This window comes from Mercenaria mercenaria, chromosome 7, assembly GCF_021730395.1.
Source record: "Mercenaria mercenaria strain notata chromosome 7, MADL_Memer_1, whole genome shotgun sequence".
In the NCBI taxonomy this organism is placed as follows: Eukaryota; Metazoa; Mollusca; class Bivalvia; order Venerida; family Veneridae; genus Mercenaria; species Mercenaria mercenaria.
In genome coordinates this window covers 76,722,725-76,783,672 of record NC_069367.1, presented here as the reverse complement: position 1 = coordinate 76,783,672, position 60,948 = coordinate 76,722,725, and the positions used below count along the sequence as shown (strand labels likewise).

The following is a 60,948-nucleotide window of genomic DNA, read 5'->3' as shown; positions in this document are numbered from 1 at the left end:
TCGCTTTTAAAATTACACTGACTAAATTCAGAAACAAGTTTAATGAGCAAAAACTGTTAATATTTATCTCTAATCAATATCGTCTGCAAGTAGCTTATAAAATTTAGATTAGAATTAACCGTTGCCGGGCCTCAGCATAATCGAGCGCGCGAGACAGATATTTGCTGTTTAGAGTACGCAACTTTAGGTAAGGACAACTTTTTTTCTACTCACCTCAACTTGTTGTTTTTTGCCGACTTTGTTGCTAGCGCAACCGCTTGTGATGACACAGATGCGTTCTCAAGCATCTGGCTCCAAAAAAAAAAGGTTTAAAGTGGGTGGCCGAATATTTACGACCTGGCCGAATTTTCGACCCGAACCAGTATAATAATCCAATGAAGTATGCGATTACACTTTAGTTGAGGTCTGAGTCCTTCTTACTTTATAAAGAATGAAGAGCAACCTGAATTATACATGTCAGGAACCACTTTTATAAATTTAAACATATTTTAATTGATTTCGAATGTCTCATTATCCGTCTTGATGAGACACTGTGTTATTTGTTTTTCTTAGTTGCTTTCTATGCTTCAGTACAGTATTTTAAAGAGTTGTTGTTTTAAAACACACCCTTTACTGTTATAAAGTCTGAATATGAAAGACATTTCGTGGAATATTGCTATGTTTGCAAATGATATGCTTACACTATTTTCTCGTCTCGGCGGTGTTTGGGCCATCCTTGTCGACTGTAGGGAAACTCACTTACCGTAACCTACACACATCTGTACAGATAGATGATGTCTCAATTTCTAATAGTATATATCACATAACATTATGAGGGCTTCTCTCGACTGACATGTTTTCATTTTAGAAATGTATATTTCGCTTTGTGTCACCAAATAAAAACTATATACACGTGACTTGGAGCATCTGGCTTTCATATGTTATTTTATCTAAGACCAATTATTATTGCCAAAGCACCTGAAACATTTTTGTCATGTTACCTAAATTGTTTGGTTTCACATTTATAAGAAAAATCTTTTTAAATATGAACATTTGCGTGCATGTGAGTATATATATAACAGTAATGGCTTGTAATTATGTCCGCCCCATAGTCGGAGGAGACATTGTTTTTGTCCTGTTCGTTCGTCACACTTCATTCCCGATAAATTCCTGGAGAACCATTTGACATTCGTAGTTTTTGGTCGAGGTCACAGATACCCGAAAAATGAAAACAATCTCCGACCACTAGCTTGAGAACCACTTGATGTTGAAACTTCATAGGATAATTGGACAAGCAGAGTAAATGACCAATATTGTTTATGGAATCATTCCATCAAAGGTCAGGGTCATAGTGGCCTGAAACTGTCCCGCTTCATTTCCGATCAATGACTGGAGAACCATTTAACCTAGATATTTCAAACTGCTTAGGTTGATAGGATTTACCTTTCGTTTTTTTTTGGTTATTCCATCAAAAGTCAAGGTCACAGGGGCCTGAACAATGAAAACCTTCCGATCAATGAATACTGAAACATCATCGAATTATTGGACATGCGAAGCACATAACCTCTATTGGTTTTGAGGGTCACTTTAATAAAGGTAAGGGTCACAGGGGCCTAAACAGTTTCCGATCAATTACTTGACAACGGCTTGACCCAAAATATTTTAATTTCAACGGATGATCTGAATGCAGAGTAGATGACCCCTATTGATTTTGGGGTCATTCCATCAAATATCAAGGCCACAGGGTCCGGGAAAACATGGAAAACCATTACCCAGAAATAACTTGACAACAACTTGTAGCAGAATGTTGAAACTTCATAGAATGACTGTACATGCAGAATTAATGGTCCCTTTTTATTTTAGAGTCACTCGATCAAAGGTCAAGGTCACAGGACCAGAACTTGGAAAACCGTTTCCCATTAATTACTTGAAAATCAGACCTTATAGGGTGATAGGACTTACAGAGTGACATCTTTTGTATTCGTATACAGGACCATCAAATCAAAGGTCATTGTCACAGGGGCCTGAACATGAAATCCGTTTCCGAGCAATAGCTGCAGAATCACTTGACCCAGAATGTTGAAACTTCATAGGATAATTTGCCGTAAGGCGCAAATGACCTCTATTGATTTTGGGGTCACTCGGTCAAATGTCATAGAGTCCAGAACATGGAAAACCGTTTCCAGTCCAAAACTTGAGTGAGTTGGGTTTAACGGCGAATCGACACATAATGGTCGTATATCGCTGAGACCAAAACGTGAGAACCACTAGACCCAGAACATTGAATCTTCATGGGATGATTGTACATGCAAAGTAGATTGTCCTTATTGCATATCAGTCACTATACCAACCATCAGTGTCTCTTTGAATCTTGCTCCTGCCCCCTATTGACTTCTTGCCTATTACTACTATGCTTTGGGGAGACGTGTGCTTTTCTACAAAAGTATCTTCCAGTTAATACACGTTTTGATTTAAAAATTGTAGGAACATGTATTTTGCAACTGCTATGTACTCACATGTTCACACATTTTCATATTTGAAATCATTTTTCCTATAAATGTGAATCCAAACAAGTTTATCAAAACTGTGCTCCCAGATAAAGAAAATATCATCCAAAAATCTAAACCATATGTACGGTGCCCCTAAAGTGACATGTTACACACATTTTTTCCAATTAGGTAATGTGAGACTTTTTTTTATTTCGTTTAAACCAAATAAGTTATTTCGTTTAAACGAAATAAGTTATTTCGTTTAAACCAAATAAATCATTTCGTTTAAACGAAATAAAAAAAGTCTCACATTACCTAATTGGAAAAAAAAGTGTGTAACATGTCACTTTAGGGGCACCGTACATATGAGAGGTTTATATTGACAAGTTTGTAAAAAATCTGATTCAAGTTTGCCCATAAAAACTGAAGCATAACTTGACAACAACTCCAAACAAGTGTAATATAGGTAACATGACAAAAATGTTTAAGATGCTTTGACAATGATAATTTATATTAAACAAAGTATTACTGCTGAAATAGAAGATCTGTAACTAAGTGTTATAGTTAAGTAATTAATAAGAACCAACAAGAAGGAAATATTACTGTAGTTTACCAACTCCTGATAGATGTATGCTGTAAGATAAAATATTTTGACGAAACATATCATTATTGACAAAAACGGATAAGAATCCGTGACAAAATGAAAATCCTAAATTGTATCACTTCGAAAGAAGATGATGCTTACTCTTAACCATTGTTGTTAGGTGCATAGTAATTATTCCCGTCATGTTATTTAGTACTTAAACCCCCGCATTGTCATGTATTTCCGTGACAATCAACATTACTAAATAATGTATAACCAGAATTATTTGGAAACAATTTAATAATCAATAGAAGTTAAACCAATTTGAAATTAAAGGATTGTAAACGTTCTGTTTCAATTTAAGTCAATCAACATAATCATGTGTATGTTAAAAACGGCATACCCTATAACTTGGTGCACCCAAAAACCGTCCGAAATTGATTTACTGAGAATGTATAATTTTACATTGAATGACACCAATCCCAGATCGCCTGGACTTATCGTTCAACCACAATTCTCGTTTTTCTATCATTTTGGTTTAGCGCCTATATCGCGCTTATACGGACGTAGCAGGCGAAAGGGGCTAGGTAGCAAGCTAACAGGGGTACCGTTTGATAGATACTGGAATGCTTTATTGTTCGTACAAAAAATTTTCAACGAATATTGGTGTTACTACTGTAAAATTTAAATCAGATGTATTTCTACTTGTTGTTATACAATAAAAGGGTGGATAGCTATTTATTATAAAATGTCATTAAATTGCTGTTTACGAGCCTAAAATGACATTTTTCGATTTTATTTATTTGTTATTTTAGGTTCATTTAGCTAGTAATATATGTTCTCTGTATCTACTCCCCTCGAGATAGGGTATGCCCCTTTAAATAGAAGAAGAGTTTACAAAGTATTAATTTTTTTATGAAAGTATTGTACATCATCTTACCGTAAAATCAGACTTGGGTTCCACATATCATCAGTTATAGAAGAATATTTTATCCAGACATTAAATGATTTGATAGAAAAATATCAAACGTTTGATTTATAAATGCGACAAACTATCTTTACCAGTCACCTACTTGACGGACTACTTTTTATATACGTGTGTGGATCTATGACGTTCATTTGAAAATGATTGAATATGTAACCGCTATAACCAACATGATAAAAATTTAAGTAACTACTTATATACCTACCTTAATATTGAAAGATTCTTGACGTCATTTTACAGTATTGATGGCGTTTCTTAATTTGTAGCTAGAAATTTAACATTTTTATCTATTTTAGGCAATAGTTTACAGTAACTATTGGATCTGAACCTACTTTTACTGACATTACATTGTCGTGCAGGAAGTAGGGTCGATGTAGACGGTTCATTATCTATAGCGTCTCTGATTGTTTTGTACTAGAATGTCCGAAAAGCACTCATGATTATAATTGCACAGAAGTCACACTTAAAGTAATGTTTTATTTTGAAATAAACAACGTGAAACTGAATCTAGCAAGGCGCGGAAGAATTCACAAGTTAATTGAATGCTATTGAATTATTCTTGCGCCGATAGCAATTTTATACGAAATAAGATCCGAGGTTCATGAGTTGTAGGACAAATTAAATATTAGGTTAGTGTCTTTTTGTAATTAGATTCATTGAGTTTGTCTCTAGAAAAATATCAGCAAGGCGTTTTCTCCAACTCTCCTTAAACTTGAATTCAAGTGCAAAAACACACTAACCTTATATTCTATACATAGTTATAGTTACGGGCAAAATTGAAATCAAAAGCATAGTTTCCTGTATCAAAGTTTATCTTCACAGTTGCCGTGAAACGGCGGAAGTTCCCATCTTCAAAATCTGCCATATAGAATGATTTTATAGCTTTTTGCGAAACTGAAAATGTAGCATATGCGTTCTTTGATGAAAATTTTATTATTACAGTTGACTGCAGAAAGATGATATTTTTTAAATTAATAAAAGCTACAATTTTTAAATGGGTTAATTACTACGTACCAGTGGAGTAATTTTAAGACTTAAGAAAGCTACAGTTTCAGTTATTGTGTAATTCAGAGGTTTGTATTTTAATGCGTATATCGTTAACACAGTAGTTGTAATACAAACATAGTAGAATTGAGTGCCTCAGATATATTATTTGGCAGTGATAAATATGACAGAATAATGAATATGCTCCTTATTTCAGCCAAGCAGTTTTTATACTACAATAGAGTTAAGGGTCAAATACCATTATTAGAAGTGTTCAAAAGACAAATAGTTTTGTTTTACCAGACCGAAAAATATACGGCCTCTCAAGTACTTAACTTGACAAAATTTCAAACAGACTGGGAAAAATATAAAAATTTAGTAAAATAAACGTACTGTATTATAAGTAAAATTTATCTTACAGCAACTGTTAAACATTGATTTTGTTTAACCACCAATTACCATGCTGAAGTTAGATTAGGTTGGTCCATCCTTGATTTTTAGAGCAGTTCATGGCAAAATCTACGGACCATCACGATAAAAATGCAATTTTAGCAGCCCGAGGTGCAGATCCTGATCAGGCTGCACTGAGGCGCAGAACGGCCTGGCTCTGCACCGATGGCAATCCTTTATAATTCAGTTTAAAGAAGTTAAATGTTGATTTACATTGATAATAAAAGAAAAATGATATCTTTGAGCAACTGTTATAGGCAAATAGTTTTGGATTTTTCTCTTGCTGACACTTAGTTGAGTTTTTGTGTTTTGTTTTGTCTTTTGTGTGTATAAGTAACCCTCTGGACAGTCCACAGGCAGAGTGTCGTTTCTTGGAAAATCATCAATATAATACAATATACTATATATATATGTATAAGTATAAACAGGGTTCCGACTTCCACTTTGTCTCTTATTTTTAAACTGTTTCCTTAAATCCTCGATTCTACATGCAATGACTATATAGTTGCTTGGGATGCCCACTTTTAAACCTTTTTTCTTTTTTGGAACCCTGTAGACACTGAATAAGGAAGTAAGACAGTTTGGTTCACACTTAGGCCTTTTTGTACTTTTTTCTTTCTTTTTTCTTGGCAGAGGCCCTTTTTTCCTTTTCTTTCTCTGTTTGGGACCTCTTGTTCTCTAATGAGAGGCTTATAGACTAAGAGAAATAATAAGACTGGCTTAAAATTACATAATGACATACATTTTGGTCTGTTTTATGAAAGATAAATAAGCTGCTTGATAATACCTCTCTCTCTATTAAAAAATCCCCTGTTTCTAGGATTGAAAATTTTTAGAACTATTTTGTAAGATTAATCCTTTTGAACAAGGCATTAAATATATTGATTAACATGTGAACTAGGTATTGTAGTTAAACTGATTTATAAATCATTGTGAACTAGGTATTGAATAGTTTGATAACATTGTTACTACACTAAGTATATACTATGCTCTGAAATTTGTTTAACTTATATCTATGTTTATATTATGGCTGTAAGATGTGATGCGGGATGGGTCCCCGACCCCATCACATCATGGACGGGGATAATAAATGGGCCCCTTGTGGGCTGAAATTAAAAAAAAAAAAAAAAAAAAAAGAGTGACAGATATTTTGGTCTTGCATGTAAAACAAACAAGTTTTCTTTTTATTTCATGTTTTGACTTAATTCACCCGTTGTATATTTTCTAAGCAGTGAAAATATATTTAAAATTTTTCACTGTTGAAATATCAGATATATCATCTGTCATTTTGTGTTTTAAAGCGTGTTCCTGTTGTTAAAGTTCCGTGTGTAAGGGATTCACCTGGCACGATGTAACTTTAATTACAGTGTAGGGATAACGCATGTTTTTTCGTGTTATAACATCTGCAGAATCCCGAAGGATTGGTTGGTACCCGAGCCCGGTTGGTAAATCGTTTTGGAGTAGAAATATATATACTTTTTTTGCGAGAGACAGCTCAGTCGTGAAAGAGATAGTAATGTCGCCAGTGAAATAGCTCTGTTGTAAAAGTTTAAACGACTGCTTGTCTACAGTCGTCCTGAATGTAACAGGGCAGTAGTTATGTCCAGTTACGAGATACACTTTAGTCTTACATAAATTCAACTAGAAAAATTGTATTACGTCAAAACATTAGACGATTTTACAGGGTGTTGGTTAGTCCCTGTACACTTCGATCTGAAAAACATTCTTTTTCCTGTCCCTCAAAACCACACGTTATGTTATAACCCGTTAAGTTTGTTAAAATCCATCGACCTATGACTCAAAGTTTCGTGGCTCTGAAGTTTACTTACATTATGAATTATACATGTTAAATCAAATCTGGACCACCATTACTTTCCGAGGAGAACATTGCAGGTAAACATCTGTCCTTTCTTCTACGAACAGAGACATTGCGATTTTACCATTGTACGTGAACCATTTATCGGAGACTTATTACCTGTCTACTGTCAATAATTGTGACCAGAATTGTTTGATTACATCACATTTCCAAAAAAGATGAATTAAAGTTTCTTGCTCATTTTTACAGAAGCTACATGTCTCATCCTGAGAAATGTTCATTTTTTCAATAGATGGTTTGTAGCTAATATCCTATGATTAATTCTATACTGCAGCCAGTGGAGTTTAGAGTCTTTGGTAATCCTGAAAACTCTGTCATATTTTATTTCATCAAGCACAATACCTATATTGTTATAAAAATCATCTTTCCATTTTTGCAGTGATTTTGGAAACTCCTCTTTTGATCTAAAATATTTGTAAATATTTTTACATCCTTTACTGTCTTTTGTAATAATTGACAGACAGGTAGGCATGACTGGATTGCAAGTTTTTCGTATATTATGAACACCCTTACTTTCCAAAAAATGTCTAATTGATGCGATAAGGCCATTATACTCAAGAAAGTTTGTTCTAACATTAAAAGTATTGCAAAATTCTCTATATGTGTAAAACTCATCTTGTGCATTAAGTAGATCACCTATTAAAATAACACCAGCTGTCTGCCATCTTTTATAAAAAGCACTAGAGCCTCCAACCCTTATATCTGCATTGTTCCATAAATTTATTAAGGCGTATGCTTTTCCAGTGGTAGGGATTACCTTACACGAGAGAATGTGATAACTATGTATCACATCTTTCCAAAAATATTATTAAATCTCAATATGCTACAGATATACCAAATAGGTATAATAATGAAATAAATGAAGTTCCCCTTCAAGACATTAAGTTTAGTATAAATGACCAATTATTTTTTGAATGTTTACTTCTTGCTATAAGAGGTAGAACGATTTTGTATTCATCCCACAAAAAGAAGGAAGAATTGGACAAAGAGAACAGATTACTTAAAGAGATTGAATTATTGGAAAAACAGCAAATGATAGATTTTAATAATATTGATATAAAAAAACAAGAACTTGTCGAATTAAGAAAGAAAAAAATGGCAGGTGTCTTTGTTCGCTCAAAAGCAAAATGGATTCAGGAAGGAGAAAAACCCACTAGTTACTTTTGTAATCTTGAAAACAGAAACTATATCTCTAAATTTATGTGCTCACTCACTACAGAAGCTGGTAAATGCCTGATTTCTCAACAAGAAATTCTAAATGAAACTAAATTCCATTATGAAAAGTTATATCTGTCACTCTTGGCTATACTACTGGTGGAAATATTGCATATATTTTATCTAACCAAAAGAAAGACAATATATCAGCTAACAGCTCCGAGAGTATCATTAAAATGTATACTTTTTGTTTGGCAAAAAATGTCAAAAAAGTATTATTTTTCCGATAAAAATTTGATTGAGTCACAGGTTTTTTGAAATCAGTCTAGTCGAAAATCAAACACAAGAGCCTATTGTTTTCATTGAATTTATTGTCTTTGAAAAATCATAGTTCAACCAAGTAGTGTATAACTATGGTGACTGATTTCTGCCATTTCGCGTTTTCGGCCCGCGACCCCGCCGAGCGAAAACACGAGAATTTACAAGTTAAAATGGCGGGGGCGCGGGGCGAAAACTCGCTATTTAGCGTGGGCGCAGAGCGAAAACACGATAATTAGCGGGGCGAGAGTTAGTAACTGGTATGTCGGGGGCGCGTGGCACCGCGCCCCCGACATTCCAGTTCCTAAATCTCGCCCCTCGACCCCACTTATTATCGTGCTTTCGCTTCGCGCCCCTGCTAAATAGCGAGTTTTCGCTCTGCGACCCCGCCGAGCGAAAACACGAAAATTAACAAGATAAAATGGCGGGGGCGCCAGGCGAAAACTCGCTATTTAGCGGGGACGCGAAGCGAAAACACGATAATCAGAGGAGGCGCGGGGTGAGATTTAGTAACTGGAATGTCAGGGCTTGGTGCAAAAACTCGACGTTTAAGCAGCGTTAATTATCGTGTTTTCGTCTCGCGCCCCCTACATACCAGTTACTAAATCTCTCCCCGCGACCCCGCTAAACAGCGAGTTTTCGTTCCGCGCCCACGCTAAATAGCGAGTTTTCGCCCCGCGCCCCCGCCATTTTAACTTGTTAATTCTCGTGTTTTCGCTCGGCGGGGTCGCGGGGCGAAAACGCGAAATGGCAGAAATCAGCCACCATATATAACAGAACAAATGTTGAACTAGATATTCTACCTTAATTAGAGGAACTGTCGATTTTTGTTTGAGAACTATGTCTAGCATCAAATGTCAAAGTTCGGTAATATTCAAAACTATTCTCTGCAGTTCAAATGATAACGGGATTTAAAACTACTACTAGCACCGCATGCTAGGTTAAAATGGCAGCGTAAGAATGTTACGTCTCGGAAAGAGACATTGAAGTGCACTGTAGTTTTCTTATATAAAAGTTAATATCCTTTTTTCTTTTTGCTTTTTTAAAGTAGTGATACAGTTCTTTCTCGGAATATATCTCTGAAAATCTGATATGCTAGAAAATGTCGAAATTCTTTATAAGGTAAGTGTAAATAACAGCCGAATTTAGTTGTGTTCAGCTTATAATACATCAAAGTACTAAGAAAAGACCTTTAGAACTGAGAAACGTTACAAAGTGCTATTTTCGGAAGTAAACGCCAAGACTTCTGAATTGGTTGCCTCAAGAAATACCAAACGTTGAAATTAACTGAACAACATCTAAACAAAATATCATATAATCACCGGCGACAAATCACACTCTGTAATATATGAGTTGCCAAGCTTTCAAGAAAATTGAAATTAAATGTGAAACCTAGTAAGATGTCTGTATTTGTTTTGAATAAAACTTTGTCTGCATGGTTGAATTTGATTGTGTACAAACGGTCTTTCTAAAAGAGAGTATTCACAAAAAGTAAGGCGAGTAAAACTGACTGAACTGCGTACTTAAGCAGGCCTTGATTTTTTTAAGAGAAGCGTTTTATATATGTGTACGGTAATGAGACCATCTAAGTTAATTAAAACAAATTCAAAATTACAATGAAATGTTCTGCACCAACAAATGTTCGTGATGACAATATATCAATTGAAAATTACCTGTTTTAAGAAATATTTACATGTAAGGATTCATTTATACAGAATATAACTTTAGGTTTTCAGTAAAATATTGAAATAACTCAGCGAAATATAATAGTTCTTTTTGCTGTATCAAAGCAGTGAATATATCACTTTTATTTTACACTTGTACGGAACTACACTTTAACGGCAAACAATATAAGTATATATAACTGCAATCGGAAATTCTGGTCAAAATATATTTCTATAGAGATATAAATACCTTCACGAACATATAGACACACACATGTAGATGGAACCCAGAACATAATACGGTACGATAGATATTGTGACGTCATATTATTGTGATGTTATGATTCAATACATAAGACGTTTTGAATTCTAATAACTAAAGTAACAGTGGATGTCATGTCTTGATAAAAAAGACGTGAGCATTTGACCCGATATTGTTTGAGAGTACACATTTGGATAAAAAAGGGAAATAAATTTGACATCACAAATGCTAAAGTTAATAATAATCATGTCCTGTGAGGTAATATCACCATACCTGAGATATGTGTGGAGGATACAGAAACTAGCTTTTGTGTGTGTTTGTTTGGTTGTTTTGGGTTTAACGCCGTTTTTCAACAGTATATGCAAACAATTGTTACACAGACATGGGACCGGAAGGATGACGACAAACGCCACCATATACAAACCCACACCTGGCGACAAAAAGCAAATTGATGTCGACACAAGCGGACCATTTACACATTACCCAGTTACATAGGCAATACTTTTCAGTTTGTGCGACATGTCGCTTGCCAATTTAATTATATCGATTTTGGTGTCTTGTTCACGATATATATATGCAATTTATGGAACCAATTGTTTTATTAGCGTAACACGCCTTCTTACTGCTCATGCCTAGTGCATTTATGGATGCATAGCGTGTATCTTACTAATATTTTGTACAGATTTATCCTGAGTGTAAAATGCAAGCAAGTGCAATCAAATGCAAAGTTTGAACTTTGTCCTCAATCTTATAGTATAAAGTAAATTAAAAGCAAAACGGTGAGGTAAAGATTAAATTCAAAGACTCTTTTATCTTAGGCCTAAAAAATTCTTTGTTTCCGGTAACATGCTAAAACAAATCAGGGTAGGTAGGTCTTCTAAGCTTCTTTTGATTACAAAATTTTACAAAGTAAATTAGTAAATTACGTGTGTTATGAGACTTTTTTCATCCAAGATCAATTGTACAAACATTTAAATGTAGTAAAACTTATTGCGATCCGAAATATGGTCAAAGAGGAACAAAGCTGATATCTATAGTATAAATTATTCAAAGACAGATGCTTGAAAATTCCAACTTTATCAGTATATTCCTTTGTAGTTTCATCACAGGATATGTCTTTGACGCTCTTACATGAGCACGAGATCAGACATAGAAAAGTCATTTATATGTTAACTGAAATGTCTGCGATAACACTATTGCCGATTTAGTGAAATCTGAAGCTTACTTCTATTATGATCATAAGAACTCTGTAACGAAGTTTCGGTCTAAGATTTATTCACATTTTTAAAGTACTGAAACTTTCCAGGATAGACTTAACCCTTTTAGCACGTACATACTGGAGCTTGGAATTTCGAGCCTAGCCAAGGACAATAAATTTAACAAATCACTTTTATACGTGTGGATTTAATGCTTGCTAGTATATTTAGACTTACTTTAAACGCAAATGATAAAGACTTTTTAACACATTTTATTATCGGAAAATAATTTTAGCATTCCCGAGGTTTAATATTGTCTGTCTTAAACAACAATTATTCATGTCGTGATATTTATGAATTAGACCTTATGCATTATTGTATATTACCGTGACAATCACCATTACGGTACAGAATAAAGCTTGTAAATTGAACACCAGTGAGGAAAGATAATTATTTTAGGAAGTTATTACATTTCAAGGACTTGAGAAATTATTTTGTTTTTGATAAAAGACAAAAGTACTTATATGTAAGATTACTAGTCTGCCTATATATCCGAAAAAGAGCCCTAGAAATTGCATTTGATGGCATTTTTTGTTAATGCCCGACAGCCATGCTAATTGTTAGCTTTACAAATATTGGAAAAGTTTCATGGGGGCTGTTGCCTTCTAAAGGTCGGAGTAAGGTAACGGCCCAAGGTCAAAGGTCAATAAGTGCATTTTTATTATAAACCCCAGATTTTCGCCATTTTTTGCTACCTTTTGATATAAATTGTATTTTTTGGTGATAATTATGAATTTTAGAAGTAAAATAAATTACGCCGTGTAGATTTAATATTTTGAGACTGACAAAATTCAAAAAGACTAAATTTATTTCTATAGAATGAGCTAAACTTTTCGTACGCTCTGATATTTTGTTCATTTCTTAAACTTCCGTTTTCAGGCTAATAATTTTAAAAAAGGCTGGTTTGTTGTCTGAATGAACAGTGAAAAAGATCTATGGTGCGTATTTTATAAAGACTAGTACACGGCCTGTAAACACTGGCTCGTCCTCTTTGAGGAGATGAATTGAAAAAAGAGCCAATGATACTTCCGAGGCGGCGCTAATGACCGGAACTTTATGCAGAATGTAAACAAAGAAGAAGGGCGAGTTGATTATTTCCTTTCTCAGATAAATGTAAGGCTCTATTTCAAAAAACAGCCAATGTAGTTCCACTCAGAAATGATTTAACTTTTTATATATGCAGGCCATTTTGTAAGGTAAATGCATTCCTTGACGTGAGAACTTTTGAAAGTTAGAAAATAGAGCAAGTCCGAACCAAAAGAAGACATTTTCCCATATATTTCGCCCTAATTTACACAAATTTAAGATTTTATAGTCACTGCATCAATCTTGCTGAAAAGCGTATATTGGTACTGCATGATTTATGTGGTTTACTAGCGTGTTTATCCCGTACATGTCCACTTATCACCATGTGGAGGAGCCATCGACGCAGAGGAGGCGCTAAGAACCGGAGTGGGAGCCAAAGCACTATGAAATTGAGATTTTTTTTAATGTATCATTAATTCTCACAAACCAGAGTTTTATCATGATTCCCTTTAATTGTGACAAACATCTGATGGATGATATTGTAACAACATCCTATTCATTTTCTTAGAATGTATTGTGAGATATTTGCACTTCTTTTTTTCTTTTTCACTTGTCTAATGATAGGCTATCATGGCGTTATAAGTTGTATAATTATGATATATTCTACGAAAGGCACATTTCCTAATGCACAGCGGTTTTCGTGTCCAACGCATTTTGAAATTTTTAATAGTTAGTGTTAACTTTTTAGTAGTCTTGAAATGCAATTGCAATACTAGTATGTGCTTCACTGTGTACTTACAAATGCTAAATAAATATTTTTGTTTACTTGTAAATTGCTTAATATAACAATGAAACTGAAAACGTTAGACATTTATTCCCCGGTCGAACCGCATGTTTTATATAGGTTTTGTCTTATCCTTGTCCCTTTGTCAGTCGTTCTGCAGTCAAAGTCATATTGAGTTATAATTTAGTACTGGGAGTTTGTTAGCCTGGGAAGCCGTTGATAATATTTGTGCTTTGTCAGAAGAAATCATACCTAATATTTATGCATTAAAGATATCACTTAATTTGCGCTAATTAGTGTTAATTGGCATTCATCGAGTTTCTGATATTGTCAATTTGCAGGTAGAAAAAAATGTTAGAAATTGTCAGACTGGCTTCCCAGGCTAGGAGTTTGTAAATATGGTGGCATCTGTTGAGGCAATATTTACTGTCAGACTTTATTTTTAATTAATGCTACGCAGTAAGAATGGGTATTGACCGTTACTGAGCTTACAGTTACAGAATTATAAATACAGTTTTCTAATTTTACTTAAATAACGTTTGTACGGAAACATGTATGTTGATACTTAATTTTCAGCTAGCGCGATTCATTGATTTGCCGATCCTATTTTGAGAAATACCGAAAAATATCATTTCTTATATTTACATTATATAGTATCACTACCTTACTCGATTTTATTTATGCATTCAAATAAACTCTTAAAAACATTTGTTTCTCAATGAATTAGAAAAGACATAAATATACTGAAAAGATAAAAATAAACATATTAGCAAAAATATCGAGTGAGTTTTATAAATAAAGTGTACATTCTAACATGACTAGCAATGCTTAAATCGTCAAAACGATATTGTGTTTACGTCACATTAGGCAAGTCATTCTATCAAAAATATAGGCCCTACCTTAAACAAATTCCAACAGAAACTTTCTTCATTTCCTTACAATCTTTAGACATTGTAGTATTGTAGAAAAAAGTCCTCAAAAAAAATCCTGTCGGAAACTCAGAAAATGCATCATGTTTAATGGCATCCTTTATTCCTTGAACGATTCTCATAAATTCTTAGTTGTACTGTCAAAATAATAAGCATACAAGAAAAACAAACATTTTTGTGTGATTTATTATTTTTATATAATACTTATGCTATTCTGATATTTCTATAACATATTTTTCAACAAGAAATACATTTATCTCCGGTAAATTTTATACCAGTGGGGTCAAAATACCCCACCCACTTGCATTTACATTGCAACTCAAAGAGCACTAAATAATTTGCCCAGTAAAACTAGCACATCAGTAACAGTTTCAGGTTGCTGTATTAAAGACTAAACAAAAAGTATGCATGTGTACTTAAATAGATAACAAATCACTATAAGATGAACCACATCATAGCCAAAGGGGCCATATGATATGATATTTCCTTAACAATGGAAAGTGTTAAAAATAGTTATTTTCGCATCATCTTTATCATGTTACAATAGCAACCGGTGTTCAAATAACATTATTATAATCATAAAGGAAACCCCTTAGTATATTCACTGTTCTTTACTATGCGCTTTTAAATGTATTATGCACAGTGTATCATTGTGACGAAAACACAAGAGCAGCCCAACAATCTAACCTGCTTAGCCTGTATTATAGAATAATTAGATAAAATATGTATAAAATTTCTTATCTGAACATTCCATTGAATTTGTCAAAAAAAAATATATTAATACGTACATATGTATTAACTTTTATGAATTATATATAAATTACAATGCATTTAAATAATGATGCTGCCTGTCATATCAGGCTCACGTAGGAGTATGTCGGAATATTATCCACGTTCAATTCAATCTCAAAGTTAAAATATTCCTATATCTACATTTAGTTCTCGTTTTCTTTTGATTACAACAGTTGGCAAATAACGTTCACTTAAGTAAATACAACTGTATCAGCTAATAATTTTCAAACAGTTAAGCGTACTTAAACAACACCAACATGCTCGAATTCTTCATTGTCAACCTTCATACTGTTTGAACAACAGATGCCTCTACATCCTCCACATCCTACAGAACAGGAAAGTCCATGTTTCCTGCAAGAACATCTTTTTGTATCACAATTGATTTTACAATTACATTTAATGATGTTAAGCAACCTTTCTGGTGCAGCGGACAAATGTGTTTTAAATGGAACAAGTTTATCACCGGTTGAACACCAGCCCCATTCCAGAGGGTTTATTGTATTGCCAATCCACGTTTGAACTTGATGGTACACTCTATAGCTATGGTACTTCGCGGCTGCTTCTGTCGGGGGTAATGTCTGTACCTGAACTACACATGTGCTTGTAGCTGCTTTAGTTATAAATTTTCTGTACCTTAAACTGTTCAGTGGTGTTTCAATTAATCCATTGTACAAACACTTAAATGAATTTTCTCCGGCTTTCGCTACCTGTTCATGGGATGAACCATTATTTACAAAAACATGTGCCTGTTGTCTAAAATAAGCATCTGTTGCTACTTCTTAAACACCGCACCTTTACCAATGCCATAATATCGTGATGTTGTATCACACCCGCTGAAAGCATGAACAAATGGTAATAATCTGCACGTTTCTTAACCTAATGCACATTTTGTCTCTTTTATATCCCATATTCTCTTCTTTTTCATACAATTCTTCGAGTCGGATGTGAAGTACAAGTTGTTGTCTGATTCGTTTGCATGATAAAGAAGTAAAACGAGTAGATCGGTGTCCTCACCAACAACAACAGTTGGAAAATCCTTCGCTAATTTTACTCCTGTTTCAGCTATCAGAACATCAGCATCACCACCAGCGTTTAAAACACAAATTTCCCGGTCTTGCATATGCTTTGTTAGAAGATTGATAAATCTTTGTTTGTTTTCTTTGTTTGACAAAACTGACTCCTTTTTTGTTTTAAATGGTGTTTTCCCATCAAATTTTACTTCTGTTCCAACGACCCCCTTGTTCTTCGCTCATGAGTTACGTCTTTTGTTGACGGACCGTTGCAGTAGCCATCAAACACTACATGTGCTTTACCATAGCTCCTCTCGACGTAATCTGTATATCTTGAACAAATTGAATCAAACGATGATCCACATGACCAAGGAATTCTTTGAATTAACGAGCCACCATCTAAGACATAATGAACAGTTTCATCTGATATAATGTCTGTACCACATTTGCTATGGTCCCATATAGCCTTGGCCAATAATGGTTTTTGTGGTTCGCGCAAAAGTCCAGCAGAATCAAACAGAGAGGAAGGGTTGCCACAAAGTTCATACTGGAAAATATCTTCCTTCTCATCTAATGTTATGTCAGCAACAGCAATAAGACGTTCGAATAGAAGTTGTGAATCAACATGTATTTCTGCTCCGTCAACTTTCACACTGTTCTTTTTTCCTAACGTTACAGCTTCATTCTTCCTTTTAAATGTATACTCGATAACTTTTTGATCTGTCATCCCCTTTATAATACCCTCACCAACTTCTTTTGCTGTATCCGCATTTACATTTTTATCTGCAATAACTCCTGTTTCAATGTTTCTTAACTCTACTTCTTCTGCGAATGGATTTCTTTCTTTTAAAAAGTCTATAAATGTATTTCTGTCCAGTTCGTCTCTTTTAATTCTTGATTCTGTACTTTCCTTATGCTGCTCACTTGTTATTAATCTATGCTCTGTAAATTCCTGCATTGCATTATTAATCTCAGCCATTGCAGGGACAGAAAGTAACCAATGTGCTCTTTGTGCTTCTGTCATCCCTCTTCCTCTAGTTAGACCACCGACCGACTTAACACTTCGCATTAAGACCTGCTCTATCGCCAAATCCGTTGAAAGACCTCCCCAGTAGCGATCGCCCCTGCGTACAACATGAAACCCATTGCAAAATGCGTTATGAAGTTGTGGGTTGCTATCAGGAAGACTTATCATCTGTTGCAGATACAGATAAGCTGATTTCAGGTACAGGTTGTGACCGGCTGCTGCAAAGAATGGCAGCATTTTCTGCATGGATTTCAGATGTAGACACCAGTTTCCAGTTCGCTCTGCTTTGATAAATGATTTTAGTATATCTATCATTTCCATATGTTGCAGCCAAAGCCTAGCAGTTTTATATTTCAAAAGGTCCAACTTCATTTGTTCATAGCTTTCCATCAATTCAAGTATTGTTTTGTTATTTTGCAGAGATTCCGGGGCTCGTCTCTTATTCAATATATCATGATGGATGTCTTCTACTTTAGGAATGTCACTGTGTTCTGTGCTTTTTTCTTTGTTAATGTCACTTTGTCCCCTTTCTTCTACCTTGCGAATGTCATTTTGTTCTGTGTGTTCCACTTCGTGGATGTCACATTGTTCTGTGTCTTCTTCTTTGAGACTGTCACTTCCAGTTTCTGGTTCAATGTTATCATTTGTGTCGTCTTTAGTTTGGATAGAATTGTTGTTACTATCCGAAGATTGATCTTTCTGTGCCAGCAGTTTTTCAAGCAGCAGAACATTTAATGCGTCATCTACAAGAAAATGTCCTCTGATTGCCCTGTTTATAGCTTTACCATCAAGCATATGTCCAACTGTATTTTCAGCATAAGCAGTCGCAAGAAGTTCTTTCAGGCCAGTATTTTCCATTATTCTGCCAATGCACCCTAAAAAGCTCATCTCGGTATGAAATCCACCCAACCGTACCACGACTGATTTAATCTTGCTTTCACTTGGTTCATTTTCTATAATATTGAGTGCCTTCCAGTACAGAGGCTGATCGAAGGTAAGAACCGGGGTTGTATTCGATTGGTTAGATTGTGATACTACAAAGTGCAGCGTTGAAAAGATACAAGACAGGTCACTTGCACTCATATCAATCATAGGCATGAACACCAAGGATGACTCTCCGGGATACTTTCCATGATGTACCATATGCATAAATCCGAACCAACCTGGTGACTGTACTCCCAACGGTCGTGCAATTTTAATCAGGAAGTCAAGTTCTCTCAGTGGTTCTTCAATGTCTGCTAAATCAATTAAATGTTTAAATATCATCTCTTCCATTTTGTTACTCTTTTGTTTGTAGAAATGAATGTCAATTTTTGCAATATCAGTTACCTCTTCATTTGCTACATGTACACGTGGGATAATTTGATTCGTTTTAAGTCTAGGAGTAACAGCTGCAATTATGCCCATCCCATGAAATGTGTTCAGTCCATCCAATGTACAAATGTTATGATCGACATTGTCGGCTATGTATTGCACAAATTCATTATTAGTTGTGTGAATAGTTGTTCCCTGTGTAACTGCAGCACAAGATTCATATTTCAGAACTTCTTGATAAGAGGAACAGAAACCAAGACTATGTAAAGATTCAAGTAGCATTTTAGAGCCAACTAGATGATGGACTTGCACACCTAAACCTATCTGTAGTGGTGCGATAACACTCCTTGGGCAAGCAGCTTGCACAATTGCTTGACCTATAGATGCAATCTTCTTTTCTCCTTGTTTGTTATCAATTATCTTATTTAGGAATATTTGGAGACTTTCAGGGACATACTTAAGGTTAGATTCAAGTGACATAATTTCGGATGCTGTTGGATAAATTTCTTTTGAATACTCGCCAGACTTTATATCACTGAAAATAAGTTTTGCTGCTGTTAGTATGATAGCTTTCTGTTCTGATTCACTATTTTGTTTGCCATTTCTATTATAAAAAGAATGTAAAATGGAATGAGCTGTACTTTTAAATGTTACAACGTCATGTTTCATTCAGTTCTGATATAATGATAGCATCCCCAAAATGTTCAATCATTCTTTTTTTCATATAAGCTGTACCATATGCTTCATCATCCCCACACATCTCTGACATAATTTTCACAAGATCTGACAGTGTTACTTGATCATGTTCATAATTTTCAAAATACTTCATGGTATCAAAGAATGCGTCTTCTATTTCTTTTTTAGTTGGTCTACCTTTTTTTCTTTTTTGAGAATTAACAGGAGATTTATATGGCGTAGGAATTTGATAACCTGTCCTAAAATTAACGCTACAAACTTGATGATATCGAGCTTCAGCAGCTGGAAGGTCGTGTACTAATTCAAGCCTACAAAGTACATCATTTCCCCATTCATCATTTCTCTGTTTACACACATTTTTTATTGTTTGCTGAAATTCAAGAGTTCTTACTGGGAAAACGTCATAACCTCTTTTATTTTCATTTTGTTTTGCGTCAGTACCACAAAAGATACATTTACTTTCAAAATCAAATGCTGTTTCACCAGATTTCCGTGTCTTTACACTAGAGTTTAAATCAGACTTTTCTTTTGATGTTCTAAGCTGGTTTGGGTGACAGTAGACCCTCCTACACTCAAGATGTACTATCTGGCCCGGAGAAACACATAGCAGATCACCTGAAATTGCAAAGAAAACTTATCATTTAGTAAATACCTGATTTGACAAGTACTTCAATAATCTACAGTCTAATATTACCAGTGTTCACTAGGATCAAAGTATGGATTATGTTTTAGTTATGCATGAATTATAAATTGACATAATCAAATTATGCATTATTCGATGCATGCTTTTAATTACATATATAAGGTAAAAAAAAATTTAATAATAACAAATAATTGTTCATGTATAAAACAGGACATAACTGGCTTCATTGTTCTTCCATGTCCTCTGAGAACTGAAATCTTTCAACGCAGAATAATTAGAAAAATATAAAACTGTGTACCTTTCTTCTTGCTAACTGTCACTAAACTCATGCACCCCTTTGTACCAAGCTTAGCAGTAGGACCTTCATCTTTTACTTTACAAATAACACAGGCTTGCTGCTCAGTGCTGGAAAACAATATGGAGAGTTCTTTAATATATCACAGCGTACTTCGTTAATACTTTATAATGACAAAAAAAAAATCGAGACATCTAGTGTACATATCTTCCGTACAGACTTCCGTTGCAATAGTTACCTGGTTTGAAATAAAAACGAAATCATTATTCTTTTTTTCGAAACTAAACTAAGTTTCATGAATGCCGTTCAGATATAACTTATAAAATTTCAAAATCATTATGGTCGTACTTCATGCTCATCGCCAGAAAAAGCAGTAAGCAGCAGTAATCAAAGATAATGTACATCTGTTTCATCAGCTTCTCTTTAACAGTGTTTCAAATATAATTAATCGTGATACGCATTCCATATTTCCTGAAATGAACAAAAAATAAATAAAATAAATTTACTTTTTTTCGTTTTAAATAGAAACAAATGGGTTTACTATGTTACAATTCACTACAATTAAAACTTTACAATGAATCATAATATCTTTTCTTAATCAATTTAACGAAAAACAAATATTATTTCGAATAATAATAATATATATTCGTTACTTTCAGTCAAAAATAAACGCAATAGCCTATTTGCAGAGTTTTTCCATTTTTAAATTTATGACCCAAAAACGCTTCCGTAGATTTATTTTTTGGTTATATTCCTTATTAGGCAACGTTTTTTTCTATTATTTTTTTTCATAAATACCTGTTTTTTTTTCATTACGATTATAGATATAAATACGTATGTTTACTGTACTAAAGCATATGTTGCCAATACTGGACACAATAAAGTGTATTAGCCTCTAGTAAACAAATCGCGAAAACATATCCCTTCGGCATCTCTGTCCGACGTACTTGTCTTTCTGACGGTTGGCATTTAGGGCTTTCTGTAATCTCGCGAGACGATATTTCACGCTTGATTTGACCGCACTGTAAACAAGGGGAGGAGTTTCGTTCATTTTGACAGCCGGATAAAAAAATGGAAATAAGACAGGTAATTCTACTCTAAAAAATATATAACTTACCTTCTTACATGTTCTTTTGTTAATTCCAAAAATTCCAATTAAAAAATCATAAAATTCATCATTATAAAGTATTTTTTCAATAACCAAAACATTCCTCGTCTGCATTGTGACATCATATGCATTGATGACGTCATCAACTTTTGTGTTTCATGTACAGGGTGTTTCCAAAAATTCGATCCATTTTTACCTACCTTCTTATGAGTGGTAGTATTTTTTCTTGTAGTTTCAAAGTACTGTTAAGAGGAAGTACAGAACTACTTACACCCTCAGGATGTTACAGATGCATATAACATGGTAAAAGAACACCATCTACCTGTGGAACGTGTTGCCAAACAGTTTGGCATACCAATTACAACATTAAAAGATAGAATAAGAGGAAAAACATCAGTAGATGTCCTTAAGTCTGGTACTCCTCCTCTATTCTCACAAGAACAGGAAGCATTTCTGAGTCAGCACCTTATTACAATGGCTGAGATTGGTTTTGGATATACCCGGCAGGAAACAATTAACTTAGCCTCAGATTATGCTGTGCATCTTGGCCTAAGAGAACAAGACAAACCTCTTTCTAAACAGTGGTTTTATAACTTTCTGAACCGATGGCCTAGCATTAAAGTTGTGAAACCTAGATCTTTGGAGATGGCAAGAGCAAGAAGTGCAACCCGCCCGGCTATTGACCAGTACTTCAATGAACTAAACAAAATTCTCACCAAATACAACTTAAAAGATAAACCACATTGCATTTATAATATTGATGAGAAAGGTCTTTCACTTGAACATAAGCCACCAAAAATTGTCACAGGTACTCATTATAAACCACAGGCTGTTACATGTGGAAAGTCGAAAACAGTCACTGTGATTGGTGGAGGAAATGCTGTTGGAAACCAAGTAAATTTTCACATAACGTATTTTTATGTTGCACTATTAATTAAGATATTTTCACTTAAGAATTTGCAAATTTTTAATGCATACTGTTATTTATAGTTAACATACATGAAATACACAATCATATATACATAGATTTTTTAAATTTTGTATTATGTATAATTTTTCCAAACAATTTGTTAGATGCAAAAAATGTAGTTGTTGCAATACTAAATTCTTAATATAACTGACTAATAATAGTTAGGTAATCTATAACTGACTGGTTATAATTAGGTAATCTGTCTATAAATATCATATAAAATGATAAAACAATGTTCATGTTGTTTTATTGATCACCTCCCTTTCATTTTTTATACAGGTGCCGCCCTTTTTCGTATTTCCTGGTGTTAGGATGCTTCCAGGTCTACTTGAAGGCTGTACTTCTGGCACGTCTGGAACAGTATCAGAATCTGGCTGGTCTAACACTGAAGTGTTCACAAAGTATATGACAGAGCATCTAGAGCCACATCTACCCTCTCGGGCTGACGGCAGTAAGGTGCTCGTATTGTATGATGGTCACAGAAGTCATGTTTCCTTGGGGCTGATTGAGTGGGCACAGAAGAATGGTATTGTTTTGTTTGTTCTTCCCCCTCACTGTAGCCATTTACTACAGCCTCTGGACGTAAGTTGTTACGGGCCTTTTGAAATTGCCTGGAATCATGCCTGTCATCAACACCTTCGACAGTCTGGAGGTTGTTTGATTACCAGATTTGATGTGTGCAAGATTGGCTGTAAGGCATACACTTCTTCTCTTTCTGCAAGTAACATCCAGTCCGCCTTCAAACATTGTGGGGTATATCCATTTAACCCAAATGTAGTGCCAGATTCTGCTCTTGCACCTGCTTCAGTTTTTAGACCAGCACCTGATACCACAGAGAACCATGAACAAGAACAGGCCCTGGCTGTTGATGACTGCAATACTGATGCAAGGCTCTTCCTGGAAAAGAGAGGTGGGGAAATTTTGAAACATGTTCCAGTTAAAAAGGTAAGAAATACCTTAAGTAAAGTTGTGAGTGGGAAACCTATTACTGAACAAATTGTCTATGAAAAAATCAAAGAACATGTAAAAAGTAATGCCAAACCAAGTCTGAAAAAAAAGCAAACTGCTCCAGGGAAAAGAGTTGTAGCAGCAGATAAAAAGAAAACTAACTTAAAGAAAACACATACCGTCACTGAACCCATTCCGAGTACATCTGGTATTCAGGCAGCCCAGACAGAATACTCTTCCTCTTCTGAATCTGAAGATGACACTGATGTGTGCTGCATTTGTCAAAAATTCCATCCTGAGGAGCTCAAGAATTGCATCAGTCTAACCATAGTCTCTTGGGCATGCTGTGATAAATGCAATGGCTGGGTACACCTTGGATTCTGTTCCCCAGTCAGGGTTATTAGAAGAGGTGACTCCTTCCTGTGTCCAAAGTGCACAGGTACAGAGGAGTAAACTGTAACATTAACATTTGCCATTACATTGTACATAGTGTTCTGTTGTGTTCACATTTATAAAAAAACTGCTAAAAACCTAAAGAAGTGATAAAACGTTACAAATTTAGTGTTTAGTTACTGTTGGACATGTGTCAAATTTAAACTTTGAAGAAAAAACATGTACTGCCGTATTTTTGGGCAATGACTGTAGCTTACATCATATCGGCGGAAAGTGATGACGTCATACACATATTACACTAATGTGAGTGCCGCCATATTTGTTTTGATTTGATAAGGATGGAAACCTGTTTTCAGGAAGATATTCAAACAATATAGGTAGGACACTTTGTTGTTTACAGTTTTACAGTTTTTTTTAATTTATAAGGTTTGTGCTATAAATACCTCCGTTTGTTTGCTTATACCGTCAGAAAGAGATGCCACCGGGATAAAACATTAAAAGACCTTGCTTATTTTCGCCTCTTTAAAAAGTCATAGTGGCGTAAATGTTGTATTTATTGTTGCAAATAAACGTATATTTACCAATCCTTTGAAATATATTCGTCTTGGTGGTTAAATAAACGGATAATGTAACACTTTCACAGTAAACTTTGCAGACGCTTTGTTTACGTCAGAACCGGAAGTAGGAAAACGAGCGATATGGTGTATGGTAATGGACATCGTCAGAAAACGAACAAAACATAAACTTTCCGACGTTGTATCTGAAAACCCTGTCGCCCGATTTTTGAGGACTTTTTTTTAGTGTTTCACTTCATATTAAAGAACATATTTATCATAAGAAAGTTTCTGTTGGAATTAGTTTAACGTTGACATTCAGAATAACCGGCCTACATGGACGTTGTATTTAGCGCCATGTATGCCAGAAATAGCGCTTCAAAGTTTAATCAAACATTTTACTTAGTAGCAAGTATAAAACCAAATGTCAAATAACATAACTGTTTTGCTTAATTTACAGATATACTCAGCTGATTAATGGCCTTGCAGAATAAATCGCCATCATTTCCGCAAGAAGTATTACCATTTCCGGTCCTGGTGTATATTGTACAAGCGAACAATCGGCGATAATACTTTACACTTTTTTTGTGCAAAGGAGATCTGAATGTATTCACTTTAATGCTGGTGACAGCCGTTCTCTTGCGCTTCTTTTTATTTGGGGTGCTCGTGGTTACAGTTCTAAACTGTTCGTGTAAATTTGATGTGCTTTGCTGTGTTTTATTTTCACTTCTTTTACAATTGTATATTACGTCGGTTTTTTTCGTTGTTAATGATGTTTGCCTTTAAACAGACCCATCTGGAACGAACAAAAGTAACAATATCATACAGAATTGAGAATCCTTTCTTTGCGATTCCTTTCAAACATTTACATTAAAATTGACCATTTATCATTAAACTGTGTAGCCGTTGCATTGATACATACACATTTATTTTAGCTCGATTTTTCGAAGAAAAAGTAGATCTATTGCACTCACACCGGCGTTGACGTCGGCGTTGTTTTTTTTTATAAAGTCAATTATCTCTGTTACTATCAAAGCTATTGACTTGAAACTTAAAATAGTTATTTACTATCAAAGTCTACACCAGGAGAATCAATCCCTATAACACTGATTTGAATTTTGGATGGAGTTATGCCCCTTTTTAACTTAGAATGTTTGGTAAACCCTTTTGATAGCATCAAATATCTTTGTTACTATCAAAGCTATTGACTTGAAACTTAAAATGTTTTATTACTTTCAAAGTCTACACCAGGAGAGACAATCCCTATAACTCTGATTTGAATTTTGACAGAGTTATGCCCCTTTTTTAACTTAGAATTTTTGGTAAAAGTTTTTGATTAAGTCAGATAGCTCTGTTACTATCAAAGTTATTGACTTGAAACTTAAAAAGTTATTTATTATCAAAGTCTATGCCCTTTCTAACTTAGATGTTTTTGGTTAAAGTTTTATAAAGTTTTTACTGGCAAAGCTCTAATTCAGAGTCAAGCACTGAAAAAAGTCGAATGCGCTGTCTTACGGACAGCTCTTTGTGGCAACGTTAAACGTCGCAACGCTGCTAAATGTCGCAACCACCGTTAAATGTCGCAAGGTTGACGTTAAATGTCGCAACCACCGCTAAATGTCGCAAAATCGTCTGCCGCTAAATGCCGCACCTTTAACATTAAATGTCGCAAAAATTTGCCCATCGTTATATGTCGCAACACCAACGCTAAATGTCGCACAGCAAAATAAGGTAAGTTAAACAGTCTTTATAACTTAGAGATAAGACTGGGTAATGCATGCTTGATTTGGGAAGGGCTGAATTGACCTTTCACTCTAATCTGCACGTTTGCTTTTCAGTGGTTCCGCACCATACATACGTTATATATTTAACATCAATAGGTTTGAACACTAACGTGGTACTCGCCACAGTACTAGATTTACTTCAGGTCTGAACTATGTAATTCCATGGAGTCCTGTTTAGCTGATGAGTCATTAAGCTCGCTCTTGCTCCGTATTGTCGCGCGTTGTATTGCATGTCTTTAGTCGACCTGAATTTCGTTCCACAATAAGCCGAGGGCCAGACTTATTGATTGAGGATTGGTTGGGGGGGGGGGCACAAGTTTAAAACTAAAGCGTCACCGGCGACGTGCGGTAGGTAGGGGTTCCTCTGTCCGTATCTGTGGGAAAGTTTTTTATATACAGGTATGAAATGTTGGCCTGTGGTGCATTTTTGTCTATTTTTAGCTCACCTGTCACAAAGTGACAAGGTGAGCTTTTGTGATCTCGCAGCGACCGTCGTCCGTGCGTCCGTCCGTAAGTCCGTCAGTCTGTTAGTCCGTCCGTAAACTTTTGCTTGCGACCACTCTAGAGGTCACATTTTTCATGGGGTCTTTATGAAAATTGGTCAGGATGTTCATCTTGATGATATCTAGATCAAGTTTGAAACTGGGTCACGTGCGGTCAAAAACTAGGTCAGTAGGTCTAAAAATAGAAAAACCTTGTGACCTTTCTAGAGGCCATACTTGTGAATGGATCTTCATGAAAATTGGTCAGAATGTTCACCTTGATGATATCTAGGTCAAGTTTGAAACTGGATTACGTGGAAACTAGGTCAGTAGGTCAGATAATACAAAACCTTGAGACCTCTCGGGGACATATTTTTCATGGGATCTGTATAATTGGTCTGATTGTTCATCTTGATGATATCTAATTTAAGTTGGAAACAGGGTTATCTGCGGTCAAAAACTAGGTCAGTAGGTCAAATAATAAAAACACCTTGTGACCTCTCTAGCGGTAATATTTTTCATGAGGACTGTATTATAAAAGTTGGTTTGAATGTTCATCTTGATGATACCTAGGTCAAGATCGAAACTGGGTCACGTGCGGTCAAAAACTAGGTCAGTAGGTATAAAATTAGAAAAACCTTGTGACCTGTCTAGAGGCCATATTTTTCACGAGATCTTCATGCAAATTGGTGGGAATGTTCACCTTGATGATATCTAGGTCATTTTCAAAACTGGGTCACGTGCCGATAAAAACTAGGTCATTAGGTTAAATAATAAAAAAAACCTTGTGACGTCTCTCAAGGTCATATTTTTCAATGGATCTTCATGAAAATTGGTCGGAATTTTTATCTTGATGATATTTAGGTCAAGTTCAGAACTGGGTCACATGAGCTAGGTCACTGTGTCAAATAATAGAAAAAACGACGTCAGACGTTCAAAACTAGGTCATGTGGGGACAGGTGAGCGATTCAGGACCATCATGGTCCTCTTGTTTAGGTACGTACTAGTGGGGCACGCCCCTTATTTTAGGTGGTTAGGGTCTTTTCCCATTGACAATTTTGAAATACATGTATGGAATGCTGGACTTTTATTGCATATTTTGTTCAAAATTTCGGTGTATGGGAGGGGTTATCCCTGTCATTTTCGAGGCCTGAGGGTCTCTCCCCGGGAAAGATTGAAAATCAGGTATAAACTGGTTGCCTCTGGTGCATTCTTTTCTTCATTTTAAGGTACTGGAGGGGTACTCCCCCTATTTTAAGGGGTCAAGGGTTCTTCCCCCTGGGGAATTTTGAAATATAAGTATAAAATGTTCGCCTCTGGGGCGTTTTTGGGTCTACATTTTGAGAAGATATTATTTCCAAAATAGTTGGGTGCAACTTTGATAAGTGTAAGTGACTAGTAAGCCAACAAAGGTGGGGTTTGGGGTGGAGGAATCGGCTCGTGAAACAATCCAGGCCTGTTACACAACAGGATGTTCAACTACGCGACACGAAGACTGTGTTTTGTACCAGCTGTAGAAAACGAAGATTTTCTATTAATCAGCTATGGGTTTTATTTCTTTGTTTGGAGGTTTACATTTAAAGCCATAAGGTGACTATCAAGCTTAAATGGTGGAGAAAGATCCTATGTGGCCCTCTGTACATTCCTTCAGGGAATTTTGATATATTTTATTTTTAGTCTCTTAAAATTGTGTTGTTTAGTCTCGATCATTCCCCTCATTATCCTACTTTTCCGCATACCCACACATAACCCCCTCTCCCTCAGCCCCCACCCCTTCAAACATGTAAATATTTATATTTTCTATTAATTGTCTTTGTGTGTTTGTGTCTTAGATTTCTGTGTCGTTATTCACCCCGTTCCCCACCCATACCCAACCCCCACAAACATACAACACTATTACCAAATCGTATTTAGTTAGAAGAAACCTCAGAATATTTCTGTCCTAAAATACTGGCCCTATTACAAAATATTTTCACAAATATTTTTCTTGCGTGACTGTTCAAGCAAGGTGTGGAACTCAGGTGAGCGATCTAGGGCCAACAAGGCCCTCTTGTTGCTATACGTAACAGCACTTATCACTAGGATAATTATTTGTATTACATAAACCTGCTAATTTTTCTTCCCTCAAAAAGGTAAATATACACAAGGAATTGATAGTTATAGTAAAATAAGAATTGCGACATTTAGCGTTGGTGTTGCGACATATAACGGTGGGCAAATTTTTGCGACATTTAACGTTAAAGGTGCGACTTTTAGCGGCAGACAAATTTGCGATATTTAGCGGTAGTTTCGACATTTAACGTCAACCTTGCGACATTTAACGGTGGTTGCGACATTTAGCGGCGTTGCGACATTTAACGTTGCCACACTCTTGTTATTTTAGGTAGAGTATGTGCATTTGGGTAGTATAATACAATTTCAAGCATCAAATTACAAACATTAAAACGGAATAGATATTACATTGCGAGAACAAAAACGCTTTATACGAGTGTTAATCACCCAGGAAAAGAACTGGTCTTTTCTGGACTTTTGCGCCTCCTCCAAGGCTTTGGCTCCTCCTCTTAGTCAAAATTGAGCATAGAGGGGTAAAACCCGCCGTTAAAACACATAAATAATCAGATTTAACATACCATTATGAGAAAAATTGGTACAATGTATGTCTACTCTTATTTGTGTAAATTAGGGCGAAATATATTGGTAAATCTCCACTTTTGGTTCGAACTTGCCCAATTTTCCAACTTTCAAAAGTTCTCACATCAAGGAATGCATTTACCTTGCAAAATGGCCTGCATATATAAAAAGTATAATCATTTCTTAGTGGAACTACATTGGCTATTTTTTGAAATAGGGCCTTACATTTAACTGAGAAAGGAAACAATCAACTCACCCTTCTTCTCTGTTAACATTATGCTTAAAGTTCCGGTCATTAGCGCCGCCTCGGAAGTATCGTTGGCTCTTTTTTCAACTCATCTCCTCAAAGAGGACGCGCCAGTGTTTACAGGCCGTGTAGTACAGTCAAACTTCGTTTGCTCGAACTCGGATTATTCTATCTGTATATTGTATATTTATGTTGGCTCATACTACTAACATCTCGAACAAATTTTGCTTGTCCCGTCGAGTTCTAGTGAACATACTTCGACTGTACTAACTGTTTACCGCCTTGGTAGCCTAGTGGTAGGGCGTCCGCTTCGGATGTGGGAGGTCGTGGGTTCTATCCCACGCGTCATACCAAAGACGTAAAAAATGGTTCTAGTAGCTTCCTCGCTTGGCTCTCAGCATTAAGAGGTTAGTGCTAGGATTGGTCAGCTCGGTATCAGTATAATGTGACTGGGTGGGGTATCATGCCACGTGTCTACGACGTGATATTCCAGTGAGACAGCACTTTGACAAAAACCATAAAATTTCATGCCCACAAAATTAAATGATTCTACAGTAACATCAGTTACCAACATTTCAGTATGACTACACAAAACTGTAAAATATTGATCATTATCCAGAGCAAAAGACTCATAAAAATATTTTTGCAAATAATACTGTTTAATAGTGCCTAGAATTAGGTGCTTTCAAGATGAAAGCTATTAATTTTGCAAGGCAACTTGCATGTTGTCATTTTAAGGCAGTAGTGTTTTGTAACATTTCTGCTGTAACTTGTTCATTATTTCTGCATTATTATACAATATATACAAGAAACGGCACAGTAAAAGTTGTTTAAAATTTGCAACACAGTGTGAAACATGGTCAACTTTAAAAATATACCAAGCAAATGCCATTTTTTAAACATTACTATAAGGGGTCCAATACTTTAAATGAATCTGGGATTAATTTTTTATGAAGTCTTCTGTTTTTTAAGATATTTATAATTAGCCGCACCATGACATAGTGCATTTGCGACCAGTATGGATCCAGACCAGCCAGTGCATTTGAACAAAAAAAAGGTCTTTCAAAGCCTATTGCAGTTAGAGAAACTGCTAGCGAACTTCATGGATCCTGACCAGACTGCGAAATCACAGGCTGGTCTGGATCCATTCTGGTCGCAAATGCACTATTTTGGTTCTCATGCCTGCGCTGAGCCTTTGATTTCGCAGTCTGGTCTGGATCCATGTTGGTCAAAATTCACTATTTTGGTTTTCATGATGCGGTTTGTTATATAAATGATCATCTATATTGTACTATTACAGGTTCGTCAGAACATCTTGGATTTTATGGATGAGGGGCCATTATTTAAAGGTTTCATGAAGGACTATGAAGCTGGTGAGTTGAAAGTGAAGTTAATTAACAGATTGGTAATAGCAAAACAATGATAAAATGGCCAATAACATGATATTTGCAATGAAATCTATTAGTAGATGGAAATGTTTTACAAAGATAATATATGCTTACTTATTGGCCAGCAAGTAACAATTATTAGAAACACACAATTTGACATGTATCATAAATATTAAGAAATGATACAGTCAAACCTGTGAACAAAGACCACTCTTCGGAACAAGCAAAAGTGGTCTTTGTTCACAGGTGGTCTTTATTCGGGGGGGAAGGGTCACTTCTCAGTAAGCCATTATCATGCTGATAAAAAGTATTTTTTACAGCTTCTTGCTTTCTTTATGTTCTATGTATTAATTCGGCCAGTGCAAATTTTCAATCAAGCAGTAATGATAATGTTTGCTATAATGCGAAAGTCATGAAAATTCGGTGGATTTCAAATATTTTCATGCCAGAACGATCCAGCTTGGTCGTTATTGGGGGACAAATATGAGCCTTGGGAATGAATTAGGCCGGTTGTTGGTCGCGGTCGCCAGGTGGTCGATATTCACGGCCTTTTTATGAGCATTTTGTTACAAGGGGACCAGAGGCTGGTCGTTGTCGACAGGTGGTCGCTATTCACGGGTGGTCACTAGCACAAGTTTGACTAATACAAAAAACATCACATATGTCTCAATACTCTATATACCAATTGTGTTCTAGGTCAGAGATTGTTACAAGCTGGCTTTGGATTGGTTGAAAAAAATGTAGATTCAATGAGACGTAAGCGGATTGGATAAAAATGTTACATTTACATATTTACAAAAAAAAAAAATAAAGTTTGTGTCAAAATCGAGCAATATAATGTTTTCTGTGAAATTTGGAATATTTTACTAGTGCCTGGCTGAATGGTGCTTGAAGGCAGAATTTTCTTTTGTGTGCAGGATATAAGGAGGGGTGGAGTGTAAGATGAATGTATAGTTTTTTTTTTTCCATAAATCTTTTATTTAGGTCTCCATACAGACTTGACCAGCTATGGTTCCTTGAAGATTTTATGACAAGACTGGAGGAAGCCTATTTACTAGCTGACAGTGCCGAAGTGGTTATAGTTGAAGAATAGTAAAGGTAGGACACAGAAATGCATTCTTCTTATGGAATCCATATTGCAGAATATAGCTATTTTACTTGTACTTTTAAGTGTTCAGGCTACAGTTACATTATGTAGGCTTTCTGAGGATCAAATGATAGTCTATCATGTGCTGTTTTGTTGGATAGAGCTGAAAAATTATTTCTCATTCTTGCAAAATAATTTCTTAATAGGTTCAGACATATCTGTATAGCTTTACAGCATTATGTACATGTTTTATAACATATTTTTAGTGCTGGTAATAGTGTGTCAGAAAAATGCCAAAATTGAATCTAGGAGTTATCAGAATTAAAATATTGATACATATTACAAGTGAATTATCTCCATTTAATTGTTTATAATTCTAATCTTTCAACTGTTTCAGTAAGGTATTTTGGGCTTTGAAATGTTATTTTTTTGTACAATTAGTTTGACAGACACTCTTGTAAAATGTGTTCTAAAAGATGTATTTAGGCTGTCCATAGTCTGAAATTGTGTGAAAATAACCTAAAAATGGCACTCTAGGTAAAATAAAGTAACTCAAGGGATGCTTGGCAGCTATTTATTTAAGAGTAAAGTACTTCTCAATAGTAAAATTTAATTTTCTTTGCAAGATTATGCTTTCCCTTATCGAAAGTTGAAGTTATTTTGCAAGTAATTGTGTCTTTATTAGTAATGGCAGCTTTGATCTTTGGCCCTATGGCCAGAAACTGGTGAAAACAACTGCAGTGGGTCTTTATTTGAAAGACCTGTAAGTCCTGAAATATTGTTTTGATAGTGTAAATAGTGTGTAAGCTCTATATAAACATCAGCTAGTGTGTCTTTAAAAGTTGTTTTATGTGTGTTTTTCAGGATTACATTTCTGTGCGGAAGGATTAAAAAACTACACCAGACTGGTGGCCATGACAGATGTCAGTGGGAAATTTAAACATGGACTAGATACTTTAATGTGTAGCAAAAAAGTTCATTGTTAATGGTGGTGTTTTTCTGTGATATATTGACTTGGATAGTATTACTCTTCGGAAATACAGAGCTGTCAATGCTGCAATTTTGTTGTGAAATTCACAATCCATGTCCAAAAGTGCTTGTTTTACTATACAGCAAAGAAGGAGAAATTGTACTGTGCCGACACCTATATGACAAATTCAGAAAGTGGAATATCTCAACAAACATAGGGTTTACAGTCATGAAACTTCACACACTAGTAGCTGATAACATTACAAATCAGTGGCTAAATGGATATTTCCAAGGTTTGTGAAAATTTAATTTTATTTAAATTTTAAAAATTCAGTAGTTGAAATTTCTTTGAAATTTGAGTAATAGTTGTCTCCTCTTGATTTGTCAGACTTCTACTATAGTGCAAAGACACTGAACAAGCAGGAAGCTTTAAAAAGGCTATATAAAAAGAAGACACATAGTTTTTCACTTTTATTTTAAGAAAAAAATATAAATTTAAATTTCTTAAAAAAAAATTTTAAAATTCTATTCCGCATAGCGTCTCTTTTTCTGAAGAATTTGTAAGTATATATATGTGAACATGTTATGTTTTTTTTTTTTTTTTTTATTTAACGTCGCACCGACACATGATAGGTCATATGGCGACTTTCCAGCTTTAATGGTGGAGGAAGACCCCAGCTGCCCCTCCGTGCATTATTTCATCACGAGCGGGCACCTGGGTAGAACCACCGACCTTCCGTAAGCCAGCTGGATGGCTTCCTCACGAACATGTTATGTAGTGCCTCAATAGACCGTGGATGAACAGTGTCATATTTATGGAAGCTGTTCATTTTGGACCGGATGGGTTTATAAATGAGGCTGTAGTCGGTTTCATAACAAGAGTAGGAGAGAACAAGAGTCGGAGAGAATGACTGCTTGTTGGGCCTGAATCTCGAACCGGTCACGGTGTATTACACATACAACAGGCGTCTCATATATGATATAAAGAAATTGCGTGATTGTTCGTTCCCTTGCGTATGAGACGCATAACTAATATTACACGAAATAATTATTTTTCTCATTTCAGTCAAATTCAATGTGCTACCGGCATTTTGGCATTGAAGGACATTGCTTACCAGTGTGCCGAGTGCGTTTGTCAGCATTATTAATGTATAACAAGTTTTCTTTACTCTGACAGGACATTGGTTGTATTACAGGGAATTACATGGAGGTTGCTTCAGTGTTATAAAATAGTTGTTGTTGTTGTTTATTATTTTATTTATTCATTTGTTTTTTTAAGTTTAGAACATATTCCGAGCTTTCAGCTTCAGCCCACATCAGGCCATCGTCAGATACATTCTGCCTTGAATGGGATGCTTCTATTCTGATTTGCTTTTCAGGTTTACAATGCAGGTCTGTGTTACTTAGAAACTATTTAACCGGGCTGATTTCCTGGGTCAGCCCCGTGCAGTTTCCTTAATATGTATTTGTCCTGGTACCGACTGGAAACATAACTTGACGGTATTTGTTTTTAAGATTTGCTCGATTCATTCTACTTCATTCTTTAGATGGGACTTTTCCTGTTGGGACTTTTATCCATGTTTTTTCTGTATGTTGTTTATTCATAACATTTATGTGTTTCAATTCTTTTAAATGTGCATTTCAAATACTTTGTTGTCTGTGCTGAAAGAGGTTGTCTGGTAATACTTATTTTAATATTCTTTTCACTATTTCAGCTAACATATATGTAGAAAATTATTCAGTTGCAGTGTTTTAATGACAGACTTCCTGTAAAGTTCCTGAACCAGTTGATATCAGAATGATAAAGAAATGATATAGATGGTACCAATCTGTGAATACTATGTCACTTTTTTCTATAGGTGTTCCTGATCACACTTAGAACTGTACGCACACACTCAGTTGTTTCTCAAAAAGGGCCAACACCGGTTCACGATCTTTCTTTTGTCATTTGCAGGCGATGCATTCCATACATTAGAAGGAATTTAGAATCATACAACCAGTCAGCAGCTACCCATAAACCAGACCAACCTATAAAGTCGAGCGGGCAGAAGCTGTGATTCCCAGTGTAACACCGCAGACTGACGGCTAGTTTTCGGTAAGCGATTTACATGTTCCACCGGCACATTTCCCTCTGGTCCTAATGTCTATAGTCAGAATGTAGTCTTGTCAGTAACTGCTTGACAGTTTCAGGAGTAAACTGAGCTGTGTCTGGCTCCAGTTGGAGTTCTTGACCTTCCGCATTTGCCTGCCTCCAAGATGGCGCAGATCGACTTTGCATTTGATGTTTCAGGCATTGCCCGGCTTAGTCGAAGAAATAATACATTTTAAGATAGGCTGTGATGTATTGATCTGTTTTACTTCTAGTAATTGTCATAAATATAATCACATATTGGTCTTTGCTTGTGGGTTCTGGTCTTTCAATCATTAAAATGTTCATTTTTCTGCAATTGTAGTGGGTAAATTATGCATATTTTACTAAAAATTGCATATTTTTAAAGTAAATACTCATTTTGATACATCATTTTACAAAATAAATAAGCTTAGTTACATAAAACATACTATAAGCATTAACTAGTGATATCACAGTTGATTTCATGAAAATCTGAAATTTTCAGAAGGAAGGCAAATTTTGTAATGTGCCTTTTTTTAGCTCACCTGTCACATAGTGACAAGGTGAGCTTTTGTGATCACCCGTCGTCCGTCGTGTGTGCGTCCGTCCGTCAACAATTTCTTGTCTGCACGATAGTGGTTTCATTTAAGTTTTTATTTTAACCAAACTTACACACAACTTGTATCACCATAAGATCTCGGTTCCTTTCTTGAACTGGCAGGGCCCACACTGGGCTGAAAAAAGTTGGAGCCACCTTTTTTGTCGGGAACGGTAGGGAGGGTGCTGGAGAGGTTTCCCTTCCTGCGGCGCGTTGAAAATTTTTGTTACTTCCCATAAGCAAATGGTGATATTCTAGCTATATAGGGGGACTTTTGAATGAAAGTGGGTATACCTCTAAAGCAAGTTTTGTATTTTAAAATGTTGTTGGATGTTTGAAGCAACCTGTCTGAAATATTTTTCCATTACAGCTTCTTTTTGTTGTGGGCCTACTATGTAAATGCATGGCCCGGGGGCTGTGTTTTTGGTGCTCTGTGCTTCCGAGAAATCTACCCTGATACAGGATTACATTTCAAATCCATTCCTAACTTTTAAAGACATTCAAAAAACTTGGCAAACACCTTTACTAATTACTTACTAAGATCACAGACACGGATCCAGTGTATTTTTATTTTTTTTTATTAATATAAAAAAACAACCTTTTTTCACACAAATTTTATATGCTTTCTATATGTTAGTCAAATGGAAAAAAAAAAATGATGACAAAAATCCGGTCACAGTGTTGTGTATGATATTGTGACCGGATTTTTTGTCATCATTTTTTTTTTCATTTGACTAACATATAAAAAGTATATTTGTGTGAAAAAAAAAGGATGTTTATATTAAACAAAAAATACACTGGACCCGTGCCTGTGACTAAGATACTGTCTGACGGTGGCGACAACGTTAAAAAATTCATCAAACCATTCATTATTTTGCCGATTTATTTATTAATTATTTGATCCATGGAAATTAAAGGCATCAATCATTTAATCTGCCGTAATGACAACAAAACAAAAAAATTATTTTAACCCGATAATCGGTTGCTAATTGATTGCAAATTGCATCTTCTCGCGTGTCAAGATGTTTATTACACATTGTTGTATGTAAAAGTAAACGCAGACTGGGTAGTACTATCCCGAAATAAGTTAATTTTATAAGGTAATATTATCGGAACCAGTCAACTGTTTTTTAACATAATTTCTCAGAGGTTACGATTTAGAACGTCTAAAACAAAATGGCGCTCCAAATTACGAACATTTTTTCATTTTCGCCACTCGCGATTTTTCTTCGCCACTTTCATCGCAGATTCGCCAAATGGCTCGAGTGGCGAACGACAGCGTGGGCCCTGACTGGCCAGATCACATTATGGGTTCCAGAGTTATGGCCCCTGAAAGGGCCAAAATCAGCTATTTTGACCTTGTCTGCACAATAGCAGCTTTATTTATGATTTGATTTTTACCAAACTGGCACACAACTTGTATCACCATAAGATCTTGGTTGCTTTCTTCAACTGGCCAGATTCCATTATGGGTTCCGGAGTTATGGCCCCTGAAAGGACCAGAATTAGCTATTTTGCCCTTGTCTGCACAATAGCAGCTTCATTTATGATTTGAATTTAATCAAACTTGCACAAAACTTGTGTTGCCATAAGATCTCAGTTCCTTTATTGAACCGGCCAGATCCCCAAATGGGTTCCAGAGTTATGGGCCCTGAAGGGGCCAAAATTAGCTATTTTGACCTTGTCTGCACAATAGCAACTTCATTTATGATGTGATTTTAACCAAACTGGCACACAACTTGTATCACCACAAGATCTTGGTTCCTTTCTTAAACTGGACAGATTCCATCATGGGTTCCAGAGTTATGGCCCCTTAAATGTCCAAAATTGGCTATTTTAGCTTTTGCAGGCATAAAGAGACTTCATTTATGGTTTTATTTGATACAAACTTCCAAAATATCTTCAACAACAATAAATCTTGGATTCCATGACAAATCAGATCCATTCGTAGTTTCCAGAGTTATTTTATATCTGATTACCTCCCCTGATTGTAGTCAAAATGGATTTATATCAGTAAGTACTTACAGGACTTATTTGAAATTTCATTATTGTCATTAGTTGGACCAGGCAATCAGGGTGTATAACTATGGACTGATTTTATGTCAAATTACCTCCCTTTATTTTTGAATTTAAAATGGGTATATCTCCGTAACTAATGAAGATACTGATCTGAAATTTCATTTATGTTAACAGATTTATTTGGCAGATCCTTCTTTTGTTCACTTAAAATAATTTTCTTTTGAATTACTTCCCTTTTACGTTACTATAAATAGCCTATTTTTAGTAACTTTATTATTGGCCGTAGGGAAAAACTGAGACCACTTTTCTGTGGTACAACATGGATGGTACCTCCAATTTTTAGGTGTATTTTGACATATCTGTACCTTGTAAGAATTTTGTTTTTCTTTTTGGTTAAATTTCTTTCCTTTGTTGTTCCTGTCCTTTGAACTTAGATATTTTTTCTGAGGACCTTCTTGTCCTCAAGTGCAATGATAACAGGTGAGCGATATAGGGCCATCATGGCCCTCTTGTCTTCAAAATTCCGGTTTCCGAGCCAATTTCTCCGCAAAGTAGGTCTAATGTTTGAAATGTTTCTGCGGTACAAAATTTTCTTTGCGATGACAATGTCTTGTGTAACTTTTCTCGCAAAACCCTAAGTTACAAGATTTTGTGGGGAAAATTTGGCTAAATCGAAAATTTGATAAGATTTAGGTGTCACCCCGGTATATAAGTACTTCCGGGTCGTTGTATCCTAGAAAGTAGTTCTTTGAAATTTTGAAGTTCCCAGTTAAATGCTATCCCTACTTCGACATGTTAAATTCCAAATGTATTTATTGATACTGTGTACATTTTTAGCTCATCTGATTTTTTGAAAAAAAATGAGTTATTGTCATCACTTGAGCGGTTGTCGGCGTCGGCGTTGCCTGGTTAAGTTTTATGTTTAGGTCAGCTTTTCTCCTAAACTATCAAAGCTATTGCTTTGAAACTTGGAATACTTGTTCACAATCATAAGGTGATCCTGTATAGCAAGAAACATAACTCCATCTTGCTTTTTGCAAGATTTATGGCCCCTTTTGTACTTAGAAAATATCAGATTTCTTGTTTAAGTTTTATGTTTAGGTCAACTTTTCTCCTAAACTATCAAAGCTATTGCTTTGAAACTTGGAATACTTGTTCACCATCATAAGCAGACCCTGTACATCAAGAAACATAACTCCATCTTGCTTTTTGCAAGAATTATTGCCCCTTTTGGACTTAGAAAATCAGTTTTCTTGGTTAAGTTTTATGTTTAGGTCAGCTTTTATCCTGAACTATCAAAGCTTTTGCTTTAAAACTTGCAGCTCTTGTTCACCATCATAAGCTGACCCTGTACAGCAAGAAACATAACTCCATCCTGCTTTTTGCAAGATTTATGGCCCCTTTTGAACTTAGAAAATATCAGATTTCTTGGTTAAGTTTTATGTTTAGGTCAACGTTTTCTCTTAAACTATCAAAGCTTTGCTTTGAAACTTGCAACACTTGTTCACCATCATAAGCTGACCCTGTACAGCAAGCAACATAACTCCATCCTGCTTTTTGCAATAATTATTGCCCCTTTTGGACTTAGAAAATCATTTTCTTGGTTGAGTATTATGTTTAAGGCAACTTTTCTCATAAACTATCAAAGCTATTGCTTTAAAACTTGCAACAGTTTTTCACCATCATAAGTGGACACTGTACATCAAGAAACATAACCCTATCCTGCTTTTTGCAAGAATGATGGCCCTTTTTAGACTTAGAATATCATGGGTAGGACAATATTTCTATTATACAAAAAAAATCAGATGAGGGTCAGCACCCACAAGGCGGTGCTCTTGTTTGTCATTTCTGATGTCTTTAACAGTTGTTTTATGTGTGTTTTCCAGGATTACATTTCCTGTGTGGAAGGATTAAAAAACTACACCAGACTGGTGGCCATGACAGATGTCAGTGGGAAATTTAAACATGGACTAGATACTTTAATGTGCAAAAAAGTTCATCGCTGATGCTGGTGTTTTTCTGGGATATATTGACTGGGATAGTATTACTCTTCAGAAATACAGAGCTGTCAATGCTGCAATTTTATTGTGAAATTCACAATCCATGTCCGAAAGTGCTTGTTTTACTATACAGCAAAGAAGGAGAAATTGTACTGGGCTGACACCATCAGATGTGAGTACTGTTTGTTTAAAGGGGACTACATGCACTCAATATAGGTGGGTTTTTAGCTCCACTATTTGGAGTTTAGGAGCGGGGTGGGTATTCTACTCACCCTGGCGTCGGCGTGACCTTTCTTGGTTGATGTTTTTCGGTAATCTTTGTTTTTCAGTCTTATCGCTGTTACTGTTGCTTATATCTTATTGTAACTTCACATAAACATTGTCCAGTATACAAGCAATGTATGTGTGGGGGCTGAGCCCATTATACCCAAGGTAAAGGTCACCAAGCTGTTACAATTCGGTTATTTTTAAGGTTGAAGTTTTTCGGCAACTTTGTTTTCCTGTCATATCTTTGTTACTACTGCTTATATCTTACTCTAAGTTCACATAAACATTGTCCAGCATACAGAAAAGGTATGTGCAGGGGCTGGGCCCATGATACCCAAGGTCAAGGTCACAAAGTTGTTATACTTGGAATTATTTTCATGTTAAATTTTTTCGAAAGCTTCGTTTATAGGCATATCGTTGAACCTTAAAAAGATAATGACTTGAAATTAAAAGTTTTTCTTTATAATCATCACCTACAGACCCCATAACTCTAGTTGTATTTTGACAGAATTATGCCCCTTTGTATTTAAAGGGTTTTTTTTGGCAATCTTTGCTTTCTGGATATAACTTGAATGCAATATAAGATAAAAACTTAAAATGTATCTGTATTATCATCATCTGCATGTGTGGTAACAATCCCCATAACTCTGATTTGTATTTTTGACCAAATTATGCCCATTTCATACTTAAATCTTTTGAAAAACTTAGTTTTCTGGACAAAACTTTGGTACTATATAAGATAATGAGTTGAAACTCAAAATATATCTTTACCATCATCATCTGCATGTGTGGTAACAATCACAGTGATTCTAATTTGTGTTCTTGATAGAATTATGTCTCTTCCTTTTAAAGGAGAGTTCTGTTATTGAGACATATATTCATTTTACTGTCAAATTGCCAATAGTGTAGCGCGCTGTCTTATGGACAGCTCTTGCTACAAAACTATGCCCCTTTTTAGCTCGACTATACAAATATAAAGAGAGCTATCCTACTCATCCCGCCGTCGGCGTCATTCCGCGTCCCCACCTTGGTTAAAGTTTTTTTAACACTCTCTTTTTATGCCCCCCTTCGAAGAAGGAGGGGTATATTGTTTTGCAGATGTCGGTCGGTCGGTCTGTATGTAGACCAGTCCGTCCCGGATGATAACTCAACAACGCTTGGGCCTAGGATCATGAAAGTTGATAGAAAGGTTGGTCATCACCTGCAGATGACCCCTATTGATTTTGAGGTCAGTGTGTCAAAGTTCAAGGTCACAGTGACCCGAAACAGTTAAATGGTTTCCGGATGATAACTCATGATTGCTTGGGCCAAGGATCGTGAAAGTTGATAGGGAGGTTGGTCATGACCAGCAGATGACCCATATTGATTTTGAGGTCAGTAGGTCAAAGTTCAAGGTCACAGTGACCAGGAAGAGTTAAACAGTTTCCGGATGATAACTCAAGATTGCTTGGGCCTAGGATCGTGAAAGTTGATAGGGAGGTTGGTCATGACCAGCAGATGACCCCTATTAATTTTGTGGTCAGTAGGTCAAAGGTCAAGGTCACAGTGACCAGGAACAGTAAAACGGTTTCCGGGCAATAACTATAGAACGCTTGGGTCTAGGATCAGGAAAATTGATTGAACATGACCAGCAGATGACCCCTACTGATTTTGAGGTCATTTGGTCAAAGTTCAAGGTCAGATTGGCCAGGAACAGTTAAACGGTTTCTGGACGATAACTTGAGAACGCTTGGGCCAAGGGTCATGAAAGATGATATAGAGGTTCATCATGACCAGCAGAATCAGATGACCCCTATTGATTTTAAGGTCAAGGTTACAGTGACCCGGAACATTTAAACCGTTTCCAGACGATAACTTGTGAACGCTTGGGCCTAGGATCATGAAACTTGATAGGGAGGTTGGTCATGATCTGTAGATGACCCCTATAGATTTTGAGATCTGTAGGCTAAAGGTCAAAGTCACATTGACCCAGAACATTTAAACCCTTTCCGGACGATACCTTGAGAACGCTTAGGCCTAGGATCACTAAATTTAATAGGGAGGTTGATCATGACCAGCAGATGACCCCTGTTGATTTTGAGGTCAATAGGTCAAAGGTCAATGTGACATTGAACCAGAACAGTAGAACTTTTGTTTACAGTGAGCAAATAATTTCTGTTCCTTGTGCAATTACTGAATGCATCAAGGGGGGCATTTCGTATTCGACGAGCTCTTGTTTTCAACTTATCTCTGTAATTACTTGATGATTTGATTCAAACTTGAAATACTTATTCCTCATCATCATCCACATCATCTGACTTCAGGGCCATAACTCTGGCACCAATATTTTATGAATTATTCACCCCTTTTCACTTACTTAGATTTTCAGGTTAAAATTTGATGCACTTTCACTCTATCTCGTTATTACTGATACGGCAAATATTAATATGAAGTTGATTATCTTAAGATGTCTAATTCTGAAGGTAAATTTTCATGGCCCTTAATTTGATATACAATTAAAATATAATAAACCCATTAAAATTGAATCTGACATATTTAATGAGACCATTAATCAATTTTTTAATAATTAACGGCCATTAACAGAGTATTAAAAAAATTAATGGTCCCATTAGTTCTTACTAATTAATGGGGAATTTAGGGGTAATTTTTTAATGGCACATTAATTTCATGCCAATTAAATTTTTCATGGAGTTTTAAGGAGCCTGTTAACTTATTTTAATGGTTTATTTTAAGCAGTTTTCATGGTCATCAAAGTCATTTTTAATGTATGGCATTAAAACTATGGTCATGAAAATCCCATTAAATAGTAAGAAGTAATGGGTGAATTTTAATGGTGACCTGTTAAAACTCTGTTAAAAAACTTTGAAAAAATTAAGGCCAATTTCGTGACCCGTTTAATGGCATGTGCATCCAGTAGTGTAATCTGAGCCCTTTTATACACTTTTACCAGATGTTCAATATAACACCATGATATACTACGATATTACACTTTGGCGTTAAAAACAAGGATAAACATCAAACAGATAAAGCCGCGATTCAAAACCGCAGCCTCCCAAACGCGCAGCCCATAACACGCAGAAACGCACCACACTAGCAAAAGAACACACAAATATAAGGGAGGAACTTTCAAACTCAGCAGATTAATTTAAGTTATCTCATTCCAAATGAGCTATTGAGCGGAAACCATTTTTCTATTTTTTTTTTTGTTACAGTGACCTTGGCCCTGACCTGAGTGACCCACAAACACATTCCCGACCTTTGTGGTTGATAAAAGTTAACTACTCACCAAGTTTGCTGACAATAGTTGTACACAAACTAAAGATTTGATTGGACCCCATTTTTCTATTCTTAGTAACGGTGAGTGACCCCAAATATAATCCAAAGATATTTCTTCAGATAAGCTTGCTGTACACTGTGACAGTAAGTCCAAACTAAAATTATACATCAAGAACCACCTTTTTATGACAACAGTGAGAAAAAAATGTATTTTAATAACTGCGACCTTGACATTGGCCAGTGACATTAGAATGACCTTTTATTACAAAACAGGTTCTTAGAGAGATCTGAACCGCCATTCATACTTTTCACAGCACAAAAATCTGCACCACGGTGAAGATTGGTTAGTATGAAGATTAACTTATGATGGCTTTGAACTTGACTCTATTGACCCCATATACAATCCCCGCTTTGATTTTTCCATAAGCAACTGGTGCTGCATATTCCATTACTTCCCATGAAGACTCACTCAGATCGAGCCTGCTAGCATTTTGCTTGGGTGCATTGTATGCTTCCAAAGGATCTTTTAACAAATTTTATTTTGTTTCAATACATCAATGCAAACGCAAGTTATTGAACAGTGATCTTGACATGCAATCCCGAACTTGAGCGGAAAACAAACCGCCACCCGCACGCCCAACGACATTCGCCATCTAATAACTTGTTTGTTGATGTTGTTTTTTGTTGTTGTTGTTTTTTTGTCGTTGTTTTTTTTTTAACCCGGTTATCAAAATTGTGTCCAAATTACCAAATCAAAATGTTTTAAGAACCCCCCCAAACCAAATAAATTATTTTAAAGTTCAAACAAGTCAGTGATACCGTGTTAGTTCTTTGAATTCATGTATATTTTATTATTTTCATCCGATATCTAAAAATAAATTAACAAAAGAACTTTCTACGAAATAGGAGACTCAAATACCAAACAACAATTGCTCAAACTGAACTTTAAATTAAACGTCTATGATTAATGAAAATGATTAATTAATTCTGCTTGAAACTGTATCCGAACTTAATAATGTAGCAAAGGACCGTTATATCCTACGTATTTAAACTCCCTCTTACAAAAGTGCTGTTTTTTTTTTGTTTTTTTTTTTGTAATTTGCATGAAATTGATATGCTTATCTGGTTTCTGTTGGAATATTGCTAGAGAAAACTGAGTTTTTAAGCTTATATCAAATAAAACATTAAAAGCAATTAAATTCCTAAATATTACCGTAATATTACCGTTATGTCGAGAAGAATCGTAGGTTATTTGCGGTTACATGATATATGGTGTATTAATGTTTATCTTGCCTCCTACAAGATGCTTGCATTTCTATTGGTCAATAGACGTCACGTGGAGACAGGATATATTCCATACCCTGCTAGTACATTTCAGATATGAATTTTGATTAAAAACAAAATGGCTACCGCATCGCTAGCGTAATTGAATCAAGTCAGATTATAAGCTTCAGCTATAGACATCGTTTTCTAGATAAAACATTTAGTGTTTTTTGCCGTTCTATTTTTTTTCCTACCTAAATTAGGTTCGTGAAATTAGTGGCATTAAAAAAAAGTAACTCTGTATGGGACGGCCGCGATTGCCAGGTTGAAATGTTGTTTTAGTTAAATCATCGTAAAGCAAAGGAATTAACACATTTGTAAGACACTAGTTTGTTGTAGGATCATTTAATCTACCTTCAACAAAAAGGAATTAACAGGAAACAGGACGAAAGCCGAAGTTTTAAGACATTTCTGACATCGTGTAATCTGATGATTTTTCGAAAGGATGAAACATAAAAGTTTTTTAAAACCAGTTCATAACTTGTATAAATGAGCTTCTGTGTTTTGTGATTCAGTCAAAATACATTTCATTTTACATTTTATGACTGGTGTTAATCAACTCATTCAACTATAATCAAAGCATGATGACCAGAGAAGATTGCAAGATTCCAGTCTGCACTGTAACTGTAAGTAGCTTTATCAATATAAAATTTATGTCAATTACAGCAACAAGCAGTGTAACTAATAACAGAAAACAAGGAATGTATTGCCATCACCTGGCTGATAAGAATGTGTGATACATTTACAGAAACCACACCATCTTACATTTTCAGCTTTGATCTGGAGCAATCAGTGTCATCACTGGTTGCTTTTCTAGTTCTCAAGAATTTTAAAGCCACAGCTTATTTAGTAATACGTAGAGTTTTGCTAGCGCGCCTTGCGCGACAAAAGAAAAGTTTAAAGCAAACGTCACGCTTAAGTAAATTCGTTATTTTGTACAGCGTGTGCCACGAAAATCATTCTCTACGAAGATTAAAAGAGCGTTCCATACAACACGTACATTCATGATTTCTGTCGTCTGTTATTTTACGCAAAAGAAATGTTCTCATTATACAACGTGGACATGAACTACACCAGCAATTACGTGTTGAATTTCTACCGTCAAAATTGTATACAACAGGCAATTATTTGCACATAAAGCAATTTCCTTCTTGTGACAAACATAAGCATTGATAAGAGGTAAATCAAATGAAAAACGGCGGGAGTTAGTAGATTTCTGTAATAATAAGTATATTTTATTAGATACTTGCTGTTTAGATAAATTAATAATTATAGTGTTTGCAAATCGGTATGATTCAATATGATACATGTGGTAAAACGAATTTTCGCAACAAAGCATTGTACCACCTTAAAAGCAGTTAGGTATGTATAAGCATTGCAGTCTTTGTAGTAGACATTTACGGATTAAGTCTACGTGGACTGTGGACACCTAAGGCGATAAATTTTTCAAGGGGTCCGTCTCAGCATAGTTTATTTATATTATACGCGATATGAAAGAGTTTATAACGGCAATAGGGTTTGAGTTATTATATCATCACTATGCGGTAGATGATATAAAATTTGGATGTGCCTGTTTTTAGCTCGACTTTTCGAAGAAACTGTAGAGTTATTGCATTCACTCCGGCGTCGGCGTGAAGTGGTTAAAATTTTTGATAAAGTCAAATATCTCTGTTACTGTCAAAGCTATTGACTTGAAACTTAAAATACTTATTTACTATCAAAGTTTACACAAGGAAGAACGAAGAACAATCCCCATAACTCTGATTGAATTTTTACAGAATTATACCCCTTTCTAATTTAGCATTTTTGGATATAGTTTTTGATGAAGTCAAATATCTCTGTTACTATCAAAGCTATTGATTTGAAACTTATAACAGTTATTTACTATCGACGTCTACACCAGGAAAAATAATCCCCATAACTCTGATTGAGTTTTGATAGAATTATGCCCCTTTTAACTTAGAATTTATGGTTAAAGTTTTTGATAAAGTCAAATATCTCTGTTACTATCAAAACTATTGACTTGAAACTTAAAATAATTATTTACTATCGAAATCCACACCTGGGCCCGTATTCATAAAGAATCTTAGACAGAAATATCTCTTAGAAGTCAACATTTTCTAAGTTTTTCTCATTTTTGGCTTAAAATGTGTCTTAGAAACACTTTTGCCTAAGAATTGTACTAAGAACAAAATTTGGCTTAGAAATTATATTAAGTAGGTGATTTTTCTCTTAAAATTTAAGATAGGTGGCCATTTATCTTAACTTTTAAGAATTATCTTAGAAAAGTAAAAATAGAATGGACGCCAATGACCGCAATTAACAGTTTTTTATAAATTGCATATTTACTGTATAGACTTATTAGAATATTGAGCTTAATTTAACTTGTTACAGGCTTTCCTAATTTCTTATTAAATATAGACATAAACATGAAACTAAGAAAAAATTATTCTTATACTTTTTTCGCTAAGATTTTTCTAAGTCGTTTTATGAATAAGAACTTAAGAATATCTCTTAACTAAGTCTAAAAAATTAAGATAAGAAATATCTTAGAGGTGATTCTAAGATTGTTTATGAATACGGGCCCAGGAAAAACAATCTGCGTTACTCCGATTCGAATTTTGATAGAATTATGCCCCTTTTTAACTTAGAATTTTTGGTTAAAATTTTTGATAAAGTCAAACATTTCTGTTACTATCAAAGCTATTGACTTAAAACTTAAAATACTTATTTACTATAAACGTCTACACCAGGAGAAATAATCCCTATAACGCTGATTTGAATTTTGACATAATTATGACCCTTTTTAACTTAGAATTTTTGGTTAAAGTTCTTGATAAAGTCAAATATATCTGTTACTACCAAAGCTATTGACCTGAAACTTAAAATACTTATTTACTATCAAAGTCTACACCGGGAGAAACAATCCCTATAACTCTGATTTGAATTTTGACAGAATAATGCCCCCTTTTAACTTAGAATTTTTGGTAAAAGTTTTTGATATATTTTTTTTTATTTAAAGTCGCACCGACACATGATCAAGGGGGCTATTCGATCTACTCCTTACCACCGAAACAAAATGGCGGCCAAAACTGAAAATATGAGTTTTTCTTACTTTTTATCTTTTTTAAGGATTTCTAGACCATTACACATGGCTATCAACCTGCTCCACTGTTTTTTCTATCAACCGGTACCTTTCACTTTGGAAACAGTGCTGTAATTTGTCTGGAATGCTGGTCATGGGATTTGAATCGATGGAAAATCCTCCGTTAAACACGGGATAAGGAATAGTGCGATTAGCAAAAATGGTCTTTTTTCCTAATTATTCAAATAGCTGTGAGCTATTTTTCTGATTAGAAGTAAAATTTCAATATATATTTCTTTCATGGTTAGTCTGGAGCTGATTAAAAGTCGTAATTTTAAATTACACAGTTTTTTGTCTGATGGTAAGGAACAGTGTACGAAAATAAGAGGATAAGGTGCAGCTCACTTCTTCAAGTGACCTTTTTCTTCGCTCTTTTCAGAGACAAGTAAAATTCTGAATAATGATATTTTGGTGATCATTTATAACCATCTCTTGCTCAATGTAGTAAGTTTTAAAAGGTATCCGCCTGTCTATCAGACACGTGATGTACTGAAAGCCAGAAGTTTAGCAAGTATTTAATATAGTATCCTTTGCCAACATTTAACTATCTGTAAATTTCTTTTTGGTATAGGAGGGTTTACACTATGTGCTTTTACATTTGTGTTTTGACAAGTGGTGCCTATGCTTCTAATGTTTTTGGAGTTCCCACTATGTGTTAAAGCATACATGTTAATTTCAGGGGTGAAAGCAGTATCATAAAATACGTTTATCAACACAGTTTTATAAATAAACGGATCTAAATCTTAATATTATGATTTGAAAACACTACTGCTAACATCTTTTTATAAAAGGACTACACCTTATTTTCCAGAAGCCTTTCTCCTAATGGTATATAATAATTCAAACATTTTAAAAGCTTTTTTGGGGAAGTAATACACCCAAAATCACTAATTAGGCGCAAATAGGTCGTAAAAATTCTGAAAAAAAAATAATTTTGAGGTATACAAGTAAGGTGCTTTCATTTCCAAAATAAAACATACCTAGATTAAACACACACAAAAAAAAAAAACAACCATGAAAAATTTCACTGAAGAAAGTTATGATACATTAAAAAACATCACCACTTTTTCTTTGAGGGTTTTCAAAATACATACGTGACTACACCAGTGATTAAAAAACAAACTGTTTTCGGGAACAGTAACGCCGTTAACTGTGTCGGTATGTTTAGTAGAACAGCTGAAAATATACCAGCATTTTAACAACATACTGATTATACAAACTGCATTTATTTTTCCGGCTTCGTATATCAAACTAACAAAATGAATTGAAATCAAATTTTATTTAAGGAGGTAGGTTACCTTCATATTTGTATGTGCGCATGTCCAACTGGAAGCTAACGTGACGATTTACGACGACGTTTACGACAAACTAAATGTGTTTGTATATTCATTCTTCTGAAAACAAATCATGAACTTGTTTTCGATCTGATGCTTTATGGTTTAATAATGCAGAAATAATGAATAAATTGCCGCAGAAACGCTTCAAAACAATGTTGCCTTAAAATGACATCATTGACGTCATGACGTTACGTGTCAGTTACCGCGCAAAATTAATAGCTTTTATCTTGAAAGTACGTAATTCTGTACATTTTCCTTATTTTAACTATTTTCAAATAACCATTATTTGCTGAAATATTTTTTATAAGTCTTTTGCTCTGAATAATAATCAATATTTTGCTTCTTTTATGTAGTTATATTGAAATGTTATGCGGAATGTAAGAAAATGGATGATGGCAACCGATGTTATTTGGAATATAGTTGGGTGAAAGGTTACTTGTTACGGCCATTTTCAAATACAAAGTCTAGCCGTTTGATTTGTTATACCTATTTTTCAGGTTCCGTTGATAATTTGTTACTTAAATACTAAAACTAAGATCTAAAATTGTTTAAATTTCAGTAGAAAATTATGGATTCATGAATTGAATTGATGTAACCATGGAAACGAAGCCCGTGACCTATGTATCTAAATGTAAAATTCAAAAGCGCTGACACTGGTCTATTTAAGAAACACAGCTTCGGCTTTTTATTTTCATTTCAACAATAGCCATGAGAATAATAGCAGCACGCTGAACGATTTTTCCATGAAAAATGGCAGACGAGGGGTACTGCTGTACGTATTCTAAGCTGTGAAATTTGTTTGAATAAATGCAAAAAACACGAAAATGTAACTTACGTTAGAAATAATATGTTTTAAAGCTACATCAACTTGAAAGATAATCTTATTCAATATTTTTTAAAAAGAAATTACGACAAACAGCAAGATATAAGCTATTTTAAACATCTCTGTTGCCATGGTTACTTTAAAATTTAAGAAAAATAGAGTACCATGTAAAGTGCTTGGTATTTTGCTAATAATATTACCCAAACATTTCATGTTGGTCATTAACAGAATGGCACTGAAGCCGTCGAAAACCCCTATTTTTATACATAGTTGTTTAAAAATGAGAGAAAATGCGTTACCATGGAAACACGAGCCCCGCGACATATACATTTTAAGCTTATATTAGAAAGATAACGTGCATACCAATAAAATTATCAATTATGCAGACTTCTACGGATCTCAATGAAACTAAAATACACTGAAAAGTGTTAAATATCCGTATTTTCCTTCTTCTTTCAATATGAAATACCTTTGGAGGGTCATGTTCTTCAAACCTGGATAAAAAATGAACTTGAAGGGACAGAGACAAACGAAATTGAGATTGTAGCAGTTAAAACTTCATATTACACGAAATACAAAAACATGCTGCGGTTCAACTAATTTGAATTTACCCTTGTAACAAGGTAACCTACCTCCTTAAACATTCAGAGTGAACTAAACCAGTTTTTTTTTTCTTTTTTTTCTATGTAATTTAAACGTAATACAAACAATACTTTTGTCTGAAGGAAAAGTCCTGGAATATTTACAGTCATTCTAACAGCTTTGAGAACATTTTATCATATTTTCATCATACATAACACAAAATCGATGAGTATGCTCAAGGTAACGTATGTACCAGTTAAGTAAATTATGCATGTACAATGTATTTACCGATACCAATTTTCGTTAATTTAATAAAATCTTTTATATGCCCTTTGAATATGTTTCAATAACATTAAATTTTGTATTACTGTTAATGGGCAATAGTGTAATCTCATATGAATTCAATCATCTATGATACTGCCCTGAAATTTATGTACGTCCTAAATTACTAGTATATTGGTCCAAAACTATAATAAAGAAAATGTTTTAAGATGTTTAATCACTATCGAGGCAGTTATGCATATCATGTGAACTGCAGAAAAGAAGAATAAACAATATCGCGACAACAAATAGTTTTTTTTCAAAGCAAATACATACAGTACTGCACAATTACACTGGCATGTAACCTCCTGCTGTACAAAAATAAGAATCTGCGTTATGTAATCGTCAAAACGACATAAAATCCATCCTGTACGAATGAATTGAAGCATTAGGATTGATGTAAATGAATTGCAGATCAAATGGAACTTGAATTACATTGTCAAATCAACTTTGGCGATAAATAATGGCACCCGTTCAAAATTAAACATAATGCGAAAATACTTTTCTATAAATAATGGCACCCGTTCAGAATTAAACATAATGCGAAAATACTTTTCTATCTATTCATATCCTGTATGTTCCGAACATGATATTCAAATTATTTTATTACTACATTACGAATGCCACAAAAAATGTTTTTTTTTATTTGAAATCATACATACGTTACTTTTGGTTACGTATGTATCACTCGTACACACTGTATCTTTACTTTTATATACATTAATATATATGTAATGATTTCATTTGAAAATAATAAGCATATTCTATGTTTAAAAATTATTAGATATGAAAATTTATTACGATGTGATATTATTCTCTTATATCTATAGCATACCATTCTCAAAACTGAATTTGTTTACAATGTGTACGTGATAAAAGGTTATCAAAACTAAAAGTTGACGGCCTAAAAAGCTTGTAAACATGAAACCCTGCGTCACTGTTGACGTATGCTGACATATGCTGACGTAGGAGTTATTTTTAAATATTTCAGTAACGTATGTATCAAACGCATTAAAGCAACTTTGTACTTGAGACGAACAAAATATTATCTTGAAAAGTTACCTTTATACGTTCAAGCAGCACCTCATTGTCTTCATTGTTATCCTGTATAACTATGTAAAGATCTTCGTATCGTCCATTTTTGACAAAAATTGGTGATATTTCTCCAATTAACAAACAAAATAAAACAAAGTTTATATTCGCCATTTCTGATGACACCACTAAACCTACAATGCGTTGAATTGCATCCGGGTGTACCTTTTCAATGCTTTTTAAGTGCAATGTATTGAATTACACCTGCTTGGATCAAAGTTAAACAATGACGTTCTCCTTTTAAATAATAATGATTATTATGTTTATCTCATTGATCGCGGCCGATGACATCATATTGAATAGGACAAGTATTTGCACGCTGGGGAAAATATTTCATGATGGACCTGTCAATTCTTTACTTGTGGGTGAAACAGGTCTCATAAGCGTAAATATGACTAGCTTCTACTGATTATAAAACATACCGTACGATTTGTTGTGAATTAACTGTTGTTGTACTTTTAGTAGTATAACCGCGTTTAAGAGCAACATTTAAAAACACGTTTTTTTCATCCTCAAGTAATAAGTAAATAGACTCGCCCAGTTTAATCAATCTAGACGCATAATCTAACTGTTATATATAGAGCGCCTACTTCACCCGATTTACATTCGGAACATTTTCACGCGTTTCGGGCTTTATCGTATGTTTAACATGGGATTTTTGAACCGTCCAAAGATGCTGGAAATGTTTGTCTCATTGTTTATTTTTTTTAAATAAAAATGTTACTGCTTTCATTGTCTACCACTTTTTTTCCACCCTTGCCTGAACAAACAGTAATGAGTTTGTACACTGTTCAGACAATTTAACCAAACACAAGTTTACCTGCATAAACAGAAAGCATGATATGTCACCATGCGCGGATCCAGAGGGGGGGGGGACCGGGGTCCGGACCCCCTCTGGAAAATCTTTAAGAAAGGAAAGAAGACAAGAAGGAAAGAAAATGTTTTTCGAAAAAGGCAACATTAGGACTGCATGTTAAGTATATACGGCTGCTGCTACATACGACCCCAACATAATTCATATTATTTATCTAAAAGAAACTAAGAATTTTACCTTCAAGAAAGCTTGATTTTATCATTTTCCCAAATTTTACAGGTTAATCCATAAAACTGTTCCAGAATGCAAAAAATGAAGTGCTAAATTTCAAAGTTTCCAGGGTGTGTCTGTGTTGGTGGGGGGGGGGGGGGGGCTCGGACCCCCTTTGAGAAAATTGGCTGTGTCCGTGCATGGTCACTATACCTGTCCAGTACTGGACATTATGGTAAACGCTTCTTTCCTGCACAAATGACAATTTCGCAACTTCTGTCCGGTTTGTACAAATTTCTGGCCGCGATAAACCATTTGACTTGCACACTTGTTGGATGACTAGCCGATCAATATCATAACAAAGTGTTCTGTTACACGGCCTGTAAACACTGGCTCCCTCTCTTTGTTGGAGATGAGTTGAAGAAAAGAGCCAATGATACTTCCGAGGCGGAACTATACGAGAAATGTAAACAAAGAAAAAGGGTGAGTTGATTTTTAACTTTCTGTAGCAAATTTAAGACCTTCTTTCAAATATCGGGCAATTTAGTTCTAAATGGTTATACTTGTTTGTATGTAGATCGATTTGCAGTGCGAAAGCATTTCTTGATATGAGGACTTTTGAAAGTTAGGGAATAGGAACGGTTCATACCGAAAGTGGACATCTGTGTATATATTTCGCCCTAATTTACATATATTTAGAAATTCCAAAGTCATCGTAATATCTTGTTAACAAAACTGTCTTCCTACTGTTAAACCTATGCGTGATTTTTGACGGGTTTCATCCATTTATGTGCATTTTTGACCAAGAGGAGGAGTCACTGCTGCAAAGGCGGCGCTAAGAATCTGTAATTTGTCATCTTTTTTTAAATTTCTTTATTCAAACTAGGCTACTGTTACACTATTTACGTGTCATTCAGTAAGTCTTAGATTGACTAAACTAACAACAAAGTTAAAATTGAAAATAAAAGAGAAATTTTAGAAGTACATAAAATTGTAATCATATCGATTGCCAAAACAGATTACTTTACTCAGTTTACATTGTAATTCCAACATTCATTGACCATAAAAATTGTTGTCGAATGGGAAATTCCCCTTACATTTAAAAACTCATATACAACTAATGACCATATGTTTCAGCACATAAGGCATGTTATAACAGAGAAAAAAATCGTTAATATCTCTCAATAAATTTTAAGGAAAATGGATAACTTATTGATAACATCGGGTTTTTAGCGCCTCCTTTGCAGGCGCTGGCTCCTCCTTTTGGTCAAAAATGCACATATATGGATGAAACCTGTCAATAAATCACGTATGTTATACAGTTATAAAACATTGTTTACAAAAGGTCGGTATGGTAACTTTCAAATCTTCAATCTGTGTAAATAAGGGCAAAGTATATTAACATATGTCCAATTTTGGATTAAACCGGTCCTATTTCCAAACTTTCAAAAGTCCTCACATCAAGAAATGTCTTTGGTTTGCAAATCGACCTGCATACTTACAAAGTATAATTATTTCTGAGTGGAACTACATTGTCCGACTTTTGAAAGAAGGTCTTAAATTTGTTACAAAAAGTATCTCTTTCTTTGTTTACATTTCTAGTATAGTTCCGGTCATCAGCGCTGCCTCGGAAGTATCATTGGCTCTTTTTTCAACTCACCTCCAAAAAGAGAGGGAGCCAGTGTTTACAGGCCGTGTATTACATGACAGCAGAAATAAATTGTTATAAGTTAGAACAACAATTTGTGACTTTTGCCGAGCAAACGTAAGTGTTGACTTATAAACAGGCCACTAGCACAGAAATAATATATAAATAAGATCTATAAGAAGATCCTTTGAAAGCATAAAATGCAACCAAACAAAACAACAGCAGACTCGGTTTGATTGAGTCTGTTCATCAAAGGTTATGGAATGTACAACACCCCTGACGCCCTCTGGCGCCGGCTTAAATGGAATTCTATTACATAGATAGTGAATTGACTCCATGATCCCAAAGGACCAGAAAATATAACAACGCTGAATACAAGTACTGGGAGACGTTTTACGCCCCAACACTGCAATTAGAAATTGCTGTTGTGGTAGTCAATAAAATCTACTAAGAATATGTTTTAATATATTGAAACAATACCAAGACGTTATACGCCTGCGGAATAATTTCACGAGGGCGTAGCCCGAGAGAATTATACACGTGGCGTATAATCAAATAGTATTGTTCAGTTATGTTAAAACATGGTTCTGCTATATATCATTTCGATTCTAATATGTCTTTTACGTAAACAACTAGATGAAATAGAGAAGCAGAATTTGCAAGAGCATGTATGGCGACAAATATATTTCATCGACGCGACGTTAACGTGCAACCATGTTTTAACAGTGTTAAAATACGGGAGGTAGCACGTCCCGCGGAATAACTTAGACTCTGGTGAGTGAGTGAATAAGTGTGTAACATTGTTCTGTTATATCGTTTCAGTTCTCAAACGTTTTTTTATAAAATAGTAGATCAAATGTAGTAGCACTCGTTCCCGCCAAATGTATGGCGCCAAATGATGTGTCGACCTGACGTCAATATTGTCGTGTTCTATCGGAAATGTGCTTGGATTGTTCAAACTAGAATTAAGAAATTACATAAAGCAAAACCATATTTTGATATATTGAAACAATACAAAGAGGTTATAAAGCAACGGAATACTTTAACGAGAGCGTAGGGTGATGTTTGTAGCAGTAATAGCGAATATCCAAGAAACAGTCTGTCTAACGCCACAATCAACCAGGTGACAGCAGCGACGGATCCTGTACTGTTAGTCCTGGCCGTGACTGCATTCGCGGCGGTGGAAGAGGGCCAAAACGGGGTAGTCAGAATAGACCCACATACTGGGTTGAACTTTGTTATCTGTTCAGAGAATTCTATTTTACGATCTAGTTGTATTTCAGACAATAATCACGATGTTATATATATTGATAATAATAGATCAATCATTTATTGTTAACCTTAATTAACTGCAGCTGATGGATACACGCACATGTATCTAGGCCTGGTATTGAGGTTTAACAGTGCGGTTTTTTTTTATGACAGCATGGTATCTACATTTTTGTAATTTATTTGAATGTTATCTGTACATTTGATATGCATATGTTTACGCAATGTGCACATGTTAACACCGATTTGTATAGAAATAACATGTTGATAATTGTATTGTGTTATCTACAAACGACTGACAAATTTAAGGCATCGCCACAATGGTGGCCATTTTACTCAAAGTTTCACATGCAAAGTTTCATAAAAATAAAAGATGACTAAGTGGTAAAAATAAAGTCAATAATTTTGTCGTAATTATGTTCTAAAACATATTTGAACATATGCACGTAAAAGGATTTGCATTTCACTACCTGTATTATGCCTTTATTCGATATTTTTCTTTGGCCAAAATGACAAAATTTTGCAATTTTACATGTAGTCAAACTCAATATATATTCAATCATGTAAAAAAATTAATTACAGCCAATTGTAAAGTAGACCGTGAAGAACACAGTCTTAGGAACTATATTTGAAATTCACTGGTTACTGAATTATACACAAAATTCCAAGCACCATCAATTTATCCAATTGTTTTCATTGTTCACACATAATTTACAGTTATATTAACAGGTGATATTATAGGTTGACTGTACAATGAAAACTATCTTATCTCGCAATTAATCAATAGAGTTAGTGCAAGTTTGCATTGAACAATCGATTATGTCTTACCTAGCTAGCTGTGGTCAGTAATGCAGGTACAAACAACATTTTAAATTAAATTTACATGGGGTTGTCATTTTGTGTCAAATGCAACAACCAGGAACAATTTCGACAAAATTCCATAAGATTTTGCAGTATACATATTATACTTCAAAAAGAACTAAATTTTGTCTTTGTAAATATGTGTTTTAATGGATCTGACTGCCCATAAGATTTCAATATTTTGGGGTAAGCTTTCGATCTAAACGAGACTCAAACATTTTACAAGCGGCGTATGTACTATAAATCATCATGTGCTTCTATGTTAATGATAATTTGACCAACTGTCAAGGCTTTAGTGCAATTTTCAAGAGAAAATATTCGGCCTGAAAATAGAACTGCTATTGAATTGTGACTGTTCGACACTAACAATCAGAATTGGCTCTGTTTAACTAAAATAACGAAGAGGTAATAATCATCAAACTTCGATCGAGGATTTTTTCATTCAATACCGGACTGTTTAATTGTGTATATGGACTCCCCTTTTTACTTGAGCCAGATATAGAGTGTTTATGTAACAGTCGTATGACACAGATATGACTCAATATTGAAGTGCTTCTTAAAAAAAGATTATTTGGCTGTCGTCTGATCAGATAACATTTTGGTATTACATATTTTTAAATATTGTATTACAGTCATTTAACACGTGTTCAAGAGAAAAATTACCGATCCAGGGATAAAGAAAGCACTTAAAGGTCCATTACTAAAACCCGAACGAGTATTATATGAAAACCAGTGTTTGTAGCTGAGCCTTTCTATTTACTGAAAATATGGCCCACTGCATCAGATCTGACCAAATAGTCATGAATATGTTCACGAATAACTAACAAATAAACAAAACTGTTGCCTATGTGTTTCGAACTAGACCTAGATATCATCAAGGTGAACATTCTGACCAATTTTCATAAAGACCCCATTAAAAATGCAACCTCTAAAGTGGTCACAAGGTTTTTCTATTATTTGACCTACTGACCTAGTTTTTGATGGCACATAACCCAGTTTCGAACTTGACCTAGATATCATCAAGTTGAACATTCTGACCAATTTTTATAAAGAGATTTGGGAAATATATGGCCTCTAGAGAGGTCACAAGGTTTTTCTATTTTTAGATCTACTGACCTAGTTTTTGACCGCACGTGACCCACTTTCAAACTTGACCTAGATATCATCAAGGTGAATATTCTGATCAATTTTTATAAAGACCCCATGAAAAATGCGACCTCTAAAGTGGTCACAAGGTTTTTCTATTATTTGACCTTCTGACCTAGTTTTTGATGGCACGTAACCCAGTTTCGAACTTGACCTAGATATCATCAAGGTGAACATTCTGACCAATTTTTATGAAGATCTTTTGAAATATATGGCCTCTAGAGAGGTCACAAGGTTTTTCTATTTTTAGACCTACTGACCTAGTTTTTAACCGCACGTGACCCAGTTTCGAAATTTACCTAGATATCATCAAAATAAACATTCTGACCAATTTTCATAAAGACCCCATGAAAAATGTGACCTCTAGAGTGGTCACAAGGTTTTTCTATTATTTGACCTACTGACCTAGTTTTTAAAGGCACGTAACCCAGTTTCAAACTTGACCCAGATATCATCAAGTTGAACATTCTGACCAATTTTCATGAAGATCTTGTGAAAGATGTGGCCTCTAGAGAGGTCACAAGCTTTTTCTATTTTTAGACCTGCTGACCTAGTTTTTGACCGCACGTGACCCAGTTTCAAAACTGACCTAGATATCATCAAGGTGAACATTCTGACCAATTTTTATAAAGATCCCATGAAAAATGTGACCTCTAGAGTGGTCACAAGCAAAAGTTTACGCACGGACGCACGCACGGACGACGGAGGCTGCGCGATCACAAAAGCTCACCTTGTCACGTGAGCTAAAAAGTTACTAAAAATAAGCTATTTATAGTAACGTAAAAGGGAAGTAATTAAAAAAAATTATTGTAAGTGAACAAAAGAAGGATCTGCAAAATAAAAATGAAATTTCAGACCAGTATCTTCATTAGTTGCGAAGATATACCCATTTTAATTTGAAATAAAGGGAGGTAATATGACATAAAATCAGTCCATAGTTATCTACCCTGATTGGCTCGGTCCAACTTATGACAATAATGAAAAGGAACCAAGCTCTTATGGTGACACAAGTTTTGTGCTAGTTTGATTAAATTCAAATCATAAATGAAGCTGCTATTGTGCAGGCTAGGTCAAAATAGCTAATTCTGGCCCTTTCAGGGGCCATCACTCTGGAACCCATACAGGAATCTCGCCAGTTCAACAAAAGAACCAAGATCTTACAGTGATACAAGTTGTGTGCAAGTTTGGTTAAAATAAAATCATAAATGAAGCTGCTATTGTGCAGAAAAGGTCAAAATATCCAATTCTGGCCCTTTCAGGGGCCATCACTCTGGAACCCATAATGGGATCTGGCCAGTTCAAAAAAGGAACCGAGATCTTATGGTGATACAAGTCGTGTGCAAGTTTGGTAAAAATAAAATCATAAATGAAACCACTATCGTGCAGAGAAGAAATTGTTGACACACAGACGGACTGACGGCAGATGAAGGGTGATCACAAAAGCTCACCTTGTCAGTATTTGACAGGTGAGCTAAAAATGATAATACACTAGTGTAATAAAGCTCTGACGTCAATGTTATTTATAGTATAAGCGACGTTGGTCAAATTGTCTTGTTTATATAGTAAAAGAAAGTCGATTTGTTGATGTTTCAACAGGAAAAGCTTACATGTAATAAAAAGAAATTACATTTGTGACGTTCCACATTGAATTTATTAAACTTGTTGAGTAAAATTGATAAAAAGCTCGACAGAGCCTCGTATTTTATTATTTTATTCAACTCGTTTAATAAATTCAATATGAAAGGATACTCATGTATGTAATATCCTCTATATAATAAAAAAATGCTATATACTTGCAAAATGACATTGTTTATAAATTTAGAAGAAACTTTTAACATTATAAAAATATTTTCAGCTAAGTCAAAAATTTTTTTTAGAAGGTTTACATGTACAAAGGCACAAGAATAATTAAGAAATGATCCAGCAAAAAATTCAAAGATCTTTTTTTCTAAAACAACAACAACAGAATTTGAGCTGCGCCATGAGAAAACCAACATTGTGGGTTTGCGACCAGCATGGATCCAGGCCAGCCTGCGCATCTGCGAAGTCTGGTCAGGATCCATGCTGTTCACTAACTGTTTCTCTAATTGCAATAGACTTTGAAAGGGAACAGCATGGATCCTGACCAAACTGCGTGGATGCATGCTGGTCGCAAACCCACTATTTTTGCTTTCTCAGTTGGTGCACCTCGTTTTGTTTTTATACCTTATATATGGAATATATGGTCTGTTTAAACTGAAGCGCTTGCCAGTAAGTCACCAGTACATAGTCATCAGTATATAGTTTGTGCTATATAATCGTTCAATATTTAAGAAATTTAATTCTGTAATCTAACTGGATCAAAACTGAATGAAAGAGTTTCATCTTCAACAGAATGACTATTTAAGAAATTTAATTCTGTAATCTAACTGGATCAAAACTGAATGAAAGAGTTTCATCTTCAACAGAATGACTATTGACACCTGAAATATGACCTATTAATTACCACATATCTAAATGAATTCGGATTTATTTTGGAAAGGATTCTAAGCAGTCAGCATGACAAAAATTTTATATTATACAGTTATTGACTTTAATGTTGAGGCGTCCTCGGTCAATATCATTTTTATAGGTCCGTAAAAACACAAACTGACCTCAACATAAGCCTATAATTGTGATATTATATGCCCTTCTTAAATGCTTTTATCTGACTGGCCCATATTTCAAACATATAAGAAACAAGAGCTGTCGGAGGACAGCAACGCTCGACTATTCAACAACCTTGTCGACTGAATGAATACGGAAGTCGAAAAGGGACATAATTTAGTAAAAAAGCAAAATATGGTTACGGAACCTACATAGTGCTTATCAGCTCATGACAGTGGACAAGTGTGTGAAGTTTCAATCCATTCCCATTAGTGGGTACTGAGATACCAGCTTACGTATAGGAATTTAACCAAAAACTCCTAAGTTGAAAAAGGGGCATAATTTTGTAAAAAAGCAAAATAGAGTTATGGAACCTGTGCAATGTAAGTCAGTTTATCACAGTA

At 35.0% G+C, this 60,948-nt stretch overlaps 2 protein-coding genes and 1 long non-coding RNA gene across 3 annotated transcripts; 2 read left to right on the top strand and 1 right to left on the bottom strand.

The window, feature by feature from the left end:
• Window positions 1-16,361: 16,361 nt before the first annotated feature.
• On the bottom strand, window positions 16,362-20,990 carry LOC123553863 (uncharacterized). The gene is made up of 3 exons (XM_045343561.2): window positions 20,866-20,990; window positions 20,521-20,627; window positions 16,362-20,194 (listed from the first exon to the last, which is right to left on the bottom strand). The coding sequence occupies exon 3, from the start codon at window positions 19,550-19,552 to the stop codon at window positions 16,748-16,750; it is 2,805 nt and encodes a 934-aa protein (XP_045199496.1). The 5' UTR covers window positions 19,553-20,194; window positions 20,521-20,627; window positions 20,866-20,990; the 3' UTR covers window positions 16,362-16,747.
• A 929-nt stretch (window positions 20,991-21,919) lies between these two features.
• LOC128558349 (uncharacterized) lies at window positions 21,920-23,996 on the top strand. The gene is made up of 2 exons (XM_053547284.1): window positions 21,920-22,519; window positions 22,875-23,996. The coding sequence occupies exons 1-2, from the start codon at window positions 21,926-21,928 to the stop codon at window positions 23,994-23,996; spliced, it is 1,716 nt and encodes a 571-aa protein (XP_053403259.1). The 5' UTR covers window positions 21,920-21,925.
• A 6,938-nt stretch (window positions 23,997-30,934) lies between these two features.
• On the top strand, window positions 30,935-40,032 carry LOC123555296 (uncharacterized). Its single transcript, XR_008371809.1, has 5 exons — window positions 30,935-31,007; window positions 32,007-32,120; window positions 32,974-33,371; window positions 35,033-35,173; window positions 39,692-40,032. It is a non-coding gene; the product is annotated as an uncharacterized LOC123555296 (long non-coding RNA).
• The last annotated feature ends 20,916 nt before the right edge of the window (window positions 40,033-60,948 follow it).

Coding starts and splice junctions, on each gene's coding strand:
- LOC128558349 (XM_053547284.1), top strand. CDS start 21,926: ATGGTAAAAGAACACCATCTACCTGTGGAACGTGTTGCCAAACAGTTT. Junction 22,520..22,874: donor GAAATGCTGTTGGAAACCAA/GTAAATTTTCAC, acceptor TTTTTTATACAG/GTGCCGCCCTTTTTCGTATT.
- LOC123553863 (XM_045343561.2), bottom strand. CDS start 19,552: ATGAAACATGACGTTGTAACATTTAAAAGTACAGCTCATTCCATTTTA.